The sequence below is a fragment of the Triticum urartu genome, chromosome 2A, assembly GCF_056163025.1.
Source record: "Triticum urartu cultivar PI428250 chromosome 2A, HENAU_Tu73, whole genome shotgun sequence".
In the NCBI taxonomy this organism is placed as follows: domain Eukaryota; kingdom Viridiplantae; phylum Streptophyta; class Magnoliopsida; order Poales; family Poaceae; genus Triticum; species Triticum urartu.
The window spans coordinates 356961889-357033977 of record NC_141874.1 but is presented as its reverse complement, the minus strand read 5'-3'; the positions used below and the strand labels follow the sequence as shown (position 1 = coordinate 357033977).

The 72089-nt window shown below is 45.7% G+C and overlaps 1 protein-coding gene and 1 long non-coding RNA gene across 7 annotated transcripts; one reads left to right on the top strand and one right to left on the bottom strand.

Moving 5' to 3' along the window:
• Nucleotides 1-50971: 50971 nt before the first annotated feature.
• On the top strand, nucleotides 50972-54408 carry LOC125537207 (uncharacterized). Of its 6 annotated transcripts, XR_007295688.2 has the most exons (8): nucleotides 50973-51886; nucleotides 51968-52057; nucleotides 52183-52224; nucleotides 52303-52470; nucleotides 52629-52685; nucleotides 52790-52834; nucleotides 52933-53003; nucleotides 53298-54408. It is a non-coding gene; the product is annotated as an uncharacterized LOC125537207 (long non-coding RNA). The 6 variants fall into 6 exon arrangements; XR_007295687.2 differs by having other exon boundaries at nucleotides 50973-51550; nucleotides 51653-51886; nucleotides 51968-52470; XR_007295685.2 differs by having other exon boundaries at nucleotides 50973-51554; nucleotides 51653-51886; nucleotides 51968-52470.
• Nucleotides 54409-59192: 4784 nt separating this feature from the next.
• On the bottom strand, nucleotides 59193-62733 carry LOC125537206 (uncharacterized). Its single transcript, XM_048700503.2, has 2 exons — nucleotides 61781-62733; nucleotides 59193-59466 (listed from the first exon to the last, which is right to left on the bottom strand). The coding sequence occupies exon 1, from the start codon at nucleotides 62589-62591 to the stop codon at nucleotides 61794-61796; it is 798 nt and encodes a 265-aa protein (XP_048556460.1). The 5' UTR covers nucleotides 62592-62733; the 3' UTR covers nucleotides 59193-59466; nucleotides 61781-61793.
• Nucleotides 62734-72089: the final 9356 nt, after the last annotated feature.

Below are 72089 nucleotides of genomic sequence, written 5' to 3'. Positions count from 1 at the left end.
ATACGGAGGTCAAGCTTGGAGAATACTTTAGCACCTTTAAGTTGATCGAATTGCTCACTGATGTTGGGAAGTGGATACTTGTTATTTATTGTCTTCTTGTTCAATGGACGGTAGTCGACACAAAGTCAGTCTGTTCCATCCTTCTTCCGGGCAAAAAGAACACCACAACCCCATGGAGATGAACTCGGTCTGATCAGACCCATACGCTCTTGTTCATCAAGCTGTTTCTTCAATTCCTTCAACTCCTCTGGTCCAAGCTTGTAAGGACGCTTGCAAACGGGTTCCGTACCAGGCTCAAGATCGATAACGAATTCAACTGGCCGATGAGGAGGCATTCCCAGAAGCTCTTCTGGAAAGACGTCTTGATATTCACAAACGACTGGAATCTGAGAGATGGCATTCAACTCGCCCTTCTCATTGAGAGAAAACAGTCGAATGGTTTCACCCCGAGCGGCATAGATGATCACATCCTTAGAAGAGTGTGCCAATTGAATCTCTCTGGCAGCACAATCAAGCTAAGCCTTGTGCTTAGAAAGCCAGTCCATCCTGTCGTGGAATTGTCACGGTAGATGTCCTAGCAAAAGGACATAGTCGTAGGGCCATCGCAACTAGGAAGCTTAAGGGGGTTAATCGGGACAAAGGACACGAGAGGTTTTATACTAGTTCGGCCCCTTACAATGAAGGTAAAAGCCTATGTCTAGTTGTGTTGGAATTGCTGGGATTTCGATGACCAGGGAGCCAATACGCTTTGCCTGGCTCCGAGTTGTTGTTTCTTTCCCTAAGCCGCCACCGGGTCGTCCCCTTATATACATGGGTTGACACCTGGCGGCCTACAGAGTCCCGGCCGGTTCATAAAACGTGTCTGGCTCGGTGACTTCTTTATATGCCTTTCTTTACAAGTCTTTCTTTACATATGGCGGTTTACAATATTGGGCCTTAAGCCGCCTCTGGGCTTAGGCCTTCTACAAGTCTTAATAAACTATCACCTTGAATATTACTGGGCTCCTTTTGTAACCCGTCATTGGGGTTGACCCGGCCCCTCCTAGGCGGTTCTTACCTGGTAGCTATATTCCCAACATTAGGCCCGAGGTTGACTTTGAACTTTGTTCTTTGTCAATCTTCAATACTTAAATGAGATCCATCTTCCTCTCTTTGTAGAAATTCTATAACCCGCCAGACGTCATCTTCTGAAAACACGAAAAACTGCTCTGACATCATCCTCAACGGATCTGTATCTTTTAATGTCTTCCGAGAATCAAGGCATCCATTTAGTTGGATAATCATTATTTGGGTCTTCCTCGATTTTCGCACCCGCCTGTTTGCTTATCCCCTTATAAATAGGCACGCCCCGGTCTTTCTATTTCTTATCTCTCTTCATCTTCTTCCTCTCGCAACCCTACCAATGCTCGAGCCTCGCCGCCGTCGCAGAGAACCTCGACTTCGTCGACCTTGGCCGCTGCGTCAACCTGAATCGGTCCAGAGAACGACGGCGACCTCCACAGAAGATCCATGGTTGTAAGTGTTCACCTTCCTGCTCCTCAGATCCGCATTAGAGTTTCTAGGTTTCTGCATGTTCTTCATAGTTCATCACGGTTTCTTTGTAGTTCTTCCACTGCGGCTTCTTCTTGATCCAAAAAGAACATATATTCATGCGGTAGTTGTTTTGTGCCCATTCTCGATGCCAACATATCCCTTTATCAGGTTCAAAGGCCTCATTAGAACTCATGAACTCATGTGTGCTAGATTTTTAGGTCTAGAATATTTTCCATTTTGAACGACCATTTGATCTAGAATAATATCAAGAAATTAGGAAACTTGTTTGCCTCAACACTTAGCCAATTCTGTTTCTGGTTTCCTTCAAATGTCTTTAGTCATGGCGGCTTATGACGCCGGCTTACTTTTCCCTTATATGACATTAGCCCTTACTTAAGCTGCCATTACTCATTTGCACCATCATCATTTAACTTCACCATCACCATTGAATTGAACTAGCACATTACTTTATTTTCAGTTCTTATTTTGATCATCATGCTGTCAAAAGCACCGACTGTCTGCAATTGGGTCCCCTCCACAGTGACTGAGGATAACTTGAAGGAATTCTTCACCATAGGATTTTTGCCAGGGAAGAATGTTATGTCTTACCGTGCACCTGACCCGGACGAGGAACGGCCTAACCCAAAAGACGGTGAAGTTATTGTCTTCTCTGACCACATGAATCGGGGTTTTTCACCACCTGGCTCAAAGTTCTTTAGAGACGTTCTTCATTTTTTCAAACTCCACCCTCAAGATCTTGGTCCCAATTCCATATCCAATATCTGCAATTTCCAAGTTCTCTGTGAGGTGTATCTTCAAGAAGAGCCGACTTTGGAACTCTTCAGGGAGTACTTTTATCTGAACCGCCAAAATGAGTGTACCAATGGCCCTAGATTGGAACTCAGTGGAATCTCAATTCAGTGTCGACAGGGCACCGTCTTTCCCCTAATAGTCTTACCGAGTCATCCCAAGGATTGGAACCAGACCTGGTTCTATTGCCAAGACACATCTCCAGCCAATGAAAAACCACTGTCGGGTTACCGCGCGGAGCATCTGGATTCCAAGTTGGTGCTCCCTGATAAGTTTACTGCCACTGAACGCAAGGAGCTTATCCCATTTATTAAGAGGATTAATGCCTTATTGGGGAATGGCTTAACCGGAGTTGACCTGACTAGTTGCTGGGTCTCGTGGCGGGTCATCCCCCTAAGCCGCCGATCCAAATTGATGTATGACTATGGCGGAGGCCCAGATGACTCTCTTCGTCACAGCTCCGTTCAACTAACTGAAGAAGATATTGTTTCAATGTGAACCCTTCTGGTGAACGGCAAATATGAAGACTGCAGTAAAGTCGGGTTAAACCCCTTCTGCAAACTTAACCCGGCGCCAGAGGTAAAAAAACCCCTGAACCCTTTCTCTTTGTATTTTCCTCAACAGTTTTAAATACCTGCATGACCTTTTATCTTGTTTACTTGTTTACAGGCCAAATCTGACTTCTGGAAAGCCAAGTATGACCATGAAGCCGCCAAGAAGGCTAGAGCCGCCGCCATAGCCGCCAAGAAGACGACCCGGAGGTCCAAGAAGAAAAAGAGCACCACTGAGGACCTGTTAAAGCTTGATGATGATTCTGAGTCGGAGGTAGCCCTTGACTCCCTTGGCCAGTTTTTTAATAACCTTATTGACACTGACTATTGCCAGGACGACATGGGGGCTAGTCAGGCCATAGAAGAAGAGGTAACTATTTCCTCCGACTCAGCCCATTTGCCAAGACAGAAACTTCGAGTGGTAACCCGGAAAGTAAGGTTTTCGCACCCTTTAGCTTATTTGACCCTCATTTTATTTTGAAAAAGCAGCAACATGAGAGCCGCCGTCAGGCCCGGAATGATGATGAACCGCCTTCCATTGTACAACAAACTCCTTGAAAACGCCAGAATGAGATCTCTTTTATCTTCATCTTCTGCTTTTACTAATGAGTCTATTCTCTTGCATTACTAACTTTATTTTAACTTCGCGGGAAGTTTCTCGCTCTTCTGGCGACTCATCTCAGACGCAATTTCCGGCCTTCAAGACTGCCCCTGGGTAAGGAAAAATCATCTTTCCTCTTTGTCTTTGAAAACTGCATCATTGCACTAATTGTCTCATAAAATCTTTCTTAGTGGTCAAGCCAAGTCCAAGAAGGCCAAAGTGGTTAAACCGACGGAAGACCCGTCAGTTCTTGCACCTGAACCGGCCATGCCAACTTCTCCCCCTCAAACTGAAGCACCAGAAGACCCAGCTGTTGATACTCAATTAGACCCTCCTGAGCCGTTAGCTGATGATACCGTTGTTAACCCCTCTACTGCCAGGCCATCCAGATCAGCTAACCCGCCATCATCTTCTGATTACGACGTTCTGATCACTGGTAGCTATTTTGTTGAACCGGGAACTCCCACTGTGTTAGCTCGGCACACTGCTAAACAAGAAGCCTTGGAGAGACAGAAAGTGTGTTTTGATATCTCTCACTACACTCATCTGAATGCTAGTGACATATTGTCCGGCTATCTTAGCCATGATCACTCCAGCCGTGAGTCAGAAATTGAGATGGTCAAGCAACTGCAGCTGAAATATGAGGTATGTTCTCCGGTTTACTTATACTCTGCCAGCCCCCAAGTCTTCAGATGATGAACCTGAATGATCTGGAGACTTTATGATATAGATTGATACTTTCTCTCTAAGTTTTCAAAAGTCCAACAAAATAGTGTAAACTTCACCTATAGTCCCCAAGGGCCAGCTCAATTTATCATAAATGAACCGGTACTTAACTTCATAGCTGTCTTTTGCCAATCCCAATAAATATTGTAATCCGGTTTAATCTTGAGAAACTTTTTGAATATCATGCATTAGCCCCCAAGTGCTAAGTGTTGTTACTTTGTAAGGCACTTGGGACTTGAAATATATAAGAGTCATAAGAAATTGCTTTGGCAGACATTAGCCCCCAAGTGTCAAGTGTTATTACTTTGTAAAACACCTGGGACTTGAAACATATAAGAGTCATAAAAGATTGTTTTGGCAGACATTAGCTCCCAAGTGTCAAGTGGTATTGCGGTGCAAAGTACTTGAGACTTGAATCTTTATAACTTTTAGTTTAAGCCTTGACACACCTGTGTATGTTTTGTAGAACGCCCTATCTGAATTGGGCTCCCAATTAACTGATGCAAAGACCCGGCTGGCGGATCAAGAGGCAGAAATCAAGTCTGCTGATTCTAAACTTCAATTGAGTCTTTTTGAGACAGAAAAATTGAAAACCAGCTTGATTGCCAAAAAGAAACCCTAGGCCGAAGAAAAGACGCTGCTGATACAACACGCTGAAAAAGGTGAAGCGGCTCTTGAGGACGTTACCACGGAGCTTACCGGCTTAAAGAACCGGGTGTCTCAAATGGTTTTTGCCATCTTTGGTAAGCCATCTGTACTAATCTTTTATACCATCTTTTGACCCAGAATATAAACCGCGTGCTGACCCCTTGTTTAAAAAATATGTGCACATCCGCAAAGCAAAAATCTGAGCCAAGATAATGTGACCAAACTAAAGGCGGTTTACACCTCAGTGGAGCAGTTGTAGGCGCTCAACGAGCACTTGCTGCTATCTCTCCTGCCAACCAAGGACCCAATCGGCTAAGCGATGTCTTGAAGAAATTGTCAATCTTACCCACGAGTTTTCAAGAGGTCAAACGATCATGTGCCAGAGCCAGAGCCTTGACTGCCCTGAGCCGCTCCAAAGCCTGGGTGCCAGATCTAGACCCGGTGGATGTAGCTAGGGGGTACCCTACCGTGAAGGAAGACAGGTCTCTATTTGAGCAGGATGACTTCATTGCCTGCGTGAGGGGAGTTCGACCTCAAGCCACCGTTCTTGGAGATGAGACCAATGTTGATAAATATCAGTCAGGTTTTGATTTGGAGAATAAGAAGATGGCGACTCCCTCTTATAAAGTGACGGATCTTATCCCACCAGTTCGCCAACATACATTTGCCCGAGATATTGACCTGGCCGGCTTAATTGATGATGAGGCTGAGTTTATTGCTCTGGACGGCTTTGACTGGTCTAATTCCGGCTTTCAACCAGTGGAGGGAGATGAACCGGCCAAGGGGGAGTCGTAATCATCTGAACAATCCTGTTTTTGGCTTAGGACCTGTCTTAAGAGAGAAAACAGTAACCTTTTGGGCTCTTAATGCCTTGTAATAATTTTAGCTTGAAACAACTGCATATTTTTCCTATGCCATCATGCATAAGATGCCGTGTGTGACTCTTTGCTTCCTGATGTCAATATATGTGTCCCATCTATGGTTATCTCTGTAATATTTCAACTCTGTTCCTGTAGAAAAGGAAAATACTGGCTTGGCGGTTTAGCACCGAACGGGTCAGAACACCCGGTATATGACCAACGGTTTTATCATAGTAGAAAAAATAGAAACAGACGTGAAAATAAACAAGGTTTAAACAACATTTGATTAACGAAAAAACACAAAAAGAATTGTTCATAAATAACAGTCATACATGTATCCTTTGCATCTGGACACCGGTTTATATGACCCGGGTGATGAGGTTGATGAACCGGACCTTTTTTAGAAGTCAATGCTTCTGTATGCCTGATGACTATCATGCCTTGCGGCTTATTGTCAAATAATAAAGCCGGTGAAAAAACCATGATGATCGTTTAAATTTGAGACAACAAAGACCAGTAAGACAAATAGCAGATTTCAAACAATATAAATTAACTTTGTAACTGAAAGTTGGGGGTTTCTGATTCGAATACGATCAGTAAACCGGACCAAAGGGGTTAAGCTAAAATTCAAATATGATCATATAGCCCCCAGTGGCTTTGGCGTTGCGCCGATCAAGAGGGTAACGACAGCTATGTTCTCTTTGGTTCGAATACAACCTATGTTTGAACAGGAAGCCCCCAAATGACCTTGAGAGGTTTTTGACGACCCTGATTCAAATACAATCCAAGTCGGACCCAAAAGGGGTTAATCTATGATTCGGATAGGATTAAGAAGCCCCCTAGTGAGTTTGGCTTTGAGCCGATCAAGAGGGTTACGACAGCTATGTTCTCTTTGGTTCGAATACGACCTATGTTTGAACAGGAAGCCTCCAAGTGATCATGAGGTTTACAACTATATTCGAATACGATCGTAAGCCGGACCAGAAAGGTTAAGCCAAATTTAGATATGACCAGCTCCTTAATAGTCATGAAAATAGTAAAGATATATGACCTTTGAAGAGGAAAAGGATATATGTCAAAGTATGTACATGACGAGAGCCGGTGGCTCAGGTGTAGTATGGCCTAAGTTGAGCAATGTTCCACGGCCGACGGGTCTCCTCCTCCGACTTACATGAGTCTTTCTGTTCTCGAACGTCGATGAAGTAATATGACCCGTTGTTTAAATTCTTGCTGACCACAAAGGGTCCTTCCCAAGGCGGGGATAGCTTGTGTGCATCTGACAGATCCTAGATGAGCCGGAGCACTAGGTCACCTTCTTGAAAAGTCCTGGACTTAACCCGGCGACTATGATAATGGCACATGTCTTATTGATAAATTGCTGATCGAGCCGCTGCTAAGTCTCTCTCCTCATCTTACAAGTCAAGTGCATCCTGTCGGGCTTGTTCCTTATTAGCTTCAACGTAAGCTGCCACACGAGGCGAGTCATGACGGATGTCACTAGGTAGCACCGCTTCCGCTCCATAAACCATGAAGAAAGGTGTATAACCTGTAGACCTGTTAGGAGTGGTGTTGATACTCCACAGCACCGAGGGTAACTCCTCTACCCAACAACCCGGCGTCCGTTGTAAGGGAACCATGAGCCGGGGCTTGATACCTTTTAAGATTCCTGATTTGCTCTCTCAGCCTGCCCATTAGATTGAGGGTGAGCTATAGAAGAAACATCTAGCCAGATGTGCTCTCTTTGACAAAACTCCTCCATAGCACCTTGGGACAAATTAGTGCCATTGTCAGTGATAATGTTGTGTGGAAAACCAAAGCGAAAAAGCACCTTTTTCATGAACTCAACCGCCGTGGCTGCATCACACTTACTCACTAGCTCTGCCTCAACCCACTTTGTGAATTTGTCAACTGCCACTAAAAGATGTGTCTTTTTATCCTTGGACCTTTTGAAAGGTCCAACCATGTCAAGCCCCCAGATTGCAAACAGCCAAGTGATTGGAATCATCCACAATTCTTGAGCCGGCACATGTGCTCGTCGTGCAAATTTTTGACATCCATCACATCTACTGACCAGATCCTCTGCATCAACGTGAGTCGTTAACCAATAAAAATGACGAAAAGCTTTGGCCACAAGAGACTTTGACCCGGCGTGATGACCACAATCCCCTTCATGGATCTCACGAAGTATTTCTTGGCCTTCTTCAGGAGAAACACAACGATGAAACGCTCCCGTGACGCTGCAATGGTATAACTCTCCGTCAGAAATCGTCATTGACTTGGACCGCCGGGTTATCTGTTGGGCCAGGGTATCATCCTCTGGCAACTCGCCCCGGGTCATGTAAGCCAAGAATGGTACTATCCAATCTGGAATGACGTGAAGAGCCGCCACCAACTGTGCCTCCGGGTCAGAAACGGCCAAATCTTCTTATGTAGGTAACTTAACAGACGGGTTATGCAAAACATCTAAAAAGGTGTTAGGTGGCACTGGCTTACGCTGAGATCCCAACCGGCTTAAAGCATTGGCCGCTTCGTTCTTCCTACAGTCAATGTGTTCCACCTGATAACCCTTAAAATGTCCTGCAACAGCGTCGACTTCACGGTGATAAGCCGCCATGAGAGGATCCTTGGAATCCCACTTGCCTGACACCTATTGGGCCACCAAATCTGAATCGCCAAGACACCGGACCCAGCTCAGGCTCATCTCTTTAGCCATTCGAAGACCATGGAGCAGGGCTTCATACTCTGCTGTGTTGTTAGTACAAGGAAACATTAATCGCAACACATAACAAAACTTGTCCCCTCGAGGAGAAGTTAAAACAACTCCAGCCCCCGAGCCTTCCAACTGTCTGGACCCATCAAAATGAATCGTCCAATATGTGTTGTCTGGTTTCTCCTCTGGCATCTGCAACTTTGTCCAGTCGTTAATGAAGTCAACCAGCGCTTGAGATTTGATCACAGTACGTGGGATATACTTTAAACCATGAGACCCAAGTTCAATAGCCCACTTGGCGACTCGTCCCGTGGCTTCTCTATTTTGAATGATTTCTCCTAAAGGAGCAGAGCTAACCATAGTGATTGCGTGACCCTGAAAGTAATGTTTGAGCTTCCGGCTTGACATGAACACCCCATAAACGAGCTTCTGCCAATGCGGATATCTTTCTTTAGATTCAATCAGCACCTCACTGACGTAGTAAACCGGTCGTTGGACCGGATGTTCCTTGCCAGCCTCCTTGCGCTCCACCATAATGGCCACACTAACAGCACGTGAGTTAGCAGCTACATATAACAATAACTGCTCTTTCTCAACCGGAGCAGCAAGAACCGGTGGCTCAGCAAGCTATTTCTTCAGATCCTCAAAAGCAGAGTTTGCAGCATCACTCCAAACAAAGTCATCCGTCTTTTTCATCATCTGATACAAAGGCATCGCCTTCTCCCCTAACCGGCTTATAAACCGGCTCAAAGCAGCAACGCGACCCACCAGCCGTTGAACGTCATTGATGCACACCGGTTTGGCCAGGGATGTGATTGCCTTAATTTTCTCTGGGTTAGCTTCAATACCTCTGTTAGACACCAAAAAACCCAAGAGTTTGCCAGCCGGGACTCCAAAAACACACTTGGCCGGGTTAAGCATCATCTTGTAGACCCGGAGGTTATCAAAGGTCCCCTTCAGATCCGTTACCAAGGTTTCCTCTTCTCTGGATTTCACCACTATATCATCCACATAAGCATGAACATTACGCCCAATCTGATTGTGAAGGCAATTCTACACACACCGTTGATAAGTCGCCTGGGCACTTTTAAGCCCAAAAGGCATAGACACATAGCAGAAGGCTCCAAACAGAGTGATGAAAGCTGTTTTCTCCTGGTCCTTAACTGCCATCTTGATCTGATGATAACCTGAGTATGCATCCAAAAAACTCAAACGCTCGCAACCAGCCGTAGCATCAATGATCTAATCAATATGAGGGAGAGCAAAAGGGTCGGCCGGAAAAGCCTTGTTCAAATCGGTGTAATCCACACACATACGCCAGGTGTCGTTCTTCTTAAGTACAAGCACTGGGTTAGCCAACCACTCTGGGTGAAAAACTTCAACAATGAACCCGGCCGCCAAGAGCCGGGCCACCTCTTCTCCAATGGCCTTGCGCCTTTCCTCGTTAAACCATCGAAGAAACTGCCTGACCGGCTTAAACTTCGGATCAATATTAAGAGTGTGCTCAGCGAGTTCTCTCGGGACACCCGGCATGTCAGAAGGTTTCCATGAAAAGATGTCCCGGTTCTCACGGATGAACTCGATGAGCGTGCTTTCCTATTTTGGATCCAAGTTGGCACTGATGATGAACTGTTTGGATGAGTCACCAGGCACAAAATCAACCATCTTGGTGTCATCAGTTGACTTGAATTTCAACACTGATTCATGCTTCGTAGTTGGCTTCTTCAAAGACGTCATGTCTGCTGGGTCAACATTATCTTTATAAAACTTTAACTCCTCCGTTGCACAAACAGACTCAGCATAAGCGACATCTCCTTCTTCACACTTCAGGGCTATTTTCCGGCTTCCATGTACCGTGATGGTGCCTTTATAACCCGGCATCTTGAGCTATAGATACACATAGCACGGCCGAGCCATGAATTTGGCATAAGCGGGCCGTCCAAACAGTGCATGATATGGGCTTTTGATCTTAACCACCTCAAAAGTTAACTTCTCAGCCCTGGAATCATATTCATCCCCAAAGGCTACTTCCAGTTCAATCTTACCTACTGGGTATGCCGACTTGCCAGGCACAACACCGTGAAAATAGTGTTGGATTGCTTAAGACTCTTATCAGTCAACCCCATCCGACGGAACGTCTCATAATAGAGGATGTTGATGCTACTGCCTCCATCCATGAGCACTTTAGTGAATTTATATCCACCAACCTGAGGTGCCACTACCAAGGCTAAGTGACCCGGATTATCAACCCGGGGAGGATGATCTTCTCTGCTCCACACAATAGGCTGTTCTGACCACCTCAAATAACGTGGAATCGCCGGCTCAACGACATTGATAGCCCTCTTATGAAGTTTCTGGTCCCTCTTGCATAAACCGGTGGTAAATACATGGTACTGCCCACTATTCAACTGTTTTGGGTTGCCCTGATATCCGGACTGTTGCTGCTAATTACCTTGGCCGGGTTGTGGATTATAACCTCCCTGGTTACCCGGATGGCCCTGACCGTGAAAACCGCCTTCGCCTGAACCGGCGCCCGGGCCATGAAAGCCGCCTCCGCCTGAACCGCCGCCAGGCCCGTCACTACCATCAAATGTGTTGGAATTTTTAAATGCCTTCATGATCGTACAATCCTTCCACAGATGGGTGGCTGGCTTCTCCCGGGTGCCGTGTCTTGGACAAGGTTCATTCAATAGTTGCTCGAGGGTGGGACCTGACCCGCCTGACCAAGGGGGTTGCCTACCCTTGCGCCGTTGGTCGTTGCCCTTTGCATTGGTGTTAGCCACAAATTCATCAGCCTTACATTTATTACCTCCTTGATTTCCCGGGTTATGCTGGTAACCCTTGCCGTTGTCGTTCTTCTTTCCCTTCCCTGTTTTTTCTTCATCAGACACGGGATCCTTGGTACTGTCAGAATCAGCATACTTGACCAGGGCCACCATCAACTGGCCCATGTCATTGCAGTCACGCTTGAGCCGCCCCAGCTTCTGCTTCAGAGGTTCAAAACGGCAATTTTTCTCCAACATTAAGACTGCCGAGTCGGCATCCATCTTATCAGATGAATGTATTATCTCCTTGACCCAGCGCACCCAATGGGTTGTGGACTCACCTTCCTCTTGCTTACAATTAGTCAGGTCCACGATTGACATAGGTTGTTTGCATGTGTCCTTGAAGTTCTGAATGAACCAGGCTTTTAATTCCGCCCATGAGCCGATAGAATTGGGGGGCAATCCCTTCAACCAAGTGTGAGCCGTTCCATCCAACATCATAGTGAAATACTTAGCCATTGCTGCATCGCTGACTTCCAACAGCACCATCGCCATCTCATAACTTTCAATCTAGGCCCCAGGCTGCAAGTCGGCCATGTAATTAGGCACCTTACGAGGCCCCTTGAAGTCTTTTGGCAAGCGCTCATTACATATAGCCAGCACCAGGCAAGGGACACCTCCTGTACTTGTGGCTACTCCTGCCTCAACAGAGGTTGTCGGATAAGCCGGAAAAGCCTGATGAGCCTCCTGGTCAACTGCCAGTTGAACCGCCCGCTCAGCCTCTTGACGGATCCTCTCCTGATCTGCCAAGTTAAGGGCTCCACCCTGTGCCGGCTCATGCCTGCGCGGTTGGTTACGGCGTTGAGCGTTGCTTTACATAGCGGCTGAGTCCATATGCCTGTTATAGCTCGGGCTCTAGCTTGGGCGAGGGGTTGAATGGATTCTGTCTCGACTGTAAGAGTACGCATCCTGCTACGCCAGAGCCGTCTGAAAGTTCTCTCACCCTTCGTGTTTCGATTGATGTCGGAGAGTCACCTTCCATCAGGAGAGCCGCCAAACGAGCCGACGCGGTAATGAGATTCTCCAGAGGATTGGAAAAGTGACCCAGTGGTGTTGGTGTATAATGAGGCGGAGCGGTATTCATACGAGGCGGTTCCATGGCCCGTGGCTGAACCGGCGCTCCGGGTGTCGTGGTCCGATTTGCCTCCGGCGGGTTACTTGGACCGGCCCCGGGTGTGTGGAAAAGGTTCCTAGGATCGAACATCAGAGGTAGACGTGACTGAGTTTTCTGGTGCCTTCTCCTCGTGACCTCGTTTGACGCGTTCAAATCCACCGAGAGCCGGAAAGTCTCTGCCTGAAGCTGCTGTGCATGAGCATCCAAAGCCGCCCGCTCCGCGGCCATCCTCACCTCTTCTGCTGCTAAATTTGCCTTGGCATGTGCCATCTCTTTGCGTACCCATGCCACCTCTGCGTCATGCCGAGCCTTATCCGCCGGCTCCACCATAGCAATCAACAGAGCCGTCAACTTATCCATGAGGTCCATTAGCATCTGAGCCGGGGGCGCGCGGGGTCTCCTGACCCGGTTGCTGCCGACCCGGTGGTTACTGCTGCCGCAACCGTACAGTTCTGCCCGGGTTGAGTGCCAGCCATGAAAACTCCAGCTCGATTCGGCGGCTCAGAGAGGTCCGGAATACTTCTGCCATTGGAACAACCCCCAAGCACGCCATCTTGTAGCTGCATGGATGCAACCCACGAAGGCACGCCTTACAGCGGGTTGGGCCCGGGTGGATCTCGCACGCCGAGCCGTCTCGATAATGTTGGTGCGGACGTTCGGCTCAGGGCCTGATTTGCCGATCCAGCCGATGAAGACATGAATTCCACCGAACGGGACCCAGTACCCGTACTCAATTGAGCCGGCCTCGGGGGCCCAGCCTTTGTCGTCGATGTAGAGTTTGCCGCAAGGACTCTTGGTCATCCGGCCCACAGCGTATCCCTTGATCCCTTCGAAGTTGCCCTTCAAGAACTCAAATCCACCGTGCGCTGGCTCCACAGTGGGTACCAACTCTCGTGGAATTGTCACGACAGATGTCCTAGCAAAAGGACTTAGTCGTAGGGCCATCGCAACTAGGAAGCTTAAAGGGTTTAATCGGGACAAAGGACACGAGAGGTTTTATACTAGTTCCGCCCCTTACGATGAAGGTAAAAGCCTATGTCTAGTTGTGTTGGAATTGCTGGGATTTCGATGACCAGGGAGCGAATACGCTTTGCCTGGCTTCGAGTTGTTGTTTCTTTCCCTAAGCCACCGTCGGGTCGTCCCCTTATATACACGAGTTGACGCCTGGCGGCCTACAGAGTCCCGGCCGGTTCATAAAACGTTTCCGGCTCGGTGACTTCTTTATATGTCTTTCTTTACAAGTCTTTCTTTACATATGGCAGTTTACAATATTGGGCCTTAAGCCGCCTCTGGGCTTAGGCCTTCTACAAGTCTTAATAAACTATCACCTTGAATATTACTGGGCTCATTTTGTAACCCGCCGTTGGGGTTGACCCGGCCCCTCCTGGGCGGGTCTTACCTGGTAGCTATATTCCCAACACATCCCGAGAATTAGATCAATATCCGAGTCACCAAGAACAATTGGAGAAGACAGAAATTTATAGTTGCACATCTTGATAACGGAATCCCGAAGGAATACTCGAGAAGTTATTTGTCGAGCCGGAGAAACAATAGACAAAGGTCTCGTTAATACTTGAGTAACCAAATCATGCATAACCACAAAAGGTCTTGAAATGAAAGAATGCGATGCACCAGAATCGAGTAAGACTTTTGCAGGAAAGTCATTAACAGGAAGATTACCCATGATCACTTCTGAAGAATCCTCTACCTGAGCTGCATTCATCATGTTCACCTTTGCAGACTTGGAATTATGCTTGACCACTGCATTGCTTGAAGATCTCACAGTAGGAGGAGGCAGAAGGCGCCTTTGGTTGAAGCACTTGTTTTCATAGTGCCCTTTTTGCTGACATTTATTGCAAGTCAGCTCCGAGAGCAGACGATGATAAGGAGCACTTAACCTTGGAGCTTGAGACTGAGCTTTGTTCTAATAGCCTGAGTTGGGTGGGTGGGAAGATCCATTGCCACCTTTGCTCTTCTGCTGGTAGGGCTGATGAAACGGAGGAGGAGGTGGAAGCCAGAACTTCTGTTGCTTAGCTGCCACTTGTGAGGAAGAAGAAGACTGAACTGCATCCCTGACTCTCTTCTTAGAAGCCACACACTTGAGCTAAGAAACTTCTTGCTTTAGTGCCATGTTATAGAATTGATCGAACTTAGTCGGCTCAAGAAGCACGAGAGCTAACTGCAGATCTTCTCTGAGGCCACCTCAAATTGATAGATCATACTCTTTTCGTCAGGAACGTCTTGTTTAGCGAATTGAACAAGTTTCTGAAACTGGATATTGTATTGCTACATGGACATGCCACCTTGCTTGAGATTGCGGAACTCCTCACGCTTGCTCTCAGCAACACTTGGTGGAATGTGATGAGCTTTGAAGTCTCGGCGGAAATCGTCCCATGTAATCACACGACCTCCTATGGAATCTCTGTATTGTTGAAACCACTCAGTAGCTTGGTCCTTGAGTTGAAATGTAGCAAACTTGACAAAGTCCTCAGGCCTGACATTGCTACATTCAAAATGCTTGCAGATGTCCTCGAGCCAATCGTCGACATCTGTGGCCTCGACACAGTTGCTGAAAGACTTTAGCTGGTTTGCGAGGAACTGGTTGAGGGTAGCAAACTGAGGCTGATTGTTGGAATTCCCTTGGCCTTGATTTCCTTGGTTGCCTTGACCTTGGTTGCGCTCTTGCAAGAGTTGCAAAAGCATCTGAGTGTTGGCGTTGAAGCCTGCCATGACAGCTTGCCATGCCTCCAGAGGTGGAGGTGATGGTGGAGGGTTCGACTGATCCCCATCATTGCGGTCCGGATTCTGACGCGTTGGAGGAGCCATCCCGAAGAGGGTGACATCCGTTAGAATCTTGATAGACAGATAGACAAGCTGAATCAGTGGGTAGAAATAGCAATATATATAGTCTTCACAATAGACATTCTAACAAGGATGAACGAATGAATTCCAAAGTAAATCATCACACATCCATTAGGTTGAGAAGCCACTTAGATAAAGGTAGATGAATAAAGAAACAAGGTACGGATAAGAAAAAATAAGTGGTACGGATTACCCAATCACAAACCAAATATCTGCGGGAAGAAATACTAGAGCTACTTGAATTCCCACCTATAAAACTCCTGAAACTTTCTGGTTATGCAATCAGGTGTTGGGAATACCGGGGAAGCATAATATGTCACCCAAACTAACGATTCCTACATCCAGCTGTATCCATCCTTCAACACATAACCAAGAAACTTCAGAAATCATGTACCTCAATCTTCGAAAAGCATCCATTATATGAGTCATGGCAATACTCCCGAACTCCCGCCCCTGTACTGGGTGGCGTCGAGATTATCTCACCAACAACTGCATAAAAGAGATTTTCGATGTCGGCGAACTCAGGTATCCCAGAACTGCAACGATAAAATTGTGACAACAACACCTCGGAGCTCAACTCCCCGGGACACTGCCACAACCCCTAAATGTCAGGAGGCACCAAGAACAATGTTCTTATCACAAGACTATCGGAACGATTCCAAGATACCCGCATGATACTAAAAAAATTATCGTGAAATTTGAGGAGAGGGAAGTCAAAACTTCTACGTCTGGAGGCCTCACCAGAGCGACGAAGGGACTGAGGAGTAAAAAGAATCCTACTCTCTGATATATATATTCCAAAGACTCAAAACTTTTTGTTCTAGACTCAACAACGTCAGCGATTCAATCAAGCAGGGGGCTCCTAAGTCGGGGATGGCTCTGATTACCAACTTGTAACACCCACAATGCGGCTATATCTCCCACGTGTCGGGGCATGACTTAGAGGCATAGCCGCATGGTAGTTTTGTCGCAGGAGGGGTAATCTTCACACAATCCCATGTACTGAATAAGAAAGGGATAAAGAGTTGGCTTACAATCGCCACTTCACACAATACATAAATAAATCATACATCATCCAAATACACTCAAAGACCGACTACGGCCAAATCCAACAGAAAAGGAAGATAAACCCATAATGCTAGATCCCCGATCGTCCCAACTGGGCTCCACTATTGATCATCAGGAAACAAAACATAGTAACGCCCCAGATCCTTGTCGAACTCCCACTTGAGTTCGGTAGCATCACCTGCACTGGTATCCTCGGCACCTGCAACTGTTTGGAAGTATCCGTGAGTCACGAGGACTCAGCGATCTCACACCCGCAAGATTAAGACTATTTAAGCTTATGGGTAGGAGAAGGTAGTGAGGTGGAGCTGCACCAAGTACTAAGCATATATGGTGGCTAACATACGCAAATAAGAGCGAGAAGAGAAGCAACGCACGGTCGAGAAGCTAGAAGTGATCAAGAAGTGATCCTGAAGCTACTTACATTCAAGCATAACACAATACCGTGTTCACTTCCCAGACTCCACCGAAAAGAGACCATCACGGCTACACACGCGGTTGATTCATTTTAATTAAGTCAAGTGTCAAGTTCTCTACAACCGAATATTAATAAATTCCCATCTGCCACATAACCGCGGGCACGGCTCTCGAAAGTTTATACCCTGCAGGGGTGTCCCAACTTAGCCCATCACAAGCTCTCACAGTCAACGAAGGATATTCCTTCTCTCGGAAAGACCCGATCGGTCTCGGAATCTCGGTTAGAAGACATTTCGACAATGGTAAAACAAGACCAGCAAGACCACCCGACTATGCCGACAAATCTCGATAGGAGCTGCACATATCTCATTCTCAGGGCACACCGGATGAGCAATCCGTACAACTAAAACCATCCCTCAAGTTTCCCCGAGGTGGCGCTGCAAAGGGCTCTAGTTTGGACCAACACTCAGAGGAGCACTGGCCCGGGGAGGTTAAAATAAAGATGACCCTCGGGCTCGCGAAAACCTAGCCAAAAGGCCTAGGTGGAAAATGTTAAAACCAAGGTTGGGCCTTGCTGGAGGGGTTTTATTCAAAGCGAACTGTCAAGGGGGTCCCATAACCACAACCGCATAAGGAATGCAAAATCAAGGAACATAACACTGGTATGACAGAAACTAGGGCGATAAGAGTGGAACAAAGCCCCAGGAAAAAGTCCAAGCCTTCCACCCTTTACCAAGTATATAGATGCGTTAAATTAAATAAGAGATATTGTGCTATCCCAACATATCCATGTTCCAACATGGAACAAACTTCAACTTCACCTGCAACTAGCAACGCTATAAGAGGGGCTGAGCAAAAGCGGTAATATAGCCAAACAATGGTTTGCTAGGAAAGTGGGTTAGAGGCTTGACATGGCAATATGGGAGGCATGATATAGCAAGTGGTAGGTAGCGCGACATAGCGATAGAACGAACAACTAGCAAGCAAATATAGAAGTGATTTCGAGGGTATGGTCATCTTGCCAGCAAAGTTCTCAGAGTTGTCGAAAGCTTGATCCTCGGTAGCGTACTCAACAGGTTCCTCGTACATGCACTCATCTCTCGGCTCTACCCAAAGCAAGAACACAAGCAATGGAACAACAATCAATCACGGTGCAATGCACAAGCAACATGATGCAATACATGACATGACATGCAAAATATGATATGCAATGCATATGCGTGCTCCGGAAGGGAAAGAATGATCAAGGCATCAACTTGGCAAACCAAGTATGCCGCTGGAAAGATGAGATGATTTCGGTTGAAATCGATATAAAGATCACTGGAAACGGATGCACGGTTTGCAAATGGCAAGCAAAACAAGAATGACGCAAATCTGTGATTAACAGCATGATGCCACTTAGAATGCAAGAAGAAACTAAGCTATCACACTCCAACATAGCAACAAAGCATATGGCAGTGATGTACCAGAGATGCTTGACAAAACATGAACACTGTGCTACGGCTAACTCACACTAGAAAAGGTACAAACAAGCATGGCAAAAGTGCAAAAGATATCAGCTTCACAGACTTAGTGAAAATACTAACATGTCAAAAACAACATCACGAAGCAATATTTAGAGTAAGCAAACAACATGCTACAGGAACATATCATGGCATGATTCTACTAAATGCATAGAACAAAAGTCCCTTACTAAACATGAGCCGAAAAGGCATAGAAGATATGATGGCACCCATGTAAACATAGCAAGTTTTATTAACAGTTTTAGACAGAAGAAAAACAGAGCATGGCATAAACAGATTTATGATAGCAACTTTACAAGCTCATGCCACTCACCACAAAGCATTACATGACAACATAAGCATACCAACAGTAAGAAGACATGTTCATGAAGCTAAGCATGGCAAAAGCAAGATCATAGGGTACATGCATCACTAGCAACAACCATGGAAATATCGATTAACATGTTAACAATCTACCAGGAATAACTTATAGCAAAAGTAGAGCAAGCAAATGACATGATAGAGCACTCCATAATTGCAACAAGGGGCATGAATGGACAGATCATAACCACATGTTCGAAACATCCTTACTGAGCATGGATCTCATGGTAGGATCAAGTTTACATGGCATCAAAATAACAGCAGGAAAAGGACTTAGCAAAAACCTAAGTCCCTGAAAACAGCAACGTCACGGAGCCTAGTTTGCATGTTTGTGCTAGTCACCACACAGATTACAAAAATACAAGACTTGCACCTCTGTAAAGATGGCATGTTGTAGTTGAAAACACATGTATACCTCATGCTCATAGAATGCACACATCAAATGCAACAAAAATAACAAATCACCATGATCTGATAAGTACCAGCAGTTAACATTTTATAGCACTCTTGCAACAATGAAAGCGACATCATAATGGACAGTAACGTGCATGGAAATGCTGCTAACACGAATAACAAGACGAACATTTTGACATATCATATGCATGATTTGGAGCCACGGTCATGGACATATGATGCGTTGAACAGGGACATAAAACATTGCAGAGAAAAGACTTAGAGGAAATTCTGCGTCAACCGTTGGATCTAAGGTTTGGGCGCGTTCTTCGAGGTTCGTCGGGGTTCGCCGAAGATGGAGGTCGCGGTGGCCGGAGAGGGTCGGGGAAGAGGCAGATCCGGTCCGGCCGACCGAATCCGGAAGGTGACGCGGGCGGCGGCGAGGGCGGCGACACGTGGGCGGCAGCGAGGGCGGTGGCGCGAGGCGGCGAAGGCGGCGACCGGCGACGAGCGGGCGCGGGGCGGCTTGGCGGATGGGCCCACGGGGCCGGCCTCGGGCCCGGTGAGCTTCGGTGGTGGGCGGAGGCATCGCCACATGGCGGCCTCCGATTGGCTCGGTGCGGCAGTGCGGGCGTGTCCGGCGGGTGCGGACACGTCCGCGGACGAGAGGAGCGGTTTGTAGGGTTTGGACCCGGATTTCGGGGGACATGCACATATTTATAGGTAGATGGAGATAGGAGTGTCCAAATGAGGTGCAGTTTTCGCCCACACGATCGTGATCCAACGGCGGAGAACATGGATATGGTTTATATGGGTTATTGGGTTGTTTTCGAGGGTTGTTGGGCTGCAACACACAAGGGGCTTTTGCGGTTACCTGGTTAACCGTTGGGGCATCAAACGGCCTCCAAATGGAACGAAATTTGACAGGCGGTCTACCGGTGGTGTACCAAGGACACTTGATAAATCTCAGCCCATTTCGAGAACGTTTAACTCCCACTCACGAAAAGAGACACGAGAGTTGCGCCGGGTGCATGTGGGAGTGTCGGATTGCGAAACGGACAACGGGGAAATGCTCGGATGCATGAGACGAACACGAATGCAAATACGATGCACATGATAACATGATATGAAATGCATGACATGAACGAAATGCAAAACGAAAGACAAAAACCCAACCACGAAGGGAATCTCATAACATAAAGCCGAAAATGGCAAGAGTTGGAGTTACAAATATGGCAAGTTACATCCGGGGTGTTACAACACTCCACCACTACAAGAGTATCTCGTCCCAAGATCTAGGACTGAAAGAACTTCAGATATTCGAAACTTAGGTGGTCCTCGCATTCCCAGGTGGTTTCTCGATCGGAATGGTGTGACCACTTCACTTTTAGGAATTTGATTGACTTGTTGCGAGTCTTGCACTCGGTTTCTTCAAGAATAGCAACGGGATGCTCATGATAAGACAGATCTTCTTGAAGATCAATCTCTTTGAAGTTGATAGTGCGCTCGGGAGTCTTGGAGCACTTGCGAAGCTGTGACACGTGAAACACATCGTGCATGTTTGCGAAGTTGGACGGAAGCTCAAGTTGATAGGCGAGGTCGCCTCTTTTGCCAATGATCTTGGAAGGACTCGCATATCTCGGGGCAAGCTTCCCTTTGATACCGAAGCGGCGAGTACCTTTCATTGGAGAGACGCGGAGGTAGACATGGTCTCCGATCTCGAAAGCCATGTCACGGTGCTTGCTATCATGGTAACTCTTCTGGCGCGATTGCGCGGCTTTGAGATTTTTCACGGATGACTTTACACATTTCTTCAGCTTCTGTGATCAAGTCGTTGCCAAGAACTTGGCGTTCACCAGTCTCTGACCAATTGAGAGGAGTATGGCACCTCCTGCCATAGAGAATTTCGAACGGGGCCTTGCCCGAACTCGCTTGGAAGCTGTTGTTGTAAGAGAACTCGACATATGGAAGACAATCCTCCCACTTCATACCGAAGGAGATGACACAAGCCCTGAGCATATCTTCAAGGATTTGATTGACTCTCTCAACTTGGCCACTAGTTTGAGGATGGAAAGCTGTGCTGAAGCGAATGTTGGTGCCCATGGCCTTCTGGAAGGAGTCCCAGAACTTGGAGGTGAAAATGCTTCCACCATCTGAAGAGATCAATTGCGGAATACCGTGCAAGGAGACAATCCTGGAGGTGTATAGCTCTACCAGCTGAGCTGCTGTGATAGATTCTTTGATTGGAAGGAAATGAGCCACTTTTGTAAGCTTGTCGATGACAACGAAGATAGCATCATTCCCATGCTTGGACTTAGGAAAACCAGTAACGAAGTCCATCTCGATATGGTCAAACTTCCATTCTGGAATAGTAAGAGGTTGGATGAGACTAGCTGGTCGTTGGTGTTCTGCCTTCACCCTTCTGCACACATCACATTCATTCATGAATTGAGCAATCTCTCACTTCATTCGAGTCCACCAATACGACTGCTTGAGGTCATGGTACATCTTCGTACTTCCAGGATGAATGGATAGAAGGGAATTGTGCGCCTCGTTCATAATGACTTTCCTTAGATCACCTTTAGGAACCATAATCCGGTCCTCGAAGAATAGAGTGTCTTTGTCATCAATGCTATAGCACTTGTATTTGGGTTGGCTCTTGGCAATCCCATGTTTCACCTTCTTCACCATGGTATCTAGGAGTTGTGCCTCACGAATTTGATCTTCCAAAGTAGGAGAGACTTGGAGGTTGGAAAGAAAGCCTTAAGGAACAACTTGGAGATTCAGTTTGCGGAAAGCTTCACAAAGGTCCGGTTGGAAGGGCTTGAGAATTAAGCTGTTGCAATAAGCCTTCCTGCTCAAAGCATCTGCAATGGCATTGGCCTTGCCTGGAGTATATTCAATACTCGGATTGTTTTCTTGAATCATTTCGACCCATCGAGTCTGTCTGAGGTTGAGGATGGGTTGAGTGAATATGTACTCGAGGCTCTTATGATCTGTGAAAATGTCCACTTTCCTTCCCAACAAGAGATGTCTCCACGTTAATAATGCATGGACAACTGCCGCCAACTCAAGATCATGAGTGGGGTAGTTCCTTTCGTTTGGCTTCAGCGGATAAGAGGTATAAGCCACAACTTTCTTCTATTGCATTAACACAGCGCCGAGACCTTGCAAGGAGGCATCACAGAAAACTTCGAATGGCTTGGATTCATCAGGAGGAGTCAAGACATGAGTTGTGACTAGCTTCTCTTTGAGGGTGTTCAAAGCAACGTCACATTCAGGCATCCAGACATACTTGACGTGCTTATGGAGGAGGTTGGAAAGAGGCTTTGCAATCTTAGAAAAATTCTCAAAGAATCTTCCACAATAGCTTGCAAGCCCAAGAAAACTGCGGAGCTGCTTGACATTCTGAGGAGGTTCCCAATTCACAATTGCAGACACCTTCTCGGGATTAATAGTGATGCCCTTGGCGGAGATGATATGACCAAGGTAAAGAACTTCATCAAGCCAGAACTCACACTTGGAAAACGTCGCATTGAATTGATGCGCTTTGAGTTTGTCGAGCACCAATCTCAAATGCTAGGCATGATCCTACTTATTCTTGGAGAAGACCAAGATATCATCAAGATACACCAGTACGAAATCATTTGTGTAAGGGTTGAAGATGAAGTTCATCATGCAAGAGAACGTTGGAGGAGCATTGACAAGGCCGAAAGACATGACAGTATATTCATAAGAACCATAGCTTGTTCTGAATGATGTCTTGGGGATATCTTCTTCATGAATGTGAATCTGATTATAACCCATACGGAGGTCAAGCTTGGATAATACTTTAGCACCTTTAAGTTGCTCGAATAGCTCATTGATGTTGGGAAGTGGATACTTGTTCTTTATTGTCTTGTTGTTCAATGCACGGTAGTCGACACAAAGTCGGTCCGTTCCATCCTTCTTCCGCACAAAAAGAACACCACAACCGCATGGAGATGAACTCAGTCTGATCAAACCCATACACTCTTGTTTATCGAGTTGTTTCTTCAATTCCTTCAACTCCTCTGGTCCAAGCTTGTAAGGACGCTTGCAAACGGGTTTCGTACCAGGCTCAAGATCGATAACGAATTCAACTAGCCGGTGAGGAGGCATTCCCAGAAGCTCTTCTAGAAGGGCGTCTTGATATTCACAAACGTCTGGAATCTGAGAGATGGCATTCAACTCGCCCTTCTCATTGAGAGAAAACAGTCGAATAGTTTCATCCCGAGCGGCATAGATGGTCACATCCTCAGAAGAGTGTGTCAATTGAATCTATCTGGCAGCACAATCAAGCTGAGCCTTGTGCTTAGAAAGCCAGTCCATCCCGAGAATAAGATCAATATCCGAGTCACCAAGAACAATTGGAGAAGACAGAAATTTATAGTTGCCCATCTTGATAACGGAATCCCGAACAAATACTCGAGGAGTTATTTGTCGAGCCAGAGAAACAATAGACAAAGGTCTCGGAAATACTTGAGTAACCAAATCATGCATATCCAGAAAAGGTCTTGAAATGAAAGAGTGCGATGCACTAGAATCGAATAGGACTTTTGCAGGAAAGTCTTTAACAAGAAGATTACCCATGATCACTTCTGAAGAATCCTCTACCTGAGCTGCATTCATCATGTTCACCTTTGCAGACTTGGAATTATGCTTGACCACTTCATTGCTTGAAGATCTCACAGGAGGAGGAGGCAGAAGGTGCCTCTGGTTGAAGCACTTGTTTTCATAGTGCCCTTTCTGCTGACACTTATTGCAAGTCACCTCCGAGAGCAGACGGTGATAAGGAGCACTTGACCTTGGAGCTTGAGACTGAGCTTTGTTCTAATAGCCTGGGTTGGGTGGGTGGGAAGATCCATTGCCACCTTTGCTCTTCTACTGGTAGGGCTGATGAAACGGAGCAGGAGGCGGAAGCCAGAACTTCTGTTGCTTAGCTGCCACTTGTGAGGAAGAAGAAGACTGAACTGCATCCCTGACTCTCTTCTTAGAAGCCACACACTTGAGCTGAGTAGCTTCTTGATTTAGTGCCATGTTATAGAATTGATTGAACTTAGTCGGCTCAAGAAGCACGAGAGCTAACTTCAGATCTTCTCTGAGGCCACCTTGAAATTGATAGATCATACTCTTTTCGTCAGGAACGTCTTCTTTAGCGAATCGAGCAAGTTTCTAAAACTGGATATTGTATTGGTACATGGACATGCCACCTTGCTTGAGATTGCGGAACTCCTCACGCTTGCTCTCAGCAACACTTGGTGGAATGTGATGAGCTTTGAAGTCTCGGCGGAAATCGTCCCATGTAATCACACGACCTCCTATGGAAACTCTGTATTGTTGAAACCACTCAGCACCTTGGTCCTTGAGTTGAAATGAAGCAAACTTGATAAAGTCCTCAGGCCTGACATTGCTACATTCAAAATGCTTGCAGATGTCCTCGAGCCAATCGTCGGCGTCTGTGGCCTCGACACAGTTGCTGAAACACTTCAGCTGGTTTGCGAGGAACTGGTTGAGGGTAGCAAACTGAGGTTGATTGTTGGAATTCCCTTGGCCGTGATTTCCTTGGTTGCCTTGACCTTGGTTGCGCTCTTGCAAGAGTTGCAAAAGCATCTGAGTGTTGGCGTTGGTGCCTGCCATGACAGCTTGCCATGCCTCCGGAGGTGGAGGTGGTGGTGGAGGGTTCGACTGATCCCCATCATTGTGGTCCGGATTCTGACGCGTTGGAGGAGCCATCCTGAAGAGGGTGACATCTGTTAGAATCTTGATAGACAGATAGACAAGCTGAATCAATGGGTAGAAATAGCAATATATATAGTCTTCACAATAGACATTCTAACAAGGATGAATGAATGAATTCCAAAGTAAATCATCATACGTCCATTAGGTTGAGAAGCCACTTAGATGAAGGTAGATGAATAAAGCAACAAGGTACGGATAAGAACAAATAAGTGGTACGGATTACCCAATCACAAACCAAATATCTGCGGGAAGAAGTACTAGAGCTACTTGAATTCCCACCTATAAAACTCCTGAAACTTTTTGGTTATGCAATCAGGTGTTGGGGATACAGGGGAAGCATACTATCTCACCCAAACTAACAATTCCTACATCCAGATATATCCATCCTTCAACACATAACCAAGAAACCTTCGGAAATCATGTACCTCAATCTTCGAAAAGCATCCGTTATACGAGTCATGGAAATACTTCCGAACTCCCGCCCCAGTACTGGGTGGCGTCGAGATTATCTCACCAACAACTGCATAAAAGAGATTTTCGATGTCGGCGAACTCAGGTATTCCAGAACTACAACGATAAAATTGTGATGACAACACCTCGAAGCTCAACTCCCCGGGACACTGCCACAACCCCTAAATGTCAAGAGGCAGCAAGAACAATGTTCTTGTCACAAGACTATCGGAATGATTCCAAGATACCCGCATGATACTAAAAAAATTCTCATGAAATTTGAGGAGAGGGAAGTCAAAACTTATACGTCTGGAGGCCTCACCAGAGCGACGAAGGGATTGAGGAGTAAAAAGAATCCTACTCTCTGATATATATATTCCTAAGACTCAAAACATTTTGTTCTAGACTCAACAACGTCAGCGATTCGATCAAGCGGGGGGCTCCTAAGTCGGGGATGGCTCTGATTACCAACTTGTAACACCCACAATGCGGCTATATCTCCCACATGTCGGGGCACGACTTAGAGGCATAGCCGCATGGTACTTTTGTCGCAAGAGGGGTAATCTTCACACAATCCCATGTACTGAATAAGAAAGGGATAAAGAGTTGGCTTACAATCGCCACTTCACACAATACATAAGTAAATCATACATCATCCAAATACACTCAAAGACCGACTACGGCCAAATCCAACAAAAAAGGAAGATAAATCCCAAATTCTAGATCCCCGATCGTCCCAACTGGGCTCCACTATTGATCATCAGGAAATGAAACGTAGTAATGACCCAGATCCTCGTCGAACTCCCACTTGAGTTCGGTAGCATCACCTGCACTGGTATCCTCGGCACCTGCAACTGTTTGGAAGTATCCGTGAGTCACGAGGACTCAGTAATCTCACACCCGCGAGATCAAGACTATTTAAGCTTATGGGTAGGAGAAGGTAGTGAGGTGGAGCTGCAGCAAGCACTAAGCATATATGGTGTCTAACATACGCAAATAAGAGCGAGAAGAGAAGCAACGCATGGTCGAGAAGCTAGAAGTGATCAAGAAGAGATCCTGAAGCTACTTACGTTCTAGCATAACACAAGACCGTGTTCACTTCCCGGACTCCGTCGAAAAGTGACCATCACGGCTACACACGCGGTTGATTCATTTTAATTAAGTCAAGTGTCAAGTTCTCTACAACTGGATATTAACAAATTCCCATCTGCTACATAACCGTGGGCACAACTCTCGAAAGTTTATACCCTGCAGGGGTGTCCCAACTTAGCCCATCACAAGCTCTCACGGTCAATGAAGGATATTCCTTCTCCCGAAAAGACCTGATCAGTCTCGAAATCCCGGTTACAAGACATTTCGACAATGGTAAAACAAGACCAGCAAGACCACCCGACTGTGCCGACAAATCCCGGTACGAGCTGCACATATCTCGTTCATAGGGCACACTGGATGAGAAATCCGTACAGCTAAAAGCATCCCTCAAGTTTCCCCAAGGTGGCACTGCAAAGGGCTCTAGTTTGGACCAACACTCAGAGGAGCACTTGCCGGGGGGGTGTTAAAATAAACATGACCCTCAGGCTCGCAAAAACCCGAGCCAAAAGGCTTAGGTGGCAAATGTTAAAACCAAGGTTGGGCCTTGCTAGAGGATTTTTATTCAAAGCGAACTGTCAAGGGGGTCCCGTAACCCCAACCGCGTAAGGAACGCAAAATCAAGGAACATAACACCGGTATGACGGAAACTATGGCGGCAAGAGTGGAACAAAACACTAGGAAAAAGGTCGAGCCTTCCACCCTTTACCAAGTATATAGATGCGTTAAATTAAATAAGAGATATTGCGATATCCCAACATATCCATGTTCCAACATGGAACAAACTTCAACTTCACCTGCAACTAGCAACGCTATAAGAGGGGCTGAGCAAAAGCGGTAACATAGCCAAACAACGGTTTGCTAGGAAGGTGGGTAAGAGGCTTGACATGGCAATATGGGAGGCATGATATAGCAAGTGGTAGGTAGCGCGACATAGCGATAGAGCGAACAACTAGCAAGCAAAGATAGAAGTGATTTCGAGGGTATGGTCATCTTGCCTGCAAAGTTCTTAGAGTTGTCAAAAGCTTGATCCTTGATAGCGTACTCAACAGGTTCCTCATTCATGTACTCGTATTCCGGCTCTACCTAAATCAAGAACACAAGCAATGGAACAACAATCAATCACGGTGCAATGCACAAGCAACATGATGCAATACATGGCATGATATGCAAGATATGATATGCAATGCATATGCGTGCTCCGGAAGGGAAAGAATGATCAAGGCATCAAATTGGCAAACCAAGTATGCCGTTGGAAAGATGAGATGATTTCGGTTGAAATCGATATAAAGATCACCGGAAACGGATGCACGGTTTGCAAATGGCAAGCAAAATAAGAATGACGCAAATCTGCGATTAACAGCATGATGCCACTTAGAATGCAACAAGAAACTAAGCTACTGCACTATAATATAGCAACAAAGCATATGAAAGTGATGTACAAGAGATGATTGACAAAACATGAACACTGAGCTACGGCTAACTCACACTAGAACGGGTTCAAACAAGCATGTCAAAAAGTGCAAAAGATATCAGCTTCACAGACTTTGTGAAAATACTAACATGTCAAAAACAACATCAGGAAGCAATGTTTAGAGGAAGCAAACAACATGCTACAGGAACATATCATGGCACATAAAGGCATGGCATGATTCTACTAAATTCATAGAACAAAAGTCCCCTACTGAACATGAGCCAAAAAGGCACATAAGATATGATGGCACCCATGTAAACATAGAAAGTTTTATTAACAATTTCAGACTTAGAAGAAAAACAGAGCATGGCATAAATAGATTTATGATAGCAACTTTCCAAGCTCATGCCACTCACCACAAAGCATTACATGACAATATAAGCATACCAAAAGTAATAAGAAATGTTCATGAAGCTAAGCATGGCAATATCAAGATCATAGGGTACATGCATCACTAGCAACAACCATGGCAATATGGATTAACATGTTAACAATCTGTCAGGAATAATTTATAGCAAAAGTAGAGCAAGCAAATGACATGCTAGAGCACTCCATAATTGCAACCAGGGGCATGAGTGGATACACCATAACCACATGTTCAAAACATCCTTACTGAAGTATCTTAAAATAATCATGGATCTCATGGTAGCATCAAGTTTACATGGCATCCAAATAACAGCAGGAAAAGGACTTAGCAAAAACCAAAGTCCCTGAAAACAGCAACATCACGGGCCTAGTTTGCATGCTTGTGCTAGTCATCACATAGATCAAAAAATATAAAGGACTTGCACCTCTCTAAAGATGGCATGTTGTAATTCAAAACACATGTAGACCTTATGCTCATAGAATGCACACATCAAATGCAACAAAAATGACAAATCACCATGATCTGATAAGTACCAGCAGTTAACATTTTATAGCACTCTTGCAACAATTAAAATGGCATCATAATGGACAGTAACATGCATGGAAGTGCTGCTAACATTAAGAGCTCAACGATACGAACATTTTGACATATCATATGCATGGTTTGGAGCCAAGGTCATGGAGATATGGTGCGTTGAACAGGGGCATAAAACATTGCAAAGAAAAGACTTGGAGGAAATTCAGGGTCAACCGTTGGATCTAGGGTTTGGGTGCGTTCTTCGAGGTTTGTCGGGGTTCGTGGGAGATGGAGGTCGCGGTGGCCGGAGAGGGTCGGGGAAGAGGCAGATCCGGTCCGGCTCGACCGGATCCGGCCGGCGACGAGGCCGGGAGGCGCGGCGACATCGGGGTGGCGCGGCCGGGCGGCGGCACGTGGCGTGGTAGCGGGCGGCGGCGAGGGCGGCAACGCGCAGGCGGCGGCGAAGGGCGGCGGCAACGCGCAGGCGGCGGCGAAGGGCGGCGGCGCGAGGCGGCGAAGGCAGCAACCGGCAACGAGCGGGCGCGGGGCGGCGGCGGATGGGCCCGTCAGGCTTCGGCGGTGGGCGGCGGTGCCGCCACATGGCAGCCTCCGATTGGCTAGGCGCGGTGCTGCGGACACGTCCGGCGGACGAGAGGAGCGGTTTCTAGGGTTTTGACCTAGATTTCAGGGGAGATGCACATATTTATAGGTAGATGGAGATAGGAGTGTCCAAATGAGGTGCGGTTTTCGCCCACACGATCGTGATCCAATAACGGAGAACATGAAGATGGTTTAGATGGGTTATTGGGATGTTTTCGAGGGGTGTTGGGCTGCAACACACAAGGGGCTTTTGCGGTTACCCGGTTAACCGTTGGGGCATCAAACAGCCTCCAAATGGAACGAAATTTGACAGGCGGTCTACCGGTGGTGTACCAAGGCCACTTGACAAATCTCGGCCCATTCCGATAACGTTTAACTCTCACTCACGAAAAGAGACAAGAGAGGTGCGCCGGGTGCATGTGGGAGTGTCGGGTTGCGAAACAAACAATGGGGAAAATGCTCGGATGCATGAGACGAACACGAATGCAAACGCGATGCACATGATGACATGATATGAAATGCATTACATGAACAAAATGCAAAACAAAAGACAAAAGGCCAACCACGAAGGGAATCTCATAACATAAAGCCGAAAATGGCGAGAGTCGGAGTTACAAATATGGCAAGTTACATCCGGGGTGTTACACGCTAAGCTCCCCGATAACGGCGCCAGAAAAGAGCTTGATGTCTACTACACTACACAACCTTGTTCTTGTAGACGTTGTTGGGCCTCCAAGTGCAGAGGTTTGTAGGACAGTAGCAAATTTCCCTCAAGTGGATGACCTAAGGTTTATCATTCCGTGGGAGGCGTAGGATGAAGATGGTCTCTCTTAAACAACCCTGCAACCAAATAGCAAAGAGTCTCTTGTGTCCCCAACACACCCAATACAATGGTAAATTGTACAGGTGCACTAGTTCGGTGAAGAGATGGTGATACAAGTGCAATATGAATGGTAGATATAGGTTTTTGTAATCTGACTGAAAATATAAAAACAGCAAGGTAGCAAGTGGTAAAATTGAGCGTAAATGGTATTGCAATGCTACGAAACAAGGCCCAGGGTTCATACTTTCACTAGTGCAAGTACTCTCAACAATAATAACATAATTGGATCATATAACTATCCCTCAACATGCAACAAAGAGTCCCTCCAAAGTAACTAATAGTGGAGAACAAACGAAGAGATTATTGTAGGGTACGAAACCACCTCAAAGTTATCCTTTCTAATCGATCTATTCAAGAGTCCGTAGTAAAATAACATGTAGCTATTCTTTCCGTTCAATCTATCATAGAGTTCTTACTAGAATAACACCTTACGACACAAATCAACCAAAACCCTAATGTCACCTAGATACTCCAATATCACCTCAAGTATCCGTGGGTATGATTATACGATATGCATCACATAATCTCAGATTCATCTATTCAACCAACACAAAGAACTTCAAAGAGTGCCCCAAAGTTTCTACCAGAGAGTCAAGACGAAAACGTGTGCCAACCCCTATGCATAAGTTCACGAGGTCACGGAACTCGCAAGTTGATCACCAAAACATACATCAAATGGATCACGTGATATCCCATTGTCGCCACAGATAAGCACATGCAAGAGATACATCAAGTGTTCTCAAATCCTTAAAGACTCAATCCGATAAGATAACTTCAAAGGGAAAACTCAATACATTACAAGAGAGTAGAGGGGGAGAAACATCATAAGATTGTAACACCCCGGATGTAACTTTCCCAATTTGTACTCCACTCTTGCCGTTTCGGCGTTAAGTTATATTTATTTTCTCGGGTTCGGGTCCTTGTCTCCGTGTATTGTTGTCGTTGTCATGCATCTCATATCATGTCATCATGTGCATTGCATTTGCATATGTGTTCGTCTCATGCATTCGAGCATTTTCCCCGTTGTCCGTTTTGCATTCCGGCGCTTCGTTCTCCTCCGGTGGTCATTTCTAGCTTTCTTTCGTGTGTGTGGATTAAACATTTCCGGATTGGACCGAGACTTGCCAACGGCCTTGGTTTACTACCGGTAGACCGCCTGTCAAGTTTCGTATCATTTGGACTTCGTTTGATACTCCAACGGTTAACCGAGGGACCGAAAAGGCCTCGTGTGTGTTGCAGCCCAACACCCCTCCAATTTGGCTCAAAACCCACCTAACTCTGCTCCATCATCTAGAGCGTTTTATCACGATCGCGTGGCCGAAAACGACACCTCATTTGGACTCTCCTAGCTCCCTCTATGCCTATTTAAAGACCCCCCCGAAATTCGGATCTCCGTCTCCCCCGTAACCCTAAAACCTGCTCACGCCGCCGCCGGACATGTCCGCCTCCTAGCGGACACATCGCCGCCGCCAATCAACTGCCGCCACCTGTCGCGCCCGCGCCCACTTCCCCGCCTCCCGCGCTGGCCCGCGAGGGCCCGAGGCCGGCCCTCCCCGCCGATCGCTCGGGCCAGAGCGCCGCGCCGCCGCCCGCCTCGTCTTCCCCACGCCCGGCCGTCGCTCCGCGCCTGGCGCCGCCCGCGCCCTTCTCCGGCCGCCCGCCGCCCCCTTGCTCGCCGCCCGACGCCGCACCGACGCCGCGGCCGCGCCGCCACACCCCGGCGGGCTCCCCTCGTCGCCGGCCCTCTCCAGCCGCCCGCCGCCTCCTCCACGCCCAAGCCCGGCCGGCCTCCTCCTTCCTCCGGCCACCGCAGCTCCCTACTCCGGCGAGAGCTCCGTCTAACCTCGTTTTGCGTGCAGATCTAGATCCGGTGAACAGTAAACCCTAGAGGTTGATTTTTTCTACCAAGTCCCGAAATTCTCAGTCCAAGTGCTCCTGTTCACGGCTCCGTAACTTTGCATCCGTAGCTCCGATTCATGCATATAACATATCAAAATGTTCAACTCAGAGAGTACATCATTTCATTCCATTGCATCATTTTCATTTGAGCTCATCTTGATGCCCGAAATGCCGTTAGAAGAGGACTACTTGAGATAATTGTCAGATCTGCTAATCCGTTTAGGTTTTTGTCATTTTGCCATGATTAATGTGTGCATGATATGCCCTGTTGCTCTACATGTGTTTTGTTAAGGGTTTTGTCATCTTTCCAGAGGTGCAACCCATGTATTTTTTTGATGTGTGTGGTGACTTGTGCAAGCTTGCAAAGTGGTGCACTTGCTAATTCTGTTTTCAGGGACTTAGCAATTTCACTAAGTCCTGGAGTTGTTTATCTCATGATGCCATATGTTCATGTTGTTTCCTAGTGATCCGTGCCTATTTGAGGATGATCAGTAAGGATGTTTTGTTAATCTTGTAGTGCTCTATCCATCCATGTCTTTGTTTGCAATTATGGAGCACCCTAGCTTGAGTCAATCGAGCTCTACTTTTGCTACTTTGTGAATCTGGGTAGATTGTCAACTTGTTTGCGATTTTGCCGATGATGTTGTAGTTGATCCGTGCATGCTATGCTATTGTTCTTGCCATGTATAGCTTGCATTTTGTGCCTTCTTGATGGGTGTATGCTTGTCTTACCATGACTTGCACCATAGTGAGTGCATCGAGCTTGTAAACATGCCTACTTGAGTTTCAGCATGTGTCAGTTTTCACTAAGTCTGTGATCTGATTATGTTTTTGCTATGTTCACATGCTTGCAATTGTATTTTTTTATCCCTTTTGGCTCAAGGTCACTAAGGGACTTTTGTTAAGCTCTTTGAGTAGCTCCATGCCATGCTTTACTTTTCCATATTCAGTTCCTGTAGTATATAGTTTTGTTGCTCCGAAGAGTGCTACCTGATCTGAAATTCCAGACAAGTGTTAATTTCACTAAGTCTGAAATCTGTTTGCCATATGCATTTTTGCCATGCTTGTTTGAACCTGTTAATGGATGAATTGGCCGTAGCTCAGTGCTAGACTTTTGCTAAGCATCTTGAATGCATCCCTGCCATGTATTTTGTTGTCATGTTTGGTTGCTGTAGCATGTTCATTTCATTGCATTTAGATGCCTACTTGCTGTAAATCGCAGACCGGTGTCATTTTTAAATCGCTTGCCATTTCCAAACCGTAACTCTGATTCCGGCGTTCTTTATATTGTTTTCAAGCAATTTCATCTCAACTTTCCAGTGGCACACTTGGATTTCCATGTTGAGACCAGGTTGATGCATTTCCTGTCATATCTTGCATTTTGCATCCCGCATCGCATCCCGCATAGCATATCATCATCGCATCGTCTTGTTTGGATTCTTGCACGTGGTTGATTGTGTCCTTGTTGCTTGTTTGTCTTGTTTGGGTAGAGCCGGGAGACGAGTTCGCTAACGAGGAGCCCGTTGAGTTTGCTTTCGAGGATCCAGTCAACTCTGACAACTGTGCAGGCAAGATGATCATACCCTCGAAATCACTACTATCTTTGCTATGCTAGTTTGCTCGCTCTTTTGCTATGCCAATGCTACGATGCCTAACATTTGCCTGCAAGCCTCCCAAATTTCCATGTCAAACCTCTAACCCACCTTGTCCTAGCAAACCGTTGATTGGCTATGTTACCGCTTTGCTCAGCCCCTCTTATAGCGTTGCTAGTTGCAGGTGAAGATTGGAGGCCGTTCCTTGTTGGAACATTTATTTACTTGTTGGGATATCATTATACTGCTATGTTATCTTAATGCATCTATATACTTGGTAAAGGGTGGAAGGCTCGGCCTCTCGCCTAGTGTTTTGTTCCACTCTTGCCACCCTAGTTTCCGTCATATCGGTGTTATGTTCCCGGATTTTGCGTTCCTTACGCGGTTGGGTTATAATGGGAACCCCTTGATTGCTGGAAAAGCTTTAATCAAGGCGAACTATCAAGGGGTTCCCATTATAACCCAACCGCGTAAGGAACGCAAAATCCGGGAACATAACACCGATATGACGGAAACTAGGGTGGCAAGAGTGGAACAAAACACTAGGCGAGAGGCCGAGCCTTCCACCCTTTACCAAGTATATAGATGCATTAAGATAACATAGCAGTATAATGATATCCCAACAAGTAAATAAATGTTCCAACAAGGAACGGCCTCCAATCTTCACCTGCAACTAGCAACGCTATAAGAGGGGCTGAGCAAAGCGGTAACATAGCCAATCAACGGTTTGCTAGGACAAGGTGGGTTAGAGGTTTGACATGGAAATTTGGGAGGCTTGCAGGCAAATGTTAGGCATCGTAGCATTGGCATAGCAAAAGAGCGAGCAAACTAGCATAGCAAAGATAGTAGTGATTTCGAGGGTATGATCATCTTGCCTGCAAAGACCGAGATACTGAGTCTGATCGGAACGTCTTGGGAGGAGGTCTATTCCTTCGTTGACCGTGAGAGCTTGTCATGGGCTAAGTTGGGACTCCCCTGCAAGGATTTGAACTTTCGAAAGTCGTGCCCGCACTTATGGGCAGATGGGAATTTGTTAATGTCCAGTTGTAGATAACTTGAACCTTAACTTAATTAAAATGAATCAACTGAGTGTGTTACCGTGATGGCCTCTTCTCGGCGGAGTCCGGGAAGTGGACACGGTGTTGGAGTAATGTTTGCCCAGGTGGTTCTCTAGTTTCTCGCTCGCGCTTTGCCTCCTCTTCTCGCTCTCTTTTGCGAATAAGTTAGCCACCATACTTGCTAGTCGCTTGCTGCAGCTCCACATATATTTACCTTGCCTTACCTATAAGCTTAAATAGTCTTGATCGCGAGGGTGCGAGATTGCTGAGTCCCTGTGGCTCACAGATTACTATTACACCAGATGCAGGGCCTGATGATTCCGCTCCAGGAGACGTGTATGAGCTCAAGTGGGAGTTCAATGAGGACTCTCAACGTTACTATGTTTCCTTTCCCGATGATCAGTAGTGGTGCCCAGTTGGGGGTGAACGGGGCCGTTGTCGCATGTTGGGTTCTCTTTTATTTTGGCGCCGTAGTCGGGCCATGAGTGTTTGGATGATGTAATGTTATTTATGTACTTGATTGACGTGGCGAGTGTAAGCCAACTATGTTATCTCCCCTTTATTATTTATATTACATGGGATGTTGTGAAGATTGCCTAACTTGCGACATATGCCTTCAATGCGATTATGTCTCTAAGTCGTGCCTCGACACGTGGGAGCTATAGTCGCATCGAGGGTGTGACAAGTTGGTAATCAGAGCCTTCCCCGACCTTAGGAGCCCCATTGCTTGATCGTTTTAGCGGCCGAGTTGTGTCTAGAAAAATGTTTTGAGTCATTTAGGAATTATATATCGGAGAGTTTAGGACTTCTTTTTACTTCCCAGTCTCCTCATCGCTCTGGTAAGGCATCCTGACGTAGAGTTTTGACTCTTCTCTCCTCAAATTTCACTAAAAAAAATTTAGGATCACGCGGGTATCTTGGAATCGTTTCGATAGTTTTATGATGAGAACATTGTCTTGGTGCCTCCTGTCAGGGGTTTAGTGGAAGTGTCCCGGGGAGTTGAGCTCTGAGGTGTTATCATCATAATTTTATCGTTGCAGTTCTGGAATACCTGAGTTTAGTATGCCGACATCGAAAATCTCTTTTATGTAGTTTGTTGGTGAGATAACCTCGACGCCACCCAGTACTGGGGCGGGAGTTCGGGAGTATCGCCATAACTTCTATAATGGATGCTTTTCGAAGGTTGAGGTAGATGGTTTCCGAAGGTTTCTTGGTTGTGTGTTGAAGGATGGATACAGCTGGATGTAGGATTTGCTAGTTTGGGATGGCTCCTCCAACGTGCACGACTCTGAATCCTGATCCGCCACCACCTCCCCCTCCTCCGGAGGCATGGCAAGTTGTGATGGCCACAACCAATGCAAACACACAGTTGATCATGCAAATTCTTCAAGAGCGCAATCAAGGCAACCAAGGGAATCAAGGCAGCAATCAGAATCACTTTGCTACACTCAACCAGTTCCTTGCTAACGGGCCAAAGACTTTCAGCAATTGTGTTGAGGCAACCGATGCTGACGATTGGCTTGTGGATCTGTGCAAGCATTTCGAGTGCAGTAACGTCAGGCCTGAGGACTTTGTTAAGTTCACTTCCTTCCAACTCAAAGATCAAGCTGCAGAATGGTTCCAGTAGTACAAGGATTCCAGAGGTGGACGTGTTATCACTTGGGATGATTTCCGTCGAGATTTCCAAGCTCATCATATTCCGCAGAGCGTGGTTGAAAGTAAGCGTGAGGAATTCTGCAATCTGAAGCAAGGCTCTTTGTCTGTCTATGACTACAACAAGTTGTTCCAGAAGCTCGCCCGCTTTGCCAAGCAGGACGTCCCTGATGAGAAGAGCATGATATAACAGTTCAGGGGTGGTCTCAGAGAAGAAATTCAGCTAGCTCTTGTTCTCTTCGAACCCTTGAGATACGATGAGTTCTACAACATGGCACTGAAGCAAGAGGCTGCTCAGTTGAGGTGTGATGCTTCCAAGAAGTGAGTCAGAGACGTTACTCCTTCCTCTACTCAAGTGGCCAAGTAGCAGAAGTATTGGCTTCCTCCTCCTCCGTTCCGTTAGCCGTATCAGCAGAAGAGCAAAGGTGGCAGTGGTTCTTCCCACCCACCCAACCCTGGCTTTCAGAACAAGACTTCGTCTCAAGCTCCAAGATCGAGTGCTCCGTACCACCGTCCGCTTTCAGAGGTCACGTGCAACAAGTGCCAACAGAAGGGTCACTATGCCAACAAGTGTTTCAACCAGAGGCGTCTTCCTCCTCCTCCTGTCAGATCGGCAAGTACAGTTGTGGTCAAGCATAACCCCAAGCATGCCAAGGTCAACTTGATGAACGCAGCCCAGGCAGAGGACTTGTCAGATGTGATTATGGGTAACCTTCCTGTTAACGATGTTCCTGCAAAAGTTCTTTTTGACACTAGTGCATCGCATTGCTTCATCTCGAAACCTTTTGCATCTAAGCATGAGTTGACTTCCCAAGTTATGCATAAACCGTTAGCAGTTGTCTCTCCGGGTAAATGTTTGCTCGCTAATCACGAGATTCCGGATGTTTCTATCATGATGGGTGATTTCAAGTTTCTGGCTTCTCCGATGGTTCTTGGTAACTCGGATATTGATCTTATCCTCGGGATGGATTGGCTTTCTAAGCACAAGGCTCAGCTTGATTGTGCAGCCAGGAAAATTCAATTGACTCATTCGTCTGAGGATGTAATTGTCTTTGCCGCTCGGGATAATACCATCCGTCTGTTTTCTCTCAATGAGAAGGGTGAACTCGATGCCATCTCGCAAATTCCAGTCGTTTGCAAATATCAAGACGTCTTTCCAGAAGAGCTTCCAGGAATGCCTCCGCACCGGCCAGTTGAATTCGTTATTGATCTTGAGCCTGGCACGGAACCTGTGTGCAAACGTCCTTACAAGCTCGGACCTGAAGAGTTGAAGGAGCTGAAGAAGCAACTCGATATTCAAGAGAAAATGGGTCTCATCCGGCCTAGTTCTTCTCTGTGGGGTTGTGGTGTTCTTTTTGTGAAGAAGAAGGATGGAACGGACCGACTTTGTGTTGATTACCGTCCAGTGAACAAGAAGACCATCAAGAACAAATACCCACTTCCCAACATCAATGAGCTGTTCGAACAACTCAAAGGTGCCCAAGTATTCTCAAAGCTTGATCTCCGTATGGGTTATCATCAGATTCGTATCCGTGAGCAAGATATTTCCAAGACGGCTTTGAGGACAAGATTTGGTTCATATGAATACACTGTCATGTCTTTTGGCCTCGTCAACGCTCCTCCGACGTTCTCTCGCATGATGAACTTCATCTTCAACGCCTACACCAATGACTTCGTTTTGGTCTATCTCGACGACATTCTGGTTTTCTCCAAGAACAAGGAAGATCATGCCAAGCACTTGCATTTGGTTCTTGATAAGCTCAGAGAACACAAGTTCTACGCCAAGTTCTCCAAGTGTGAATTTTGGCTTGATGAGGTTCTTTATCTTGGTCATATCATCTCTGCCAAGGGCATTGCTGTGAATCCTGAGAAGGTGTCTGCAATTGTGAATTGGGAACCTCCTCAGAATGTGAAGCAACTCCGTAGCTTCCTCGGTCTCGCAAGCTACTGCCGAAGATTCGTTGAAAACTTTTCTAAGATCGCGAAGCCTCTCTCAAATCTTCTTCAGAAGCACGTCAAGTACGTTTGGTCTCCGGAGTGTGACATTGCTTTCAACACTTTGAAAGAGAAATTGATCACTGCTCCAGTTCTGACTCTGCCTGATGAATCCAAGCCGTATGAGGTCTTTTGTGATGCCTCTCTCCAAGGTCTTGGCGCAGTATTGATGCAAGAGAAGAAAGTTGTTGCTTATACCTCTCGCCAGTTGAAGCCTAATGAGAAGAACTACCCCACTCATGATCTCGAGTTGGCGGCAGTTGTGCATGCTCTTTTGACTTGGAGACATCTTCTATTGGGAAGAAAAATGGACATTTTCACTGATCACAAGAGTCTCAAGTACATCTTCACTCAGCCTAATCTCAACCTCAGGCAAACTCGATGGGTCGAAATGATTCAAGAGTATAATCCGAGTATTGAGTATACTCCAGGCAAGGCCAATGTGATTGCTGACGCATTGAGCAGGAAAGCTTACTGCAACAGTCTGATTCTCAAGCCTTATCAACCCAAGCTTTGTGAAGCTTTCCGCAAACTTAATCTGCAAATTGTTCCTCAAGATTTCCTCACCAACCTTCAAGTCTCTCCTACCTTGGAAGACCAGATTCGCCAAGCCCAGCTTCTTGATGCTATGGTGAAAAAGGTGAAGATTGGGATTGCCAAGAGTCAGCCCAAGTACAAGTGCTACCGCCTTGATGACAAGGACAATCTCTTCTTCGAGGATTGTATTGTTGTACCCAAAGGTGACCTCCGTAAAGTGATCATGAACGAGGCTCACAATTCTCTCCCCTCCATCCACCCTGGGAGCACGAAGATGTATCAGGACCTCAAGCAAGCTTATTGGTGGACTCGAATGAAGCGCGAGATTGCTCAATTCGTGAATGAATGTGATGTCTGTAGAAGAGTGAAGGCAGAACACCAAAGGCCAGCTGGTCTCCTCCAACCTCTTGCCATTCCAGAATGGAAATTTGACCACATTGAAATGGACTTCGTGACTGGGTTTCCAAAGTCCAAGCGTGGCAATGATGCTATATTCGTTGTCATCGACAAACTCACCAAAGTGGCTCATTTTCTGCCTATCAAAGAGTCGATCACTGCAGCTCAATTGGCGGAACTCTATACCTCTCGAATTGTCTCTCTGCACGGTATTCCTCAAGTGGTCTCTTCAGACCGTGGCAGCATCTTTACATCCAAGTTTTGGGATTCTTTTCAGAAGGCCATGGGCACGAACATCCGCTTTAGCACAGCTTTCCATCCTCAAACTAGCGGTCAAGTCGAGCGTGTCAACCAGATTCTTGAAGATATGCTCAGGGCTTGTGTGATCTCCTTCGGCATGAAGTGGGAGGATTGTCTTCCTTATGCTGAATTCTCCTACAACAACAGTTTTCAAGCAAGTTCGGGCAAGGCCCCATTTGAAATTCTGTATGGCAGGAAGTGCCGTACCCCTCTCAACTGGTCTGAAACCGGTGAACGTCAGCTTTTGGGAAATGACTTAATCACAGAAGCAGAAGAAATGTGCAAAGTCATTTGTGATAACCTCAAAGCAGCCCAATCCCGTCAGAAGAGCTACTGTGATAGTAAGCACCGTGATTTGGCTTTCGAGATCGGAGATCATGTTTACCTCCGCGTCTCTCCTATGAAAGGTAATCGTCGCTTCGGTATCAAAGGGAAGCTTGCCCCTAGATACGTGGGACCTTTCAAGATTATCAGCAAGAGAGGCGACCTCGCCTATCAACTCGAGCTTCCTTCAAACTTTGCAAATGTTCATGATGTTTTCCATGTCTCTCAGCTTCGAAAGTGCTTCAAGACTCCTGACCGCACCGTCAACTTCGAGGACATTGAGCTCCAAGAAGATCTCTTTTATCGTGAGCACCCAGTTGCCATTCTTGAAGAGACTAAACGCAAGACTCGCAACAAGTCAATCAAATTTCTCAAAGTCAAGTGGTCACACCATTCCGACCGTGAAGCTACCTGGGAACGTGAGGATCACCTCCGTTCTGAGTACCTGGCGTTCTTTCAGTCCTAGATCTCGGGACGAGATCCTTTCGTCGTGGTGGAGTGTTGTAACACCCCGGATGTAACTTTCCCAATTTGTACTCCACTCTTGCCGTTTCGGCGTTAAGTTATATTTATTTTCTCGGGTTCGGGTCCTTGTCTCCGTGTGTTGTTGTCGTTGTCATGCATCTCATATCATGTCATCATGTGCATTGCATTTGCATATGTGTTCATCTCATGCATTCGAGCATTTTCCCCGTTGTCCGTTTTGCATTCCGGCGCTTCGTTCTCCTCCGGTGGTCATTTCTAGCTTTCTTTAGTGTGGGGGGATTAAACATTTCCAGATTGGACCGAGACTTGCCAAGCGGCCTTGGTTTACTACCGGTAGACCGCCTGTCAAGTTTCGTATCATTTGGACTTCGTTTGATACTCCAACGGTTAACTAAGGGACCGAAAAGGCCTCGTGTGTGTTGCAGCCCAACACCCCTCCAATTTGGCCCAAAACCCACCTAACTCTGCTCCATCATCTAGAGCGTTTGATCACGATCGCGTGGCCGAAAATCGCACCTCATTTGGACTCTCCTAGCTCCCTCTATGCCTATTTAAAGACCCCCCCCCCGAAATTCGGATCTCCGTCTCCCCTGTAACCCTAAAACCTACTCACGCCGCCGCCGGACATGTCCGCCTCCTAGCGGACACATCGCCGCCACCAATCAACCGCCGCCACCTGTCGCGCCCGCGCCCACTTCCCCGCCTCCCGCGCTGGCCCGCGAGGGCCCGAGGCCGGCCCTCCCCGCCGACCGCTCGGGCCAGAGCGCCGCGCCGCCGCCCGCCTCGTCTTCCCCACGCCCGGCCGCCACTCCGCGCCTCGCGCCGCCCGCGCCCTTCTCCGGCCGCCCGCCGCCCCCTTGCTCGCCGCCCGACGCCGCACCGACGCCGCGGCCGCGCCGCCACACCCCGGCGGGCTCCCCTCCTCGCCGGCCCTCTCCGGCCGCCCGCCGCCTCCTCCACGCCCAAGCCCGGCCGGCCTCCTCCTTCCTCCGGCCACCGCAGCTCCCTACTCCGGCGAGAGCTCCGTCTAACCTCGTTTTGCGTGCAGATTTAGATCCGGTGAACAGTAAACCCTAGAGGTTGATTTTTTCTACTAAGTCCCGAAATTCTCAGTCCAAGTGCTCCCGTTCACGGCTCCGTAACTTTACATACGTAGCTCCGATTCATGCATATAGCATATCAAAATGTTCAACTCAGAGAGTACATCATTTCATTCCATTGCATCATTTTCATTTGAGCTCATCTTGATGCCCGAAATGCCGTTAGAAGAGGGCTACTTGAGATAATTGTCAGATCTGCAAATCCGTTTAGGTTTTTGTCATTTTTGGCATGATTAATGTGTGCATGATATGCCCTGTTGCTCTACATATGTTTTGTTAAGGGTTTTGTCATCTTTCCAGAGGTGCAACCCATGTATTTTTGTGATGTGTGTGGTGACTTGTGCAAGCTTGCAAAGTGGTGCACCTGCTAATTCTGTTTTCAGAGACTTAGCAATTTCACTAAGTCATGGAGTTGTTTATCTCATGATGCCATATGTTCATGTTGTTTCCTAGTGATCCGTGCCTATTTTGAGGATGATCAGTAAGGATGTTTTGTTAATCTTGTAGTGCTCTATCCACCCATGTCTTTGTTTGCAATTATGGAGCAACCTAGCTTGAGTCAATCGAGCTCTACTTTTGGTACTTTGTGAATCTGGGTAGATTGTCAACTTGTTTGCGATTTTGCCGATGATGTTGTAGTTGATCCGTGCATGCTATGCTATTGTTCTTGCCATGTCTAGCTTGCATTTTGTGCCTTCTTGATGAGTGTATGCTTGTCTTGCCATGACATGCACCGTAGTGAGTGCATCGAGCTCGTAAACATGCATACTTGAGTTATATTTTAGCATGTGTCAGTTTTCACTAAGTCTGTGATCTGATTATGTTTTTGCTATGTTCACATGCTTGCAATTGTATTTTCTGATCCCTTTTGTCAAGGTCACTAAGGGACTTTTGTTAAGCTCTTTGAGTAGCTCCATGCCATGCTTTACTTTGCCATGTTCAGTTCTTGTAGCATATAGTTTTGTTGCTCCGAAGAGTGCTACCTGATCTGAAATTCCAGACAAGTGTTAATTTCACTAAGTCTGAAATCTGTTTGCCATATGCATTTTTGCCATGCTTGTTTGAACCTGTTAATGGATGAATTGGCCGTAGCTCAGTGCTAGACTTTTGCTAAGCATCTTGAATTCATCCCTGCCATGTATTTTGTTGTCATGTTTGGTTGCTGTAGCATGTTCATTTCATTGCATTTAGATGCCTACTTGCTGTAAATCGCAGACCGGTGTCATTTTTAAATCGCTTGCCATTTCCAAACCGTAACTCTGATTCCGGCGTTCTTTATATTGTTTTCAAGCAATTTCATCTCAACTTTCCAGTGGCACACTTGGATTTCCATGTTGAGACCAGGTTGATGCATTTCCTGTCATATCTTGCATTTTGCATCCCGCATCGCATCCCGCATAGCATATCATCATCGCATCGTCTTGTTTGGATTCTTGCACGTGGTTGATTGTGTCCTTGTTGCTTGTTTGTCTTGTTTGGGTAGAGCCGGGAGACGAGTTCGCTAACGAGGAGCCCGTTGAGTTTGCTTTCGAGGATCCAGTCAACTCTGACAACTGTGCAGGCAAGATGATCATACCCTCGAAATCACTACTATCTTTGCTATGCTAGTTTGCTCGCTCTTTTGCTATGCCAATGCTATGATGCCTACCATTTGCCTGCAAGCCTCCCAAATTTCCATGTCAAACCTCTAACCCACCTTGTCCTAGCAAACCGTTGATTGGCTATGTTACCGCTTTGCTCAGCCCCTCTTATAGCGTTGCTAGTTGCAGGTGAAGATTGGAGGCCGTTCCTTGTTGGAACATTTATTTACTTGTTGGGATATCATTATACTGCTATGTTATCTTAATGCATCTATATACTTGGTAAAGGGTGGAAGGCTCGGCCTCTCGCCTAGTGTTTTGTTCCACTCTTGCCACCCTAGTTTCCGTCATATCGGTGTTATGTTCCCGGATTTTGCGTTCCTTACGCGGTTGGGTTATAATGGGAACCCCTTGATAGTTCGCCTTGATTAAAGCTTTTCCAGCAATGCCCAACCTTGGTTTTACCATTTTCCACCTAGCCTTTTCTTTTCCTTGGGTTCTACAGACTCAAGAGTCATCTTTATTTTAACCCCCCCCCCCCCGGGCCAGTGCTCCTCTGAGTGTTGGTCCAAACCGTCAGCCGCCGGTGGCTACCAGGGGCAACTCTGGGCTGGCCTACCGGAAGTTTGGACAATCTGAGTGTGCCCTGAGAAAGAGATATGTGCAGCTCCTATCGGGATTTGTCGGCACATTCGGGCGGTGTTGCTGGTCTTGTTTTAACCTGTCGAATTGTCTTGAATTACCGAGATACCGAATCTAATAGGAATGTCTTGTGAGGAGGTCTATTCCTTCGTTGACCGTGAGAGCTTGTCATGGGCTAAGTTGGGATTCCCCTGCAGGGATTTGAACTTTCGAAAGCCGTGCCCACGGTTATGGGCAGATGGGAATTTGTTAATGTCCGGTTGTAGATAACTTGAACCTTAACTTAATTAAAATGAATCAACTGAGTGTGTTACCGTGATGGCCTCTTCTCGGCGGAGTCCGGGAAGTGGACACGGTGTTGGAGTAATGTTTGCGCGGGTGGTTCTCTAGTTTCTCGCTCGCGCTTTGCCTCCTCTTCTCTCTCTCTTTTGCGAATAAGTTAGCCACCATACTTGCTAGTTGCTTGCTGCAGCTCCACATATATTTACCTTGCCTTACCTATAAGCTTAAATAGTCTTGATCACGAGGGTGCGAGATTGCTGAGTCCCTGTGGCTCACAGATTACTATTACACCAGATGCAGGGCCTGATGATTCCGCTCCAGGAGACGCGTATGAGCTCAAGTGGGAGTTCGATGAGGACTCTCAATGTTACTATGTTTCCTTTCCCGATGATCAGTAGTGGTGCCCAGTTGGGGGTGAACGGGGCCGTTGTCGCATGTTGGGTTCTCTTTTATTTTGGCGCCGTAGTCGGGCCATGAGTGTTTGGATGATGTAATGTTATTTATGTACTTGATTGACGTGGCGATGTAAGCCAACTATGTTATCTCCCTTTTATTATTTATATTACATGGGATGTTGTGAAGATTGCCTAACTTGCGACATATGCCTTCAATGCAATTATGTCTCTAAGTCGTGCCTCGACACGTGGTAGCTATGCATCGAGGGTGTGACAAAGATCCAACTATAATAGCAAAGCTTGTGATACATGAAGGTCATGCCAAATCAAGAACACGAAAGAGAGAGAGATCAAACACATAGCTACTGGTACATACCCTCAGCCCCGAGGGTGAACTACTCCCTCCTCGTCATGGAGAGCGCCGGGATGATGAAGATGGCCAGCGGAGAGGGATTCCCCTCCCCAGCAGGGTGCCGGAACGGGTCTAGATTGGTTTTCGGTGGCTATAGAGGCTTGCGGCGGCGGAACTCCCAGTCTAGGTTATTTTCTGTAGGTTTCTGTATATATAAGAGGTGTTGGCGTTTGGGATAAGTCAGGGGGATCCCCGAGGCGGCCACGAGGTAGGGGGCGCACCCCCCCACCCTCGTGATGGCCTCGTGACTCTTCTGGCCCATCTCCGATACTCCGTGGGCTTCTTCTGGTCCAAAAATGATCTCCGTGAAATTTCAGGTCAATTGGACTCCGTTTGATTTTCCTTTTCTGCGATACCCAAAAACAAGAAAAAAAACAGAAACTGGCACTGGGCTCTAGGTTAATAGGTTAGTCCCAAAAATCATATAAAATAGAATATAAATGCATATAAAACAACCTAGATTGATAATATAATAGCATGAAACAATCAAAAATTATAGATACGTTGGAGACGTATCACCTGTGTTCGTGTCATGTGTTGTATCCCTCGTTGTACTCATTCTATTCCTTCTATTAATGGAAAGATACGCAAGCTTTGCGTATTCACGAAAAAAATGACGGTTGCCGGGAGACAATTGGAGTAGGCGATCCTCAGCTATGTCATGATCAGACATCCCCACCATCGCCCAAAATCCCCGAGCGAAGGGGCACCGTAGGATGAGGCAGTCAGCTGTCTTGAGAGGCCCGGAACAGGGGGCATCATGTCGTGGCCCTGTCAACGATTTTTTTGCACATGAGAACATCTCTCATGTCACTTTGCACTGAAACTAGTAGCCAGATGGAGAAATGCACCCGACCGAAAGCATGGATCGACCAAACTACACAATCGATGCAATCAAACCGCAGAAGCGGCAAAGTCCATAAAACTTGGCAAAGGATAATCAGCTATTCTTAGCGGCGACGTGTCTTAAGTTCTCTGATCCGGATGCAAGGGGCATAGATGTTGGAGACAGTGAAGGAAAGGTCAGTGATGGTGAAGGTGAGGGTGGTGATGAGTGGAAAAAACCCTAGGCTTAGCATGGACAGAGGGAGAAAATGGATGTTTCATGTTTGTCAGATTTGTGACCACTCGCTTGACTTGATGTTTTTTTGTCAAGTACATCAATAAATAGTGACATGTTTTCGCACCCACCTCATGGGCCTAGGACTAAGATCGACTATGCAATTATCGGAAATTCGGAATGGTGCTTCATTCACGTGAGACAAAATGAAGTCAACACACAATAGTAGACTTTTTTCTGGCTGATTAGCCGATCTAATTTTCTTGTGTGTGACACAAATCTGTGTCGAATGGCTTTTGTATGGGTGCTGCTACGCGTTCGACGGATCTTTTTGCATCGCCTTGCGAGACGCCCGATCTAGCGGATTAAGCGGCTGAGCGCTAGTCTCTACAATTGCAACACGGGTCGCGTTGCGGAAATTTTCTGCAACACATCCCATGTTGCAGAAATTTTTGCAACATAGGTCAAGTTGCAGATTGTTTTTTGCAATAGAGGTCTTGTCGCAGAATTTTTTCATGACAAAGGTCCTTTTGCGGAAAGTTTATAGAAGTTAGAAATATTTCAGAAAATTTCATAACAAAGGTCATGTTGCGAAATTATTCTGCAACAGAGGTATTGTTACAGAAATTTTTTAGAGATATTTTCACAACAGAAAGTTGAGAGAATGAGGGTGAAACACAAAAGGAAGGGGAACGAGTCGTCCTGGATATTTATAAAACGGTAGGTGCTTTGTATGTGGGGCACACATGGAATCGTGGCAACCAATGAAGGTGTCGATGCGAGCGATGAAAATCCCCTCGGTGATTTGGAACGTTTCCCCTTCTCTATTCTTTTTTTTCTAGACAGTGAAACAGTTAACTAAGTTTTCAGTTTCAGTTATGTTTTCATACAAAGCTGGGGATGAAATTTTTCACAAGGACACATCGGTAGATGTATAAGAGCATCTCTAGCCGCGTCCCCAACAGACCCCCAAGGCCATTTTTTAGCGCCGGCGCCGAAAATTCGGCCCAATCGCGTCCCCGGGAGCCCATTTTAAGCCAGTTAGGCCTGAAACTGGCGCTGACGGACCCAGACAGAACTCGGCGCACTTGGGGCGTCCGGGGGCGCCGGGGCAATCAATTTTGGCACGAAAAAATGGCGGGTCCGCCTAGTCAGCAACCCCCCGCGCCTCGTTGTCCTCGTCGCCTCGGTTTCCCGCGGGGAATCAATGCCAAGGCTATCGTCGGTCAGCCTTCCATTGATTCCGCGGGGAATCAGTGATTCGTACACGCGTTGCTGCCACCCGACCGCTATAAAAGACGTACCCCTCCCTCGCCATTGGACGCACCCGCCCGCAGACCCCCCCCATCTCTCGCTGCTGACGCCCTCTCTTTCCCTCTCTCCCTCGTCTAGCCACTGATGGGTGAACGGTTCCCCAGTGACGTGGCGGCGGCCAACGACTTTGGCCGCCGCTCTCTGCACGAGTGGGAAGCCCACCTCCTCCACAAGGCGAACTACCCGGCGCCCCCAACATGCGCGTGCCAGGGGCGTCCCAGCCCCCCCGCTGCCCGATGTCGAACACCCCGGCTACTTCCACGCCGAGATCGAGCGTGTGCGGGCCTCTCTGTCGGACAAGGAGCGGGCCCTCTCGGAGTATGACACCGGCAACCACGAGGCTTGGGCGGCGTACTTAAAACGCCGGCAGGCGGAGCGGCTCGCCTCCATCAACAGTGCGACGGTGCTTCGGGGGCGCAACAACAGCGATGGCCGCCGCCTGTGGTGGGGCGCCCCCGGCGGCACGCTCCACGCCGTCCTCGAGTACCTTGAGGGCGGCAATGATCCGCCGCTCAAGTACCCGGCGGCCCCGGTTCCCCGCCAGAGTGGCGGCCCGTGGCTGCCGAGGCGAATGTTGGGCGGGTCGTCCTCCTCCTTCTCCTCGTCCCACTCCTCCAGGGCGCCGACGCTCGTCAGTGTCAAGGTCGAGCCTGTGGAGACGCTGCTCGGCCGGCGCACCCACGACGCCGTCCTCGTCATCAACGAGGTCGGTCGTGCCTCCTCCTCAGCTCCCCCCCGCCTCGTCAAGCCAAAGACGGAGCCGGGGCTCGCCACCGTGAAGAACGAACACGATGGAGCGCTCGACGACGAGGCCGCCATGAAGTAGGCTTGGGAGGATTGGGCCCGGCTGGAGATGGAGTGCCAGCGCCACGCCCTGGAGGAGATCGCCGCGCGCCGCCGTGGCCGCGACGAGGGAGGCATCATCGTGCTCGAGGACAGCGACGACGACGCGCCGCCACCGGCCAAACCAGTTCTCCAGGGCGACCCCATGCAGGGGTCCAGCAGGGACGGTCGTGCGAAGAAGAAGGAGGACGACGACGGCGACTACGCAGCGTTCAGCAAGTTCTTCGACCTGTAGGCGCGGCAGCAGCCCTTTGTTTTCTTTTCTTAGTAGATTTTATGTTTTCTATAATGTAAAAAAACCGTGGAACGTCTACATATTGCCGAATCTATGTCGTGTTTGCCGAATTTTAGCCGAAGTCTTTTTTAAAAAATGTTTATGGAAAAGGCATTTGGGGGCGACCTGGGGCGACAGATGGGAACCCGATTGTCCCCACACCGAAAATATCGTTGGTTCATCCCCAAACGACGCTTTTTCTAGCCTCTTAGGGAGCGAACAGCTGGAGATGCTCTGACGTCACCTAGGCATGTAACATCGTCTAGTACTGATCTTGTGGTAAGGCAGAAGCACCTACCACATCTTCACCATAGAAAAGTTGCTTTCATAGAGAAACGTAGAAATTACAAAAAGAGAAAACAACTCTTAGCCTGACACAGTGGTACGTCATTTGTGACGAAAAGGGTCGTAGTGGTGGGAGGTAGCAGAAAAAGCCAAACATATTGAATTCTGCAGGTGCCAGAATCACATTGCTTCCTGCGACCCTCCCTGCTCTCTATGTGTTAGACTAGTCACAGCGGAGAGTAACTTAGAGTAGTAACATGCATATGTTACTAGTCTATATTACTACATCCATAGTGGGTAGTAACATATATGTTATGTCATGCATCACTTCATTTATTAAGTTGTACACTCATCTTTTCTTGATATGTGTGATGTTATTGTAACTAGCTATGTTACCACATGCTTCTTTTTTTTCATTATTTACATGCTACATCATCTATTTTGTCTAGATAAGTGTGATGTTACCATCTATATTACTCCCACTGTGGGTAGTATTATGGTTGGTTCCCGTCACCATTTTCTTCATGAAGGGTGGATTTTATCTCTATACTTCTACTCACAAGAAAAACATTATCTCTGTATAACTACACTAATTGAAAAGAAATTAAAGTTTCATCGTATGTTAATTTTTATTTTACCTGCTCGAAGGTAAAAGTAGAGAGACAGAGACAATCAAATAGAATGACTGAGTTGTCTTTATTGATAGTTTTGGATCCCTTATATACAACATGTACGGACGTTCGCTCCATGAATAAACCGTTCTGACGTTTCCAACATCATGGGATTACACGCACGGGGAGAGTGGGAATTATCCCCTAATTAACACTGAGTTAAATTATTCTTAACATTACCATCTCTTCGTTCGTCCTTCTAACATCCATTGATTTTTTCACGATTTTCCTTCCCCTCCAGATCAAATAAAGAGGTAACCTAATAAACCAGATCAATTTATAATATAGCAATAAATTTGCGGTCGGTAGACAAATGGCTTCTTATGGTAAAATCTGGTTAGACATCTTTGATAACCCAATAAATAATCATAAATTCACTGCATGTAAACAAATATAAGTAATTAAAGCCAATAAAGTAGATCAGACACGAGCATATACTTATTTTGTCAGCTTAAGCAATGGCATAAAATATATGCTCTATAACCAAAATATAATTTTATTTTGCCTATTGTTTTGCATTAAGATTTGTCTAATATGATCCTCTTTTGCGTTAAAAGAAGATATTTGGCCTCGTGTCAATGCACGGGTGCATACCTAATATACTACTTCCTTCGTAAAGAGATATATAAGCGTTTAGGTCACTATTTTAGTTATCTAAACGCTTTTATATTTTTTTAGGAGTGAGTACTTAAAAAGAAAGTTAGGTTCCATCTGACAAAAAAAAAATCTTCCCACCACCTATCGTCTATCCTCCCACACAAAACCATTTTTTCCAGGTTTTCCATCCACTTGTGGTTTCATCAAACCAATCTTTGATAACCAAAAACCAGATCAATATATGGTATAGCAATAAATTCACGGTATGTAAAAATTTTATTTCTTGTGACAAACCTGATACTTATCACACATCTTGGTACCCCAATAAATAGTAATAAACTCACGGTCTATAAGCAAATAAATATCAATCACTCCTTTATTTTGATAACTCAATAAAGCAGATCAATCACAGACACATACGTATTTTATCAGTTTAACAAATGAAAAAAAACTGCTATAACTAAAAATAATCTTATTTTGCCTATTTTTCTGCATCAAGATTTGTCCCCTATTGTCGTTTTTATTGTGCTAAAAAATATTTCGCCCCCGTGACAATGGACAAACACATACCTGGTCAACTAAAAATAAAACATCAATGAGATACAAACATAATCATATGCTTGACCTCTGCGTGATTAAAAAACACACAACCAACACTAACGCACACACACAAAATCACACCGGCAAATATCAAAGTGAAAGGGCATTTCTTCCCTAAGTGTTTTGGTGTTGATGGCAACACAATTTTTGCGGACTAACCGTGTGCTTGAGCTACACATGCATATTTAAATGAAACATGGCATTTTCGACGCTTTTATTTCTTTGGTCCGTACTATTAAGAGGATTTGCTCCGGCGCAAATTTCTGTCAATGATGGAACATAAGTTATTTTGCCTATCTATAATACCTAAATAGTTCATCTCCACTAACCTATTTCCCTTGACATGCAGGCTATCCACATCAGCACCATTGCCCCGTCAGCGTTTAACTAGAGGCTTACAAGCAGGACCCATCATACCAAAAAACGAACACGTTGGCTTCAGTTACTACACACGTCGGCTTCAGTTACTGTTCATAGGCCCAGCCAGAGAAGCTCACGATGGACGTAATCGCAGCCCAGCCCGGCCATCGGCTTCCACTTCCTCTTTTTTCCTGCGAGAATGCCCCCGTCTCCACCGCTTTCCTCCGTGACTCCCTCGCCTGTTTTCCGGTCCCTCGTCTCCATCGGTTTCCCCTGTCCACCGCGGTGCGCCGCCAGCACGGGATCCCGATGGACCGGCTCTCCCCCCGCGCACGGCACACTCTGCCTCGCCGCCTACCCAAGATCCACGCTGCTCTCTCCCTCTCCGCCACGCCTCACTCCCAAGCCAGCACCTCCCTTCCTCCCGATGCACAACAGTCCTTCCGTGGCGGCCACCTCCTTCCTCCTCTCCCCTTTAACCTCCTCCATACTTACGGTGTCTGTCACGGCTACTTCACAATGTAGCAGCGGCCGGTGGTGTCGTCGTTGGGGATCGATGTCGAGCTGCTCAGCCATGGACTCGCTGCTGCCCATCCCAACTTAGCGCCGGCGTCAGCAAGCACCTCCTCCCTTGGATGCCGTCCCGGCTAATTCAGCCCAGATGTATGCACTTTCCTCTTGGTTACTGATTTGCTGACAACGACATCGAGCTCCCGACTACGGCCACGCTATATGTCGACTTGAAGCTATTGTACTCTGTTCGTAAGATGAATATTTCTCTTTTCTTATAATCCTACATATATTCTTATGAAAAGGGCCATAGCAACCTTACACAGCCTACTGCTGCATCCTCTCTACAGCCCATTGCTTCCACCGGCCCACCCTGTGTATCTTCCCTGGTCACAATGGATAGCGAACAGCCAGCAGACTAATTGATGTCGGACGCTCCCTCTCCTAATACTAATGTTCTAGCCGCTCCACTTCCCCTCCCCACCATCTCCAGAAGAAACTGATGGATTGCTCTTTAAAGTCTGCCTGGCCTCACCTCATTTCCTTCCCATCGGGTCTGTACCACATCACTCATACCACCTCCGGTGAGCAACTCCCTACCATTTCCTCCATGTTCTCTATGTATGATATATTGGTGATTGCATCACAAATTTGCAACTTCTCAGATACTGTGTGCTCAACGATGCCCAAGTAGTCATCTTCATTGGGTTTCCCTCACTGCAAACACAGTCACATTTGGTTTCTGCCTCCTAAAGGTACATAATATTCCCAAATTCTCCTCGGTTGCTACTTCTGTAAATTTCTTTGCTCAATATCAATCTCATATAATTTTGCTAAGTTCAATATATAATGGTGCACTCTAATTCTCTATACGAAACAGTTGAGCACACACAACACATTGCATTGCGCTCGTATTCTGTTGGTACGTTTTACATTCTTGGCCCCTTCATCCAATTCCACTTCCTTGGGGTTATTAGGCATCCTGACATGGATAATGCAGAAAGTTCTTCACGTTATCCAACTGGGCATGGGGTTGGTCATCCACAAGAAGTTTCACGTGGACGTGGACTGCCACGTCGTACGTCATTACCCGATCCTTCTCCTCGAGCAAGTCCATATGTTGCTGCCGATAACCGTCGCACACGTATGGCTAGAAACAGGAACAGAGGTTTGTAAGGCACAAATGTTCTTTCAAATGAGTTTTCTTCTGCACAATATATCTTGACATTCATTCTATCATCTACTTCTTGGCATCGATCAAGCAATAGCATCTCGAGAGCAACGTTTATCAGACTTATAACACTGATTAATCTCCCTTCTAATTAGGTCTGGAGCAAAAAGAAGAATAGACTTTACCAAGGATGATGCCACCAAATCTATCAGGTATGGCAATACTCACATGCCTATGATACACCAGGTTTATACATGCTCTCTTTTTATCGATCGATTCACTTACCCCTTGAGAGATCTATCTTATCTAAGTGCAGATCAAAGAAACATGAACATAGTCCTTCCAAAGAATACAAGAAAGAGTATGTATTACTTCTCACAACCTATATAAAATAATTCTCACAAAATTTAATTATTTCCCTTAAAATAATTACAATGCCAGATGGTTCTCCTTATGCAGCAAAACAGACAACAAATATCAAACAACCAATGATGGACAGCAGGAGTAAGCCAAACATGCATACCAAATAGGTACTTCAATTTTTAATTCCAACCTTTAGATCGTCCTATTTGTTACTTCCAACTTTAACAATGCTATGCTTCGCAATACACGCATGGGAACTTCCACTGTCCTATACCTACGACCAGCAAAAAAATCATTTCTTCATTTCATACCCATTTTGCTGAGCTTCCATGGCAACCCGGAAACCTTTTGTTTCATGCATCATGCCCTTGCTTGCTGCTCTGTCCTTGAGTGCTTATAAATTTTAGATTTGCCATCCATGAAACACCTAGACTGAAATCTTATACTATTCTTCATGACAGATGTTAACATATGGACGAGACAATCAAACACGAAGGGTCTTACTATTCATGGTAGATGTTAACATGTGGAGGAGACAATCATACATGAAGGATCTTCATTATTGGATAATGCTTGAATGCACCGAGTTTCTCTTTGTCTTTTCTCCTTTCGCCCTTTGGAATCACCAGAGTACCCATTCCTCGACGTGTATGAGTGTACGAGGGTACTTTTAGTCATAAATCTATAAATACCAAACTGGGTTCGTATTACATTTTGAATGTTAACATGAGGATATCTATTATAATGTCATCTCTGTTTTTTCTTGCTAGAGTATGTATCTCCTCAAAACTCTCATAAACTGCAGAAAATGCCGCCCATGCTAGCCTTCACCGCTTAGAAAGTTTTATATTTTATATACCAACCCCCAATTATTTTCTTTGCTAGGAATCCAACCAACAATCACCATGCCCAAATCTTACATGCGTGTGCGATATTAATACGTACATTAACCTGCTAATTAAAACCCCAATATAAATACCATCTATAACTTTCTGTTATATTTGTTGTGTATTAACTATTTTAAAAGCAATATCTTTCTATTACACGTTTTTATGACTGCCACACATCTCTATATAAGAACAACTATACCATTGTCCATTGTGTCCCTACAACTAAATATTGGCTTTTGCAAGTACATGGACAACCAGCAGGAAGCTAACTGGTACGATTGTTACGTGCATAGTTGTTTTCTAAGTTCCTGCGTACTATTTTGCTACAGTATGTGATCTGATGCACCAAGAAAAGTTCTGCCACCTTCAGCAACACATCCAACAAGAGAAGCACACAAAAGGTACATAGAGGCTATTACAAACATGAAGAATGCTACGAAACTGACAATAACCAGCGCCTCTTTTCAAGACGACACGACAAAGAATCATTCATTGAAGGCTGGCACATACATCTTCGACTACATCAAGAAAGGAATCCCACATGTACATTTTGTTCACAAGGAAGAAGGCACCAGCGTTGACAACTCCAAGGAAATTTAGCCACATATTATGATATTTATCTTATGAAACTGTTATGCAACTATCAAAAAATCAAGTCAAATAAATTCATTACTTCTATTTTGCTCAACCGAATTTCAGCAAAATAATTTCAAAATAATCCCGCAGCAAAGCGCGGGGGAATTATCTAGTTTTTGCATATGCTTTTGTCTTTCTAAAATCCAACAATTGAACCGACTATTCGACCGATGAAAACCAGAACTGGTAGTCCAGTTTTAAAACTACGATCCAGGGGTGTGCAAATGAGTGGCAGGTGATATATTTGTCGTGTGACCATGAACACTATGATTATGAAATATGCATGATTAAGGAGTATGGTGAAACTTCTGGCGTGCAAGAAGGTGGCGAGAAGAATTGGGGTTGAGAAGCTCCATCTCGAGTGTGACTCGTCAAGAGTGGTGTCCATGCTCAATAATCAGGAGAAGAATCTCTCTGCCGCTGGACCAACTGTCAAAGACATCAAGTCGAAGCTGAAGGATTTGGATGATTTTAAAGTATCTTGGGTTAGCCGTAGTGCAAACGCCGTCGCGGATAGACTAGCTAAGGTGGGAATGGGAGATGAACTGAAGTTTGTGTGGCTCTCATCACCACCCAGCATTCTGTAGATTGTTTCGGATGAGATTCCGGTACTTGTTTAATTCATAAAGCGGCGGAAGTTTTACCTAAAAAAGGCGCCCGGAGTTGAAATTTTAAGATTTATCAAAAACTTTGTGATTGAGAAGTGCATTAACAACTTATCAATAATCTAGTTAGAGCACTAGTGTGTGCATCATGGAAACTAGTAGGAGCATATGTCCTCCGAATAAAATTGAATTTGAACTTGAACTTTGTAATATTTTGAAAACATTGTTTGCTTTGTAGTAATATTTATCTTTGACTTGTTTATAATAGAAAATATATCTAGAAGTAGTGGGAAAATAAAGTTTTGAATCGACCGGAACAGATAGATTTGGAAGAAATATGAGCGCAGCTGGGTAGGGTTTGAAGAAAAATAGGGGGGTGACATTTGATGAAGCCCCCTGCAGTTGCCCTCATGGAGGGCAATACTGGCAACGAGTGTGCGGAAGAAAGCTTCCACATACTGCCTTTTTGTGCGCAATCCAATAAACACAATAAGTTGACCAAATAAAATTTCAGACGAAGCAAATTTTGGAACACAATAACTGGTGTAATCCTTTGTATTTCTGGATGCAACGGAAGTATTTTTATGGATGTGGGAATATAAAAATATAGGATTGGAATGTCATGCTTATCCGATCCAACAAGATTTTGAATCACAGGGAAAAAGGAAAATGTTTTCCGCCGGACGACCGGCTAAATCTTGCGCCGGTCGCACCATGCGCTGGCATATCCCCACGCATCCACGTACACAGCTATAGCTCACCTCACTGCCCCGCTCTTATCCTCTACGCGTTTTCTTTCACAGCCTCGTCTTCCACCTCCCGCAAGCCCAATTCACTATTTTCTCTCCTTTCAGCCCTCATCCCTACACGAGAGGACCCCATATTTTTGTTGCCGCGCGCATCTCGTCCCAGATTGGCGGCAAGGTCGTCGGCATCGCGCTCCTTTCCTGCAACGTAGCCGGACGTCCGCACGCGACGAGCTTTTCCATGGCGAACGAGAGCTTCGCCCAAAGATTTCTGCGATGACTGCGTCCGAAGGATGCTGGAACCGCCCAGTCTCGGGCCTGCGACCGGTGCTGCAACTGGCGGCGTCAGGCGCTAGACCCGGCAAGGGGTTGTGCTGGGTCTGCCCCTTTTTTGAGCACATGCAGCACCAATGTTACCACCGGTCACTTGTTTTGCTGGAATCGGTGACATTTTTTGGTGGGATCCGTAATTTTGTGTGATTTTTGCTGCATCCGGCATTCGATTTTGTTACGATCGGCGTTGAATTTTGTTGGAATCAGCGAGTGTTTCTTTGCTCGGATGTGCAAATGTGATGTTTTTTTCTGGTCGAGTTTTTTGCTACAACCATGTTTTGATTTTGCTAGAACCGGAGACAATTTTTGCTACATCCATGTTTTAATTTTGCATATTTTGCTGGAACTGATGCATATTTGCTGGAACCTCTGCATTTTTTTGCTAGAACCAAGATTAATTTTTGCTTCATCCACTTTTTGTGTTCTCAGATACTCAAGTCATTTTTGCTGGAACCGGATTTTGTTTTTGCTGGAACGAGCTTTTGTTTTTTGCTTCAACGGACAAGCGGGAGTTCTTAGGTGCGGGATTTGTGTGTGTTTTCGCCAGATCACAGTGTGCAGGTCAGCGGTGGAGGCGAGCAGTGCTACGATAGAACGAGATCCTCTGACGTAGGAAGTTCTACTGCCGAGGGACGTCGTTCACGCTGCACCGTTCATTAGGCATCTAACGATACTCGCAGGAAATACAGCCTGCGCCAGCTTTCTCGCTCGGGTGGAAACAGAAGCAAGCGGCCCATCGGCCCAGTCCGACGCTGCCCATCGCTCTCGCCTCACTCTCGATCGCCATCATGTCGTTCAAAAAAAAACTCAATCTCCATCATCGTCGGTCAGTCACTCTTGTCTCTCCCTAGGGTTCGCTACGCCGGCGGTGAAGAGCAGCCGCTGCACTATCAGGGCGCGAGCAGCGTAGCTGTGGAGCGGCAGAGCCAGCCGTTGCCCCGTCCATGGCATGACGATGCCTATCCGTCGAGGTGGCGGAGCCAGCGGCGGCCGCGTACAGGGTGCGACGCCCCCGGTGCCGTCGAGACCGTTGAGCCGCGGACCAAGCATCGTCGATGCCGCCGATTCTTCTCGGAGGGTTCCTCTGCTGCTTGCCTCGCGTTGCATTGGTTTGCTGCTTGCTTTGCCTTGCTGTGTCTTCAGTTTCAGTTGTGCAGGAACTGTAATTTTAGTTGTGCAGACAGCAGAGAAGCAGCAACAACAGAGAAACAACAACAACGGAGAAGCAACAACAGTAGGAGAAATGCCAGATTGAGCTAGTAACTGATGTGAACTGGTTGTACACTTCAGTGAATAGTGTGACTGAATGTTGTATCCAGATTGTAATCATGTAATTTGAGAGTGGAGTTGAGTGAATTTGAGTGTGATTATTGTTACAAAATATTGAATGTGAATCACTGACGTTCTTTGTACCGTAACTATTGTTCTGTTGGGATCTAAGACTGTCAATTTGAGAGCATAATACTGGTGCTGTTAATTAAAGAGGATAGCACGTGTTGACAATTTGAGAGCATGTCCTTCCAGGAATACAAAGTCATAATGCTTGCTTTGGTTGCCGAATGTACAATGAGCATGCATACATAAATTGGAGTATTATCTTTGAAATGCATGGCAAAAGGGTTTGAGATACATAAATTGGAGTATTATCTCAGAACCTAGAACTGAACTGAATGGCCAAAAGGGATTGAGCAACTGTAACCTAGAACTGAACTGAATGCCCAAATCTGCCAAAACCATGCTTGCTTGTGCTCTAATTCAAGTACAGAGCACATGATTGCCCAAAAACAGTAGTGCTTCACCACGACCCAGTAAATAGATCATCTGTGATTGGTCCCTAGAAATTAAATATAAGTAAGTTGTTATTGAAATACAAAATCATATTCGGACTAATAGTACTCGAAAAAGATTTCTGTAAGAGAATAAGCAAAGAGTAGCGGTAATTGGGATAAGAATAAAATCAAGTAAAATCAGTATACTTGAGATAAGAAAAATACTTGTTAGAATTGAAATCATGATGCACTGTATCAGCCTCTTCTCTTTCTGTTGCATCTTCCATTAGAAGAAGGAATGCTTGATCAGAGTTCAGCAGGTTGCTTTTTTCATCAGAAAAAGGGATGCCTGATCCGAGTTCAGCAGGCTACTTCTTCGATGAGAAAAAGGGAAATTTGATCAAGTTCTAAATCAATCTGATGGTGAAAGTTTAATCAATTCCAGTGTTTTATTCACGCAGGCTACTTCTTCCATCACAAAGGACTAGGAGCAGAGCAGTCGTCCCTGCTGAGCGCCGGGGATCTCCTTCCGATCAATTTTGGCACCGTTTCTGTGGCCTCTCGCGCCTTTTTCCCTCGCTTCCTTCGCCTCTCTCTCTAGCTAGCGTTGGACTGGGCCGATGGGCCGCTTATGTTTGTTTCCACCCGAGCGAGAAAGCTAGCGAAGGCTGTAATTGTTGGATGCCTGATGAACGGTGCAGCGTCAACGACGTCCCTCGGCAGTAGAACATCCTACGTCAGAGGATCTCGTTCCTACGATAGCCGGTGCGAGTTTGATGCTGAGCTGGATTCGGCTATGAGTGGAGCAGCATCCAACAGGTGGTGGTGCTAAAACGACAGCGACATGGGCAGGGCGTGTTACAACATCGACGACGAGCTGCAGATAGAGAGGTGGCGAGCTGCAATCCACGGTCATGGCGGCGGCCGTGGAGGACGCAGGGGCCCGGGGGACAGCGACCACGCATGCGGGTGTGTGAGCGGTGTTTTGCGCTTACGTCACTAGTCATTTAGGGGGGAATTAAGAACTAATCCCACGGCTGTCAGCTCCCAGATCCGACGGACGCGCGGTGACCGGCCGAATTTGGGCCGGTCGACCGGCCCCTATCGCTGCCCAAAAAACAAAGGAGGTTTGAGTGTATGCCTCAAATCCTATTAGTACAAAAAAATATTTAGAAAAAATTCCGACAGGATTAAATCCTAAGTATGAATCAAACAACCAATATAGGGAAAAATCCTAAGATTTCTAATCATACAAAAATCCTTTGAATCAAAGGAGCCCTAAATTTGATTCCATGACACAGCACCGCACACTGGAGTAGATCACATGAGTAACAGCATAATTCAAAGAAAAGTATGAACAATTGAAACAGACACACATGCAAGCAAAGCAATTTATGATCTGAAGTTAATAGTGCGAAATAAGATCTCAATACAAGTGCAAGCACATCCAGCAACAAGGTACTGACAACGAAACAGTCTATCCATGTCCCTAGCTTAACAACCAACAGTTAAACAAGCTTCAGCCTCTTTTACGTACATTGCGTTGGAAAACAGTCCGTCTCCTCCCATCAAAAGCAAGAGTGCTGCACCGACAAGGCTTTTCTCTCTTCCGAAGATGAATCTTCCACAGGTGGGACTGCAAGGAACAAACCTGCAGAGGAGATCGAAATTCAGTACAACATACATCGAAGAATGATGTGCAAGGAGAAACCGCAATCAATATAAAGGTGAGCGTAATACAGATTCAAGCTGAATTACCTAGCTTACAACTGTGCTAACAATGTTTAGTAGCTACAGCAAGAACATCACATGAAAAGAGTCTAAATGGAAAAATATAACCACATATTTCATTCAATTGTCAACAATGAACAATCCCTACATCTTTCTCCATGCTTAAACACGTCCCTAAAGTTGAATAAGCATGTGATTCAACCCCATTCTCTGCCCTATCCCTATAGGATGATCTAGGTTTCTCCATAAAAATACCTCAACGCAAGATACACCAGGATTCACAAGGGAAAAACTAAACGTACAAAGACAAGCAAAACCAGAACAATGGGCACATGTGCCACACTCTATGACAGAATCATAAGGAATCATAGGGGTGAGCTCAACACAAATAGTACCTACCAACTAAGGCATCATCATTGCCGTTAGACAGAACATGGGTATCTAATAAAAAGTTTATAGATTAATCATGGCTTGGGGTTATGACGAACTCGAGCACCATTTGGATGCATCCAAAAAGGCACACGCCAATAATCAAATATGCACAACACAGCACGTATTAAATGCTTATGCATACAACACCTCCAGGAGTACATAATGATGTACTTTTGTGATAACACAGAAGACTCTTAAAAAACACTACAAAAGAAGAGTTCTCTGGCATTTACATTATCTTGTATCTTCTATATTTGAAAAAAATAATACTGCCAAATAAGAAATCAAATTTCCAACTTTACTTCAAGTGTCATACTTATGACTCAAGACAACGATCTAATACTACTTGAACTCCCAAGTATAAATGATCATAATAAAAGACCAAAGGATTCGACGTTGCCTGCCGCCTGCTTCCTGCTTCATACAAACGCATCTAACAATCTTCCTCAATACCTATGTATACGACGACAATCCAACATGACATCATTCACTAGAATTTTTGGGCGAATATTACTACACATATTAAACTTACATTACTCCCTCCGTTCCTAAATATAAGTCTTTTTAAAGATTCCAATATGGACTACATACGGAGCAAAATGAGTGAATCTACACTCTAAAATATGTCTATATACATCCGTATGTAGTTCATATTGAAATCACTAAAAAGACTTGTATTTAGGAACGGAGGGAGTACTGAATTTTACTTTGTGGTGCAGCAATTTTGTATGTTACACAGCTCCCATAGACCGTCCACTTGACAAAGATTCGATGGATAATTCATGGTATACAAGTTAGCCTTTTGACTTGTGGTATGTCATAGGTAATTCATGACTACATAACATGTGAACCGCAGATGCACTTCCATCTCATAATAGACTAGAGGAGGAAATGGAACTGATTTAGAATGAAGAGAACTTTTGTACATACATAGGTAGAACAAATCTCCACTCCTATAAAAGACCCGGATGGTGATGATGGTGTGTGTTTGCCATCCATCATTTCTGACCATCCGATCAACATTTAATGCATGCAAGTTAAGACATGGCAAAAAGACCCCCCCCCCCCCAAATCTGCTCGATATTTGCAGAAAACCCCTTGGTCTCCTTTGGACCAGCCCCATCCATCCCCCAACCCATCCAAAAAGATAAGAGGAATAGACTTTGGGTGAAAACTAACATATTTTTAGTGATATATACCAAACTAGGGTGATTTTTTCAAGCTTGTGAACATGTATCTCTTTTGGATCGGTTGCAGTGCAAGGACACTTTGCTAGTTTAAGTATTAAACTACATATGACTGCTGAGTGCAATATTCAGGAAATCATTAACTGGTAGCTGCTTGGTTGGCCAATCGGCAGATTAATCAGTTAACTGCTTACTCGGTGACTCTCTGAGCAGCTATTAATCAGACAGTAAACTGATTAATCAGCAGATTTTTTGAACAGTGGCTAGGTGTCTAGATCTGAGGAGAGCCACGAGTTATGGCATGTTCTAGGCTTCCAGCATGGAAAACAGAGAGCAAGGAACTTAGTAAGATACACTATTCAGTTATAGATACACAAGATGGGTCTCATCAGCTAAACATTGTACATAACACTAGACCTAGGATCAGGTAGCAAGCCACCACAACACTAATTTGAAAATATGATCAGGCTATAAACATCACTGCAAATATTACAGATCATGATACGATTCTTCAAACTAAAAAGTATGAACAATATAACAGTGCATCATCACAACTAGCCAGAGTATTTAACAGCATTAGAATGCAAATCGAAGAATTCTAGTACTGATACTTACCAGAAAGGTTTTTCTACTGCTGGGGGTTCTGTCCAGGCTGCTGTGGACCAGGCGGTGGTGGCGGCATTCCATGCCTGGGTGGTTGTCCAAACTGCAGTGGTGGCATCGGCCTCATCCCTGGCGGTGGTGGCATGCCTGGCATCCCCGGCCTCCCTGGTGGAGGCCCCATCGGTGGCGGTCCCCTCATGAACTGCTGAGGCGGGCCCCCAGGGTATGGCGCAGGCGGAGGACCGGGCGGGCGCTGAAACTGCATCTGCATCGGTGGCGGGCCACCAGGTCGCATGGGCGGCATACCCATCGGTGGCGGGCGGACGACCTGTGGGTACGCCACCGGTGGCGCTGAGAGGTTCGGCATTGGGGGACGCGAGATCTGGGGCTGCATCATGCCGGGGGCCGGACCGCCCACGCCCCGAACAGGGCCGGAGAGGCCGGGCTGCGCCTGGAGCAGCGGGCCGGTGGCCACCCCACGTCCGGCAGCGCGACCGACGCCAGTGCCGGAAAGCGCGCCACCGCCACCGGAGGCCTTGGCCCGGGACTCGTCGGGCGGTGGCGGGCCCTCAACGGTCATGGAGACGACCTCCTCGCCACGAAGAAGGAGCAGGCCGAGCGTCCTCCGCTCCTCGCGCTCGCCTGTTGTCTTGGAAGATTTTGAGGGCGGGAGCTTGCGGAACTCCTCGCAGTCGCCGAGGACGAGGTTCATGTGGCGATCGAAGGCCATGAACTTCCCCACGAGTTGGCGGCCGTCCTGGATCGTCACGCGCATCCGGTAGTTGACGAACTGGAGCATCTTCGACCCCTTGGGGTTCGACATGGCGACTGGTGCGCCGGCGGCGGCGGCGACGCGCGGCTAGGTTAGGGTTTCGGCGGCCAGGGAGAAGCGGAGAGGAGAGAGGGGTTTTCCTGGGGGTTTGAGTTTGTATGGGTTGGGTCGAAGGGAGCGAACGGGGTGTAGGATAGACGGTGTCGCAATAATAGTCGGTTCGCGCTGGACTCGGCACAGGCCTGGGCCTTCCTGATGGGCCTGGGCGGAGTTCAACCTTCCCAAAAACAACTTTCCCACGACTATATATAAAACTAGCAGGCGGAGGCACGGTTGTGTCGTTTAGAAAGAAAGGCCAATTTAAGTTAGGTACATACCGACAGGTACGAAAAAATAGTTCACCCAGGGTTACAAACACTTGTCTATATAACTTAAATGTTTCAGCCAAAGTTGTTCTTTTTTTTTTTGCAAATGAGCCAAAGTTGTTCATATCATGATAGTCAAGTTCAAAAATCGTCTGGTTCAACCAAAAGTTGTACAATGGAGCTTCCTTCGAACCAAAGGAAAATTGTTCTAGTGTACAGTTTAAAGATCTCATTTTACAGATAATATCTTATCCTACAACAGATGAAAATTTGTGTTAGTGAATGAAGCAAGATACAGAAGAAGAAAAAACACCAGAAAAATGAATTAGGAAATATAAAGGATTAACTTTTATAGAAAGGTCCACACTTTTAGGCTCGGTGTTGGCAGGCCTGTCAAAAAACCAACAATATCAACTTTTAATACAAACAAATTTTAGTTCACAAAACAGCAAAAAATGAATGAAAATACTCTAATAAAAAGATAGTACCTTCGGCATTACAGTGCATTGATGATTTCTTTGTACATTATATTTTGGTAATATTTGTTGCGTCCCATAACCCTAAGTTGTGAGAAATGGTACGCATGAGCAACGCAATTAGAGATGCATTATCAATCAAAATCAAGCATAATTCTTACACTGTAAATGATAGTAACTTGGATACTCTAAGGCACATAATTTTCTTTGATTTGTTTATTCTATGGTGTCCTGCGGAAAAAGGTTGCTAGGTATCACATCATAATTAACCTAACTTTATATAGAAGGTAGAATGAGCAAAAAATGCTACACCTTGTACTGCTCATAACGTTATATGTGTAGGGTGTAACTGTGTGCCGTTCAGGGGGGAGGGTCAGCATTGGTGTTGTATAGTGTTGACACTTGTGCTTGCATTTTTCTAGATTAATTTCAAGCTCTCCGAATAGCATTACAGGGATAGGGTGTGCGTGCATGCACTCATTGAGGTGAGTGTATGTGACCATCTGCGTTGTACTGTGTTGAAAACAGTAGCAGACACAAAATAGAAACAACCCGGTAGTAACCAAACAAAAAATTAGCACGCGTCAGCTAGGAAAGCACTCACGCCGAAGTACTTCAAATGCATGCCATCAGCACTAACTTAGTAGCTGGTAGGGGTGGAAACGGATCGAATGCGGCTTGGATAGTGCTCTTGCCACTTCCGCTTTCATATTTTCAAAACTGATAAAGGCAAAGGTGTCCCGATGTTTCGATGAGATGGTGGCTATCGTTTTCTGTGGGAGTCGACCTTGACGATCCGACTACGAACGTGCGAGACGTCGCGCCTTAGCAATCGCTAAACCAACTTCCGAGGGGTTATTGACCACGCCGGAGCACGATCAACCTGACCACGAGGGCCTGTTTCCTGCGAGCAAACGAAGAACAAGCAAGAAACTGAGATTGCAATCGGGATATTGCGAATATAAGATGAAAGCTTTATTGATCAAGGTGGGGTTCTGTGACGTCTTGGTCTGGTCGTTGGACACAAACGAAGTACGAGAAGTTGCAGCTATGGCGAACTTTTAATCTAAACAAAACCCAAAGTCTAAACGACGCCCTAAGGGCTGTATATATGGAGGAAGAGAGGGGAATTTCGTGGCCCTTGAGGGTGGGGTCCGAAACCAACCCTAACTCTTGTTTCCCCACACATACGGACTCTAAAAATAGCCTATACTTAAGTATTTCGAAATTACATGGGCCTGGCCCATTAATAAGGTGACGCAGCACCTAGAATAGCCTATGGACGAATATTATGAAGTGGCATCTTGTATATTTCGTCCATGGCTTCATGCACTCCTTATGGCGGGTTCAAAGTCCTGAAATCATCACTTGTAACTCCGTTCTTGATCCCCTTGCGCATGCCATCAACTTCATGCGTGTTCTTACTCCAATGTTCATCCTTCTCCAAGCTAGGCCCTTCATTTGAAAGCAAAACAAATGTATCCAATTTAGGCAGCATCATAATCTCATGAACATTAGAATCATTACCAAGAAACGAAAGTACCTGGTAATTTAATTGGCGTGCGCGAGCTCTAATAATTGGTCCAGTATATGTAACAGTAGGGGCTGTGGGTGTAACAATGGTATTGATGTCCTCATCATCCTCCCCTTCTTGAAATGAAGTCGTCCTCAACGGAAGCTCATCTTCCTCACCCAAATAAGGCTTCAAATCTGCAATATTAAAAGTGGGACTAACCCCAAAATCTGCAGGTAGCTCAAGTTTATATGCATTATCATTTATTTTCTCTAAAACCTTAAAAGGACCATCAGCACGTGGCATTAGCTTTGATTTGCGCAGATTAGGAAATCTATCTTTACGCAAATGTAACCAAACAAGATCTCCAGGTGCAAACACAACATGTTTTCTACCCTTATCTCCAGCAAGTTTATATTTAGCATTCATACGCTCAATGTTTTCCTTAGTTAACTCATGCATTTTTAAAATCAATTCAGAACGTTCTTTAGCATTAAAATTAACCTTCTCCGAAGATGGAAGAGGCAACAAATCAATAGGTGCACGAGGTAGGAAACCATACACAATTTCAAAAGGGCACATCTTAGTAGTAGAATGCAATGAACGATTATAAGCAAATTCAATATGAGGCAAGCATTCTTCCCACATTTTCTTGTTATTCTTCAAAACAGCCCTAAGCATAGTAGACAATGTTCTATTGACTACTTCAGTTTGTCCATCAGTTTGGGGGTGACAAGTAGTACTAAAAAGCAGCTTAGTCCCCAACTTAGCCCATAAACATCTCCAAAAGTGGCTAAGAAATTTAGTATCACGATCTGAAACAATAGTATTTGGCACACCATGTAAGCGAATAATTTCACGAAAGAACAAATCAGCAACATTAACAGCATCATCGCTTTTATGACATGGTATAAAGTGTGCCATTTTCGAGAACCTATCCACGACAACAAATATGCTATCCCTCCCCTTCTTTGTTCGAGGTAAACCTAAAACAAAGTCCATAGATATATCCTCCCAAGGAACACTAGGTACAGGCAAAGGCATATATAAACCATGAGGATTGAGTCGTGACTTAGCTCTTTGACATGTAGTGCAGCGAGCAACAAAACGCTCAACATCCCGTCTCATCTTTGGCCAAAAGAAATGTGTAGCAAGTATATCCTCCGTCTTCTTGACGCCAAAGTGTCCCATTAATCCTCCTCCATGCGCCTCCTGCAACAACAAAAGACGAACGGAGCTAGCTGGAATGCATAGCTTGTTAGCACGAAACACAAATCCATCGTTAAGAACGAACTTGTTCCAAGTTCTCCCTTCCTTACAATTCTGCAATAAATCTTTAAATTCAGCATCATTAACATATTGATCCTTGATGGTCTCCAAACCAAATATTTTAAAGTCAAGTTGTGAAAGCATAGTATAACGACGAGACAAGGCATCAGCAATAACATTTTCTTTACCCTTCTTGTGTTTAATCACATAAGGGAAAGTCTCAATGAATTCAACCCATTTAGCATGTCGACGGTTCAGTTTTGCTTGACTTTTACTGTGTTTCAAAGATTCATGATCAGAATGTATAACAAATTCCTTGGGCCATAAATAATGTTGCCGTGTTTCTAAGGTCCGAACAAGAGCATATAATTCTTTATCATAAGTAGAATAGTTCAGACTAGGCCCACTCAATTTTTCAGAAAAGTATGCAACAGGTTTTCCATCTTGTAATAACACACCTCCTAATCCAATTCCACTAGCATCACATTCAAGCTCAAAAGTCTTATTGAAATTAGGAAGTTGGAGTAAAGGAGCATGTGCCAACTTATCTTTCAATACCGTGAAGGCTTCTTCCTGTGCGGTACCCCAAACAAAAGGTACATCCTTCTTTGTAAGCTCGTTGAGAGGTGCAGCAATGGTGCTGAAATCTCTCACAAAACGCCTATAAAAACCAGCGAGGCCAAGGAAACTCCTCTCTTGTGTGACCGTTTTGGGCTGCGGCCAACTCTCAATAGCTTCAATCTTGGCTTTATCAACTTCAATTCCCTATGGAGTAACAACATAGCCAAGAAAAGATACTCGGTCGGTGCAAAAGGTGCACTTTCCAAGGTTACCAAACAAACGTGCATCACGTAGAGCAATAAAAACAACACGTAAATGTTCCAAATGTTCCTCCAAAGATTTGCTATAAATCAATATGTCATCAAAGTAAACTACCACAAATCGTCCAATGAAAGCACGTAAAACTTCGTTCATTAACCTCATGAAAGTACTAGGTGCATTAGTTAACCCAAAAGGCATGACTAACAACTCATATAATCCAAACTTAGTTTTAAATGCTGTTTTCCATTCATCTCCCAATTTCATACGAATTTGATGGTAACCACTACGCAAATCAACTTTGGAGAATATTGTAGAGCCACTCAATTCATCAAGCATATCATCTAGCCTAGGAATAGGATGACGATAACGAATAGTAATATTATTAATGCCTCTACAATCAACGCACATACGCGACGTACCATCCTTTTTCGGCACTAAAATGATAGGAACAGCACAAGGACTAAGGGATTCGCGTATATAACCTTTGTCGAGCAGTTCTTGTACTTGACGCATAATCTCCTTCGTCTCCTCTGGATTGGTACGGTATGGTTCCCGGTTGGGTAATGATGCACCGGGAATTAAGTCAATTTGATGCTCAATCCCGCGAATAGGTGGTAATCCCGGTGGCACATCTTGTGGAAAGACGTCGGTGAACTCCTGCAAAATGTTAGTGACAGCAGGAGGCAAAGAGGAAGGCACGTCCTCGTATGAAAATAATGCCTCTTTGCACACAAAAGCATAGCAAACAGATTTGCTAAAATCTAGATCATCAATATCAGATTTGGTGGCAAGTAAACATGCACTTTTCAATTTAATTTCAGAAGCAACACTAGATTGTTTATTATTATTAGGCTGCATTTGTTGCTCAAATTCTTTTGCCACAATCTGATTTTCACTCTTAGTTTTCTCCTATTTTGCTTTATTAGCTCTATTAATATCATCTTTCAAAATGGAATCAGGAGTCATAGGAAGCAAAGTAATATTTTTATCCTTATGAACAAGAGTATACTGATTGTTTCTACCATGGTGAATAGAATTTTTATCAAATTGCCATGGTCTACCAAGTAATAAGGAACATGCTTGCATCGGTACCACATCACAATCAACATAATCAGCATATGTAGAGATACTAAAATGCACACGAACAGTACGTGTTACCTTAAGCTTGCCGCTGTTGTTGAACCATTGGATGTAGTAAGGATGTGGATGTGGTCTTGTGGTGAGAGATAGCTTCTCCACCATCTCGATGCTAGCCAAGTTGTTGCAACTCCCTCCATCTATGATCATGCGAACAGAACGTTCCTTCACAACTCCCTTTGTATGGAACAAATTATGCCTCTGATTTTGCTCAGCTTGTGTAACCTGCACACTCAAAACACGTTGAGCAACTAAACATTCATACCTGTCAGCATCTTCAGGAGCCATGTATTGCGTCTCATGATCAGAATCGTCTCCACCGTGTTCGTCACGTGTAATAAGAGCCAAAGTCTCCTCATCATAGTCACTAGCGGACTCATACCCACCATCCTCAGTAACAATCATCACACGCTTAGATGGGCATTCTCTCGCATAATGACCTCCACCCTTGCAACGTCGACAAATAATATCATGTGTTTGCCTTGTTGATGCCATGGATGAAGAAGAGCTCTTTGCAGGCCCAGAAGGTGTGCTCTTGGCAGATAGTGGTGATTGTGCCTGCTTTATTGTATCACGGTTGGAGGTGGCAGCCGACGGAGGCGCCGGTGAAGCAGAACGTGTGGAAGTAGATGATGCACGTGGTGTCCATGAAGAAGGTCGACCTGCAGAAAAGTTAGTCCGCGCCAATGCCTGTCGATCCTGCACTTCACGTTCAGCTTTACAAGCAAGATGGAATAAACGAGTGATATTAGTATACTCCTTATACTCTAGAATCGTCTGAATATCTCTATTTAATCCACCCATAAAACGTGCAAGCATAGCTTCATTCTCCTCAACAATACCACATCTAATCATGCCAGTTTGTAATTCCTGATAATATTCTTCTACAGAATTTTTCCCCTGTCTTAAGCGCTGCAATTTTTGAAGTAATTCATGTTGATAATATGGTGGAACCCAACGAGTACGCATAGCAGTTTTCAAAGCAGCCCAAGTAGCAGAAATGGGATATAATCTACAATGCTCAGACCACCAAACACATGCAAAACTTGTGAATGCACAAACAGCAGCAGGAACACGTCTCTCCTGGGGATATTGTAAACATGTAAATCGTTGTTCAGTTTCTAACTCCCAAGTAAGATATATATTAGGAACATATCTACCCTCAAATGGTGGAATATTCAATTTTAGTTTAGGGAGATGGTCATGATCTCGTACCTGAGGGTGAGCCCTACCATTGCCATTATTTGCATGTGGACGACCTGATGGTTGCTGTGCTGGTGGTGGCACGTAGTTCTGATTTTGATCAACCTCATCCTCGTAATCGCCAGCAAAATCATCCTCCTCCGCATCAGCAGCAGGAGCCACAGAAGTAGCAACAGCAGCACCAACAGTTTGGCCAGGTGCAAGAGGGAGACGGCTCGCTCGACGGAGGGCTGTTTCACGATGTGTAGGTAGTCGTCGTTGTTGTTGTTGTAGAGGTGCGTTAGGTGCAGCCGGTGATGGTGGTGGAAGACGCGCGAGCAATTCATTAAACCTGTCATCGAGCTTTGTTTCGAATGTCTTCTCCATGTCATCTATCTTCTCCATGGCCTCTTCAAATCTGTTTAGCACATCCTGCACCTGTCCATTCATTATTTGCTGAAATTTATCATGCAACTCCTGATTCGTCATGTTCTCCCAGTCAGTCTCGTCGGCTTGTGATCCTGCCATGGTTAGCAACAATAGAAAACACACAAGAATATGATCCTACAGAATACTAACAAGAGGTGGTGGTGGCGGGTGTCACAAATCCGTCAAGCAAATGTCAAATTCTTACCAGTTCTTACCCAGCAGCAGGCGGTGATCGGCAACCGTTGTAGTCAAAACTCGCAAAAGCTTGGATAGAGCGATTGCCAGGGAGAGTCAAACGCACGACGTAGAGGTATGTGGAGCTGGGAAGGCTTATAGTATGGTAGCAAAAAGGGTCAGCAATAATTAATTCAGAGATGCAAAGTTGAATAAACGCTCAACGACGGTACTGTGCTGGTCCTAGGCTAGACCGTGCTAGAGACGCGAGCCTAGAACACTAACAAAATCACGACGCTGCACGTAAATAAGGGAAAAGCACATTCTGGAACTTTTTTTTTCGCTTTTTTTGCGCTCCTCTTTTTTTTGCGCTCTTTTTTTTTGCGAAAAATTACTATAATGGCGAGTGTCTCAAAACTCTTCCCTCGTCAAACTGATAGGATGGGCACGGAAATTTTTTTTCCACTTTTTTTTCGGAAATCAGGGCAGCGACGACGAAAAAGTGCGACAAAAAATCACTATGATGGCACGTGGCTCAAAAGACTCAGAAAAGCCTAAAAATAGGATAGGGAAAAATATTTTTGCCCGTGAAAATTTTGGCCTAAAAACTGCCCGGGGGTCTCCAGACTCTTTTTTTTGCGCTCCTCTTTTTTTTTGCGAAAAATTACTATAATGGCGAGTGTCTCAAAACTCTTCCTCGTCAAACTGATAGGATGGGCACGAAAAAAAAATTTCCACTTTTTTTTTCGGAAATCAGGGCAGCGACGACGAAAAAGTGCGACAAAAAATCACTATGATGGCACGTGGCTCAAAAGACTCAGAAAAGCCTAAAAATAGGATAGGGAAAAAATATTTTTGCCCGTGAAAATTTTGGCCTAAAAACTGCCCGGGGGTCTCCAGACTCTTTTTTTTGCGCTCCTCTTTTTTTTTGCGAAAAATTACTATAATGGCGAGTGTCTCAAAACTCTTCCCTCGTCAAACTGATAGGATGAACTCCTCGCAGTCGCCGAGGATGAGGTTCATGTGGCGATCGAAGGCCATGAACTTCCCCACGAGTTGGCGGCCGTCCTGGATCGTCACGCGCATCCGGTAGTTGACGAACTGGAGCATCTTCGACCCCTTGGGGTTCGACATGGCGACTGGTGCGCCAGCGGCGGCGGCGACGCGCGACTAGGTTAGGGTTTCGGCGGCCAGGGAGAAGCGGAGAGGAGAGAGGGGTTTTCCTGGGGGTTTGAGTTTGTATGGGTTGGGTCGAAGGGAGCGAACGGGGTGTAGGATAGACGGTGTCGCAATAATAGTCGGTTCGCGCTGGACTCGGCACAGGCCTGGGCCTTCCTGATGGGCCTGGGCGGAGTTCAACCTTCCCAAAAACAACTTTCCCACGACTATATATAAAACTAGCAGGCGGAGGCACGGTTGTGTCGTTTAGAAAGAAAGGCCAATTTAAGTTAGGTACATACCGACAGGTACGAAAAAATAGTTCACCCAGGGTTACAAACACTTGTCTATATAACTTAAATGTTTCAGCCAAAGTTGTTCTTTTTTTTTTGCAAATGAGCCAAAGTTGTTCATATCATGATAGTCAAGTTCAAAAATCGTCTGGTTCAACCAAAAGTTGTACAATGGAGCTTCCTTCGAACCAAAGGAAAATTGTTCTAGTGTACAGTTTAAAGATCTCATTTTACAGATAATATCTTATCCTACAACAGATGAAAATTTGTGTTAGTGAATGAAGCAAGATACAGAAGAAGAAAAAACACCAGAAAAATGAATTAGGAAATATAAAGGATTAACTTTTATAGAAAGGTCCACACTTTTAGGCTCGGTGTTGGCAGGCCTGTCAAAAAACCAACAATCTCAACTTTTAATACAAACAAATTTTAGTTCACAAAACAGCAAAAAATGAATGAAAATACTCTAATAAAAAGATAGTACCTTCGGCATTACAGTGCATTGATGATTTCTTTGTACATTATATTTTGGTAATATTTGTTGCGTCCCATAACCCTAAGTTGTGAGAAATGGTACGCATGAGCAACGCAATTAGAGATGCATTATCAATCAAAATCAAGCATAATTCTTACACTGTAAATGATAGTAACTTGGATACTCTAAGGCACATAATTTTCTTTGATTTGTTTATTCTATGGTGTCCTGCGGAAAAAGGTTGCTAGGTATCGCA

Bases quoted from the DNA above. Each gene is read 5' to 3' on its own strand.
- LOC125537206 (XM_048700503.2), bottom strand. From the start codon at position 62,591: ATGTCGAACCCCAAGGGGTCGAAGATGCTCCAGTTCGTCAACTACCGG.